The sequence below is a fragment of the Euphorbia lathyris genome, chromosome 5 (genome assembly GCF_963576675.1).
Source record: "Euphorbia lathyris chromosome 5, ddEupLath1.1, whole genome shotgun sequence".
NCBI classification, from domain to species: domain Eukaryota; kingdom Viridiplantae; phylum Streptophyta; class Magnoliopsida; order Malpighiales; family Euphorbiaceae; genus Euphorbia; species Euphorbia lathyris.
Genome location: NC_088914.1, coordinates 8960927 through 9033015, shown reverse-complemented (window position 1 = coordinate 9033015; position 72089 = coordinate 8960927). Strand labels below are relative to the sequence as shown.

The 72089-nt window shown below is 40.4% G+C and overlaps 1 protein-coding gene and 2 non-coding genes across 3 annotated transcripts; all 3 read right to left on the bottom strand.

The window, feature by feature from the left end:
* Positions 1-32889: 32889 nt before the first annotated feature.
* On the bottom strand, positions 32890-32982 carry LOC136231676 (small nucleolar RNA Z103). The gene has a single exon (XR_010690046.1). It is a non-coding gene; the product is annotated as a small nucleolar RNA Z103 (small nucleolar RNA).
* Positions 32983-41777: 8795 nt separating this feature from the next.
* On the bottom strand, positions 41778-46297 carry LOC136231265 (V-type proton ATPase subunit F). Its single transcript, XM_066020591.1, has 5 exons — positions 46072-46297; positions 45813-45893; positions 44759-44840; positions 43586-43668; positions 41778-42251 (listed from the first exon to the last, which is right to left on the bottom strand). The coding sequence occupies exons 2-5, from the start codon at positions 45873-45875 to the stop codon at positions 42087-42089; spliced, it is 393 nt and encodes a 130-aa protein (XP_065876663.1). The 5' UTR covers positions 45876-45893; positions 46072-46297; the 3' UTR covers positions 41778-42086.
* Positions 42488-42625, bottom strand: LOC136231713 (small nucleolar RNA U19). The gene has a single exon (XR_010690081.1). It is a non-coding gene; the product is annotated as a small nucleolar RNA U19 (small nucleolar RNA).
* Positions 46298-72089: the final 25792 nt, after the last annotated feature.

Sequence of the window (72089 nt, the reverse complement as noted above, 5' to 3'; positions counted from 1 at the left end):
TCGTTACCAAGGGAATCCGGGAGATGAGCATTGGATTGCCGTCAAGAACATTCTTAAGTACTTGAGAAGAACTAAAGATATGTTCCTAGTGTATGGAGAAGGTGATCTGACCAATCAGGATACCTGTTTATCTTGAATGGGGGCGCGGTCAGTTGGAAGAGTTCCAAGCAGGGAAGCGTAGCTTTCTCTACGACCGAGTCAGAGTATATCGCAGCTGCAGAAGCAGCAAAGGAAGCGGTTTGGATTAGAAAGTTCATTACAGAACTAGGTGTGGTGCCTGACATTGTCAATCCCATTACACTGTACTGTGATAACAATGGAGCCATTGCGCAAGCAAAAGAACCACGGTCTCATAATGCATCCAAGCATTACCTTAAGCGATACCACATTATTAGAGAGATTGTGGCTAGAGGAGATGTGAGAATAGAAAGAGTACCTACAGAACTTTATAGTAAACTGATAAACTTAAAACCACCCCAAGTCAAGTGATATGTTTGGGATTGACATATCACTGTTGAGACTTGTATGTAACAATGTCTTCTGTCCGACAGAAAGCTGATCTCACAAGCTTCATGTATACAGATATCTGGACAGTTACATAGATCCGATGAAACGTTGTTCATTAGGATTGGGGATCCGATTTGAGATAACAGGATGGGTAGATTCATTCTTATCACATATTCATCTCATTGGTATTAATAGGTATAACTAATCCTCAGACTCAAAGGAATATTAATTGGTATTCTGGATTACGGAATGTGATGCTTTGACTCTGGTGTAACACGATCCTTAACAGAGATGACTCTGGGGTGTGAACAGTAGACGTTGGGTATCACAGGAAGTAATTGCGGAGTCGTTATATATTGGATTGAGCATTTATCACTCCCGATAAATGGGAGATACATCCATGGATCGCTTATGGAAGACTCGACTCTAAATCCTTGCAAGGTGATAGCTTAAGAGTAAGAAATACAGATTTCACTTAACCTATATTTTTGAGTTGACTCGGCCTATACAAGTAAAACGAACGTCTCGCTATATGTGACTTGACATCACCCATAGTCATAAGACTCAGTTCAAGGATGTAGTTGATAAAGGATCGAATTATACTGTAACTAATACGGAAAGGTTAACGATAGAATCAACCTGTCTTCTTATAGCTCTGGGGGAATGATTACGGACTTACTAATCACATACTCTGTACATCATTCCGTTATGCAAAGATTAAATATAATTCTTTGAAAATTAATTTAATAACATTGCATACGGCTAGAAGCAATAAGAACCTAATGGATCACACATAAGACTTGGAACCTAAAAGAGAGATAGATGTTAATTAATTGATAGAAGCCCAATTGAGCCCAATAAGGCCCATGGACATAAGGGGGTCGAAATTCATGTAGTAATATACATGAATAATTAATTGGGTAAATTACATAATGATCCTAATTAACAAATTATTTATAACTGTGTCAGACTCTTAAACAAATTTATTTAAATGTCAAACAAATTTATTTAAATGTCATATTTGGTGGTTTTTTTAAAACTGTTTTTATTTCCTGCAACTGAATAACTGAAAATTTAACAAAAATAGAAATAAAATTATGATATTCTGATATTTTAAAATTTAAAATCATATAATGATAAAATACATAAAAGCGATTTTCATAATTGTAAATAGTTTTTAAAATATGAATTTCTGTGTAATTTTCCCTAATTAATTTGATTTTGTTAATCCTAATTAGATTAGAAATATGAATTAAATTAATTAAGAGATAATTAAGTTAGGAGTTTTAATTAGATTAATATACTCCTATTATTATCCAATAAGGTTATTATTATTATCCTTAATATATTAGATATATAGTGAGATAATAATTAGTAATTCTATTCCGAATGGAATTCCTATTCAGTAACCTAATTCTATCTAACTAGGGATTAGATACAAGAGATTATAAATACCCCTTCCCTTGAGATTTTTCGAAATCCAAGCAAGCCATACCCTACTTGTGATTTTCGAAATTCACCTAGTCCAAGAGAGAGAAAATTCGACACCCCTAGTTCGAGGACGAGATTTCTCTACGGGTTCGTTTGATCAATTAATTTTCATCTATTTCTTTTATCCTTGATCTTGTGTTGATTAGTTAGAGGCAATCTACTTTGGTTGCTATTCAACGGTTGATACTAAATTAATCTTCCCGTGTTTGGGAACTCGAAGAAGAAAAACAAACAAAAGGGGAGAAATTCGTTTTACTACTCCTACATCAGGTCAGTTCACGATTTCGCGGATTCCTGGAGATTGAACCGTCGGATCGTCGTGATTTTTGGGCAGGAGCTTCTAGACATATTCTTCCACGTTTCCAACGAAGGGATTCTCGTTTGGAGGTCTGGAAGGTCTATTTCGGATAGGGACAGATTGGTAGACAATTTTTATCTCTTTTGAAGTTGTGGGCACTTCGTTTGCAACGGTAGATAGAACTTCTAAAAAGTATTTCTTCTTATCCTTCTTTATATGAAATAACGGTTAACGGATCTTGTGGTTAAATGGAAATAGGTTAAAAAATTTATATTTCCGCTGCTATACCTTAGCCTAATTTCCATCAGTTCACGTGTTGGAACATGGGTCAGATTGATCTCACCCTTGAGTATATGATCTCTGATGAAGTGATGTCTGATGCTGACATGCTTCATCCTGTTGTGTTGGATTGGATTTTTAGATAAGTCAATGGCACTTTTGTTGTCAGATTTGACTTCTATCATTTTCGTTTGAACTCCATAATCATCCAGCTGTTGCTTGATCCATAGGACTTGTGCAACACAGCTTCCAGTAGCAATGTACTCAGCTTAAGTTGTTGATAGGGCAACTGACGGCTGCTTCTTACTGAACCAAGACACTAGACAGCTTCTAAGGAATTGACATCCTCCTGACATACTTTTTCGCTCAAGCTTGTCTCGTCCATAGTCAGTGTCAGTGTATCCAATGAGTGTGAAATCATTTGTGTTTGGATACCATAAACCTGAATTCACTGAGCTTTGCAAATATCTAAGGATTCTTTTTACAGCTATGTAATGAGATTCCTTAGGGTCAGTTTGATATCTTGCGCAGTAACATACTGAGTACTGAATGTCTGGCCTACTTGCAGTTAGATAGAGTAGAGAGCCAATCATACCTCGATATAATTTGCTGTCTACTGACTTACCTTTCTCATTAGCACAGAGCACAGTGTCAGTACCCATTGGGGTAGAGATTGGCTTACAACCTTCCATATCGAACTTCTTCAATATCTCCTTAGCATACTTTGTCTGGCTAATGAAGATGCCATTCTTGCCTTGTTTGATTTGAAGTCCAAGGAAGAAGTTGAGTTCTCCCATCATTGACATCTCAAACTCAGTTTGCATCTGTTTGCTAAATTCCTTGCACATAGATTCATTAGTAGCACCAAAGATAATATCATCTACGTATATTTGTGCCAACAGGGTATCTTTACCCTTTTTCTTAATGAATAAGGTTGTGTCAGCCTTTCCTCTAACATAGTTCCTGGTCAGTAGGAAACTGGTCAGCCTTTCGTACCACGCACGTGGTGCTTGCTTTAGGCCGTACAGAGCCCTTTTGAGTTTATAAACATGGGTTGGGAATTTTGGATCCTCAAACCCTGGAGGCTGACTAACATAAACCTCTTCATTTATAACTCCATTAAGAAATGCACTCTTAACATCCATTTGGAACAGTTTAAAGTTTATAAAGCTAGCATATGCACATAATATTCTTATTGCCTCTAATCTAGCTACGGGTGCAAAGGTCTCACCATAGTCAATACCTTCCTGCTGACTGTAACCTTGGGCTACAAGTCTGGCTTTGTTCCTGACTATGTTACCTTGTTCGTCTAGCTTATTGCGAAATACCCACTTTGTTCCAATGGTCTTTTGATTCTTCGGTTTAGGCACTAAATCCCATACTTCGTTTCTCTTGAATTGGTCAAGTTCCTTTTGCATAGCATTGATCCAGAATTCATCGTGCTCAGCTTCTAAGAAGTTTTTTGGTTCATGAACTGAGACGAACGCAACATTACTGAGATATCTCCTGAGTTGATTTCTGGTCATCAGGGTGTTCTCAGCAGCATCAAGAATGGACTTCTCTGAGTGTCCTCTTGGAATTTTGATCTCTTTTGGCAGTGTTGAGTTTTCAGGAGTAGGTGTTTCAACAATCTCTGCAGGATTATATTGGTCAGCAAAGATAATTTCGGGTTCATTCTTACCTTTGGTCAACCCTTGAGATTGTGACTCAGTGGCTTCAATTTGGTCAGCGGAAGCTGAGCATGGGTCATCTTCGGTAGGCTGACTTACTTTCCCTGCAGGGTTAGTTTCATCGAACTCAATATGTACAGACTTTTCTATGACCTGAGTTCGTTTATTAAACACCCTATATGCTTTGCTGTTTGTTGAGTACCCTAAGAAGATAGCTTCGTCAGCTTTAGAATCAAATTTAGCAAGGTTATCTTTTGTATTAAGAATAAAAAATTTACAACCAAAGGCACAAAAATATCCAATGTTGAGTTTTCATCCTTTCCAAAGTTCATAGGGGTTTTTCTTAAGTATAGGTCTAACTAAAGCCCTATTGAGTATATAGCAAGCTGTTTTGACAGCTTCACCCCAAAAATACTTTGGAAGCCTATTTTCACTCAGCATTGTCCTAGCTATTTCAACTAAGGTTCTGTTCTTCCTTTCAACTACCCCATTTTGTTGAGGAGTTCTAGGAGCAGAAAAATTATGGTCAATGCCGCTGACTTCACAGAATTCATCAAACTGTTGATTTTTGAATTCTCCGCCATTATCACTTCGGATGTGAGCCAACTTTAGGTCTTTGTCATTTTGAAGCTTTCTAATCAGTGTTGAGAACATCTCAAAAGCTTCGTCCTTGCTACTCAGCAGGATGACCCAAGTATACCGAGAAAAGTCATCTACAATGACTAAGGAAAATTTCTTACCACCCAAGCTCAGCAGCTGGACTGGTCCAAAAAGATCCAAATGTAGTAACTCTAATGGACGCTTGGTTGAGACTACATTTTTACTTTGAAAAGACTTTTTGGTTTGTTTACCTTGCTGACAAGCATTGCATAATTTATCCTTCTCAAATCTAAGTTTGGGTAATCCCTCAACTAATTGCTTTCTTGCTAATTTGGCTAGGAGGTCCATGCTTACATGACCAAGTCTCCTATGCCATAGCCAGGAATTATCTTCCTTTGACACTAAGCATATATTCTTTGAAAACTTCCTTTCCAAATTAAGCATAAAAACATTTTCAACACGAGGAGCAGTTAAAATCAATTCATTTGTTTTTCCCCCGAGTATCCTGCACTCAGTGGCATCAAATAAAACCTTTCTACCGCTGTCACACAGCTGAGCTACGCTCAATAGGTTATATTTAAGACCCCTGACTAGGGAGACTGACTCAATAGTAGGATTACCACCAACGGTACCTGACCCTACTATCTTACCCTTTTTGTTGTCTCCAAAACTTTCATTTCCTCCTCGTTTATGTACAAGTGTGATGAACTGAGTTTCATCACCAGTCATATGCCTCGAGCATTGCTTGTCAATGTACCATAGCTTTGACTTTTCCGCGCACCTCAGGCTCACCTGCAATTGAACTAGTTATCTTTAGGTACCCAATTCTTTTTGGGTCCTTGCTTGTTAAGTTTAACAGGTGATGCGTCATATTTTATTTTATGACGGCATACGTTTATGGTGTGGCCATCTTTCCCACAAAAGTCACAATAAGCCACCCTTTGAGGGTAATTCCATTTTTGGTCAGCACAATTATGCTGAGCATTCCAGCATACCTTTGTGGTATGTCCTTTCTTTCCGCAGAAGTCACATTGGACATTCCGCTGAGTATTCCACCTTTGCTGACTCGTACCTGAGTACTCAGATTTTGGATGGAACCTCTTCTTAGCCGATGTACTCAGCTGGTTTTGTATTGATGTGATATCCTTTCTCAGTTTCTTGGAATCTGATTAGACTTCAGAGACAAATTTATGCATAGTTTTTAGATTTTCATCTTGCCTAGTATTGTCCTGAAGGAGATGTCGAAGATCACTAAGTTTGACCTCCTCAATCTCATCACATCGCCTGCTGAGTGCTCTAACTTTCTTATTACACTTTTTGATCAGTGTATAGAGATCACTCAGCGCATTGATCATTTCATTTCTAAGCAAGGATAGAGATGTTACCTCAGTTGTGTGTTCCTCATGATCAGATTCATCAGAGAGGTCAGCTTGCTCAGAATGGCATGGGTCAGCAGATTCATCAGCCATGAAACATATGTTTGCTGACTCAGTGGCATCAGCTTCTGACGAGGTTGACTCATCATTGTCACTCCATGTGGCCACCATTGCCTTTCTGCTTCCCTTCTTGTCCTTCTTTAAGGTGGGACAGCTTGACTTGATGTGCCCAGCCTGATGGCATTCAAAACAGGTGACGGGTTTTGAGCTGTCCTTTTTGTATCTGCTGTCACTAGATTCAGCTTTGTGTTTGTCAGTTCTTTTGAATGGCCTTTTACTGTATTTGTCGTTCTTTTTGCACAGCTTCTTCATCTTCCTTATGAACATGGCCATCTCCTCATCATCTGATGAGCCAGCTTCGGTTGAGTCGGCTTTCATGACAAGAGATTTTTGCTTCTTGTCCTCAGTTTTCTCTTTAGCCTCAAAGTTTTTCATGGAGATCTCATGGGTCAGCAGAGATCTAATGAGCTCATCATATTTGTACGTGGTCAGGTCCTGAGCTTCTTCCACAGCTGTCTTCTTAGCTTACCAGCTCTTGGGGAGACTTCTCAAGATTTTCTTCACCTATTCTTCTTCTATGAAGTTCTTGCCGAGTCTCTTCAGCTCATTTATGATGTTAGTGAATCTTGCGTTCATCTCTGAGATGTCTTCATTATCATTCATCTCGAACAGTTCGTATAGCCGCATATGCTGATTCACTTTGGACTCATTGACCTTGCTAGTTCCTTCATAGGTCACCTCTAGCTTCTTCCAGATTTCTTGTGCTGACTCGCAACCTGAAATCTTATTATACTCTGTAGCATCTAACGCACAGTAAAGCATATTGATAGCCGAAGCATTATTTTGTAATTTTTTAAGGTCATCATCTAACCATTTGTCCTCACTTTTGACGGACTTTACACCATCAATTGTTTCATAGGGAACAAACGGGCCTTGGACTATAGCTAGCCATGCACTCATGTTTGTTGCCTGAATGAAATTTTTCATTCTGTTCTTCCAAAATGTATAGTTGGATCCGAAGAACAGAGGAGGCTGACTAATAGATAATCCATCAGGGAGTATCTGAGTTGTTTGGTTTCCAGGGAGAAAACGAGTGCTGTTCTCAGCCATTATAGGGATCAGCTCAAGATAGTTTTATCTTGAATAGTGAGCTAATGAGCTCTGATACCACTTTGATGACTAGTGGAGAATTTCCGATAGGTTTCCGTCTCTGTGGGGGCGTCGTTGGGTTCGACAGGGGGAAGCTCAGATGCCAAAGTCAGTATAGAAGAACAAGAGAGCAAACTGAATTGACAAAGGGTAAGTCAATGTGTACCTTGATGGCTCGAGATACCAGCTATATATAGTCATGAAGTTGTAACCTTTAGTAACTAGAAAGTCTCTATTAATGCTCCATTAATGGCGGTTACTGATTCCCTTTAAGCATATCCGTTTAGGAAATTGATTGCTTATTAATGGTCTTTTAGTGCGGGATCGACTCAGCTGTTTCAATAGCAGATTGGGCGGTTATGGCGATTCGCCTCTTAGGTTCGCCCACGGATCTCTTGTGGTGAGATATTGGTGATCCGCCTGTCGGATCCCTTTGCTCAATACGCCGTGATACGCCGGTATCAGGGGATCAACATGTGGCTGTTTTAGGCGAATATCCTTTTTGATCCTTGGGATAATATCACAATGTTATCACACTTGTTGGTCCCGTGTAACGTAATAGGATTAGTTCCAGGGGGGTTAGGAACTAATATAACTTTTTCGCTTAAGAATGCTGACTTAATTAAATGTTTGATAATTTAACTCAGTTTCAGGTCAGCAAGACTGAGTGAAGTGTGAGACAGCCTTAATCAGATACTGACTAGAGCTGTTTCAATTATGAGTTGGGAAGTAACACTTTAGGTCAGCTTCCAACTTAGCACTCTGATTACTCAGTGTCGGCTTACACAATTTATTTCCTGGGCAATTTAAGCAAGCAACACATACATATATATATATATATATCAAGAGAAAGGGTTAGAGATTACTCAGTAGACTTATCCTGGTTCGGCCTCACCGCCTACGTCCCGTCCCCAGAATCCCTCTGGGCTTTTTCAATCCACTACTGAGCTCTTTAAAGGTAGAGCACAAACCGTTTACAATAGCAACTGAGTATGCAAGAGTACCGTCCTCTATTCGTCTACTCAATCCTATCAACCACTGAACACTATAACCGAGTGCTCAGATTTTCTCTACCACTAAGTACTATAACCGAGTACTCAGCTTCACTCTTCTAACCTTTACAATTGATACAAGATTGTTCTCACAAAATGAAAAACACTTTAGATGAATACAATTAACTCTAGACTTTTACACAATGATTGGAATTAGGTGTAAGAACTTGCTTTTTCTATTTAGACAGCTTCTCTTTTGGATTTTTGACTTAGTGAAGATTTTGCTTATCTGTATCTCTTGTATGTGTTCAACAATGATCCAAGTGATGAACTTGTCCATTTATACTGAATTCTGAAGCTTCAATGACTTGAAAATTCGACATAGCCGTTGAGAAGAACGGTCTTCTTCGTCATCATGTGGTTAGCGTTCAGAATGGCAGGCCAATCTTGTCTTCTGATTTGCACAGGAGGCAGGCTTGCCAGTTTCGTCTTCTTGCGTCAGGTTCGTCTTCTAGCACCAGGTTTGTCTTTTTGCCAAACGCCAAACGGTCCATGCGTCTTGAAAAGATCCTTGATCATATTTCCAAGGCTTCTGATTTGTTGCTGAGATTTGTCGGACCTTGTCTTCTAGTAAACAGATCATTTGCACTGACTTGATCTTTACTCAGCTTGACTTAGCGGCAACTTGGAAAGTTGCTCAGCTTGACTCCGCAGCTTCGCCTTCAAGCTTTTCTGAAGAAGACATTCCTTTTGCAACGCTGAGTTGTATTCCACTCAGCTTCTGCTGTGTGATCTACTTGTGCTGACTTTGTTCTTTCTTTTTATGAATACTTAGTTCCTGTTCTAGTCAGTTTACTTACTCAACATTGAACAAACATATTAGTTCAATTAAATCAAAGCACTTAAATTTAATTGTCTTAATCATGGGATTAACTTAAATAATTTTGTCAAATCAAAATCATATGGAAAGGTGTTTCAACAAAGAAGACCTCTGGGATGACACCTTTGGAAGCTGACCCCTTGACTTTGTCATCACCAAGGATTCTCACTTCCTGCGAGCTCAAGAGATCGATGTAGAAAAGATACCTTGTGATCAAGAGGAAGAACAAGGTTGCACTGATGAACAGCCTGAAGCTGAGCAGATGCATACTGCTGAGAAAATTAACACAGCTGCTGCTGAGCAAGCTGATGAGCAAGGAGCTGAGTCTCCAGTGAAGGACAAGGTTGTGGAGAACCTCTATGCTGCTTTTGGACTCAACTCCTCTTCTGAGTCACTAGAATCTATTGCTGTTGACCCTTCTCCTCAAACCAAAACTCAAAAGGGCAGTACGGAAAAGCGGTTCAAACGAAAAGCTCAGAAGCCCAACGTCATAGACCTGTTGGATGAATCTCCGCTGAGGGATCCCATTACTGACTTAACTGGGCTCCAATTCCAATTCTTCACCGACATCACTGAACCCACTCCTAATCAAGTGAAGAAAAAGCAAGCCTCTGTTTCTCAAGCTGAGGAACAAGCCGACCCAAAAGTCACTATGGGCCCAGCTTCTGCCGACACCTCTGCTCCACCTTCCACTGAGAAAGTGCTCAAAGTTCCTGCTACTCAACACAACGAGTTAGCAAAGGAAACTCCTCCTGCTAAAGACAGTTCTGAGTTGCCTCAACCTTAAGTTTCAACTCAACTCCAGACTGAACCTGAGCAGGTTAATAATACTGTTGAGCAAACACTCCCATCTTCTACTGAGCAGCTGGTAAGCCAGTCAGCTCCTGCTGCTGGCCTCAATGACAAAAGTGCAGCTACTGACCAAGCTGACACTTCTACTTCTAGGCAGCACCAAACTTCTCCAACACCTGCTGCTAACCAGAAAACGGCCCCTGAGCATATCACTGATGATCCCTACACTTATTTGGATGCTTCTGAGTCTGGAAGAAGAATCATCCACTCAGCTCATGCTCTACTCCAAGAGATACATCAGTCTCAAGCCGATGCTGCTGGGTCCGCTCCTGTTGAGTCTACTCAACTTTCATCCATCACGCAACTTTTGACCGAACTCAAAGGTCTTAAGGAGCTGATGAGTGTTATGACCTCCTTGGTCTCTCAGCAGCCCAAGCAAGAATTCATGGTCAAGCTAGCAGAACTTCAGCTAATGATGGTCAATCACATGAACTCAATCGAAGGGAAACTCAATGCCATATCTGCTGTGAACTCATCATCAGCAACTTCTGCTGAAGTCACTCAGCACTTCACCCAGCTGACTGCCGAGCTAACCGGAGCTCATGAACTTATCTCCTCCACTTCTCAATGCTCCATAGAAAAAATTGGTGAGGCTATACGCCTACTCAACTTGAGCAAAGAAGAAATGGACACTGACCAGGTAAAGACTAATGACATACTACACTGTACTCGCTCAACTCTTGCGCATGTTCGGCACATCAATGCTCATCGTCATTCGTACGATTCTTCGATGCTCAGGATGTACTATCAATCCTATGCACGAATGATGGACTCCATTACTTGGATTGGGAAGTCACTTGAGTTTTTACTCAGTATGCTAAGCGCACACATTAAAATCCCCGCTTCAAGTATGGCCGATGGCATGCAGGTCTTTACGGGACTTAAAGAAAGTACGAATCATATGCAATAGTATTCCACCATACTGACTCGTGCTATTCAAAAGGGGAAATTCTATGCTCCTCCCCTCTAGCCTGGTGATGCTAGCAAAATGGGGGAGAAAGATAAACAACCAGCTGACGGAACTCAACGTTAAACTCAGCAGAAGCCTCCTGGCTCAACTTCTGCTGTCCTGGGCAACCAAACTCAGCAACAAAGAACAGCCAAGCCCAAAGCCAAAGCTAACTAAGTTCAAGCCAATATCAAGAAGTAGAACTAGAACTAGACTTAGCTTGAAACTTGTATTTTGTATCTGGCATGTTTCTTTGTTTAGCTGACTATCTAAATACAAGCATCTATTCTACAAACTGTCTTTATATATGTGATGCTTATATGTTGTGTTTTCTATGTGCTGACCTTTCTCATATAACTACTCTTTGAACATAAACTAAAAACTTGTGAACATAGAAATTAAACAAGTTAAAATACTCAGCGCACTTCAAACTCTGATACCTAAACTTAACCGAGTATCAAAACTAAGTAAAAGAAAAATGTTCCAAGTATTGACCTACTTCTGGAGCTGACCTTAGACTCTTTTCGATTAAATCTTAGAAGGTTTAGAATTGAACTAAGTCAGTGGATTCAAGCCTTAGTTTCACTCGAGTAGATCTTAGAAGGTTTAGAGTTGAACTAAGTCAGTAGATCCAACCCTTACGGGGGAGCATTTTCAGAAGAATTGAAAAGGTCAACTATCATGGGGAAGCTCAACACTGAGTTCCTTAATTGAATACTTTTGTCAACATCAAAATGGGGGAGTTTGTTGAAACACCTTTCCACACGATTTTGATTTGACAAAAGTATTCCCATGATTAAAACAATTAAATTTAAGTGCTTTGATTTAATTGCACTAATGTGTTTGTTCAATGTTGAGTAAACTAACGAGAACAGGAACTGAAAGTCTATAAAAGAAAGACAGAACAAAGTCAGCATAAGCAAGCCACACAGCAGAAGCTGAGTGGAATACAACTTAGCTTTGCGAAGGAAATGTCTTCTTCAAAAAAGCTTGAAGGCGAAGCCGCTGAGTCAAGCTGAGTAATAATCAAGTCAGCGCCAATGATCCGTCAACTTGGAAGACAAGGTTTGACACATTTCTGAAACAAATCAGAAGCCTCGGAAATCAATCTTAAGGACCTTTTCAAGACGCATGGACCATCTGACTTTTGCTAAGCCTGGCGTAAGAAGACAAATCTGGCATAAGAAGACAAACCTGGCACCTGTCCAAAACAAAAGTCAGGATTGGCCTGTTAGACGAGGTGTCGCGGCCTAATCTCCCGGGCGGACCGGGGGGTGGACACCTCATGGCGACGTAAGCGGTGATTGGCACCGAAAGCAACCAATCGTGGAATCAAGCTGCTCGGCAGGATCGGAGCTCGGAGTATGGAAGAGTCGCCACCCACGAATGGGAAAATGAACACCGATCCCTTGCGGGAGACCGGTGAGTGTTCGGAAAACTTAGGTACGAGCCGAGAAGGCTAGCTCCTTTCTGGAGAAAGGCTACTAGGCACCCCGACATCACCCGGTTATGAACCACCGGCCTCCTACTCAGCGTGTTAGGAGATAACGGACTAATCGCATATTTCTTTAAGTTTAAAATTCATTTGAAACCTTTTCTTCCTCGTTTTGAAAACCGTTTTGAGCATATATTATTGAAAGCCACTTTGGTAAAGAATCACCCATTTACATTGATGCCAAATATATATAAAAGAGAGAGGGGGAGAAGGAAGAATTGATTTATTTTACAGTGTGTCTTATGCTTCGATTCACATGTTAACCCTATACTGAACTCACTCTCCGAAAACGAGTTTATTTACATGGTTCGTACTTTAATCGCCGTTGGAACGATTTAGGTACGTTTCAAAACCCCGTTGATTTACATGGCATCTACTCGAATCGCCGTTGGAACGACTCGAACATTTGAAGACGTGGAATAAAGAATTTTAACCCAAAAACGTGGTTATGCATACAAGTCAATTTATTTTTTACAAATCATTTAAGAAAACGATTCAAAACTTTATTATTTACAATAAAAACGATTTTAATTACAAGGTTCGCCTAATCCGTCGTCGGAACGGATTAAGGTTTCAACACGTGATATTTTGGAAATAGTTTAAAAAGGTCAAGAAAACGTTATTTACACTTTAAGAATATCTAGAAAACTTAAGTTTAAATAAACAAATTAAAGTCTCTTTTTGTGATTTTATTTTCCCTTTTTCACTCAATCAACTCTTTATTCACACATAATTACACCCATGAACCAATTAAACCAAAATTCATAGGTAAAACTCATTTGGAATATATACATGTATACCAAAAATAAAATAGAAATACATATGTATATATGATTTTATCTAAAAATAAGGATATATTTATATATAAAAATAAGTGAGAAATACTATATGATATAATACAGAAAATAAAAAAGAATACAAAATATAATACATTTTCATCCTAACTAAAACTATGTAAAAGTAATGGAAGACCATAAATGCAAAAAATTGATATAATAAGTATATAGAAAACCCCTCCCCAAATAATAGCTAAACCCCACATTTTGATAACCCAAATATATATATATATATATATATGTACAAAAAATGAATCAAAACAAATTAAATTTCAAATGTGGAGTAAATAACTACATAATAGATAATTAATAGTTATATGACCCCAAAAATAATTTTTATAATCATATTATATAATTACATACTTATATATATAAGAATCAAATACCAAAAGGTGGAGAAAATGAGCTAAAAAGATGAATTTTCGTTTTCTAGCAGATTACCGACGGAAAATCCGCCGCCAATCTGCTATTAGTGACAGAAAAGGGAGAATTACAGCAGCAGTCCAAAACTTTCCAGATTCGTTCAAAAGCTTTAAATTAAGTCTAATTCGATCGTTTTGGATCTCCGAACTACCAAAAATGGATCATAGTCTATAACGGAGTTTCCTAAAACGACGTTTTTTATTTTAAAACGTTATTCGGAAATATCTTTTTAAACTTATAATTACAACGTTTTTTAATATCCGAACTACCTTTTAATCGGATCACGGTTCATATTGGGATATCAAAACGAGGTTTTTTATTTTAAAACAAAACCGAATTTTTATTTAACACGGGATAAAAATAAATAAATACGGGAAATTAAATAAAACGTGACAAATAAATAAACAACTAAATAAATAAAACTATAACATGAAAAATAAATAAATAAAGGAAATAAATTAAATAAAATAAAACGAGTCTAGTCCTCGGATAATACCTCAAGTTCGGTATTGACGGTCGAAGTCGGTTGATTCCACAAATCGTGATTTTCCGGGTTTTTTTGTGTTTTTCGTCTTTTTAGTAAAAATTTAACTTTTGGGAAATTCGGATTTTTTTGAGAAAAAAAAATATTTTTCTCAAAAAAAATCACTTTCTCTCTCTAAAAATGTCTAGAGTGAGAAAGTCTCCAAAAATCCTCCTCCCAAAATGCATGGGGATCCGTGCCTTATATAGGCACCGGATCCCCGGAAACTTTGGGCGACGCCCAAATAAAATTGGGCGTCGCCCAAAGCCGGTTGGGCGAACGCCCAACTTATGTTGGGCGAACGCCCAACTTTCGTTGGGCGGACGCCCAACATTAGTTGGGCGCGCGCCCAACCAGCGTTGGGCGCGCGCGCCCAACTGACGTTGGGCGTTCGCCCAACGGTCGTTGGGCGTCCGCCCAACGTCGCTGGGCGCTCGCCCAGCGGCTGCCGGGCGCGTTCACCCAGCGGCCATCGGGCGTGCGCCACGCGCTGTCGGGCGCGCGCGCCCCACGGTCGTCGAGCGCGCGCTCCGCGCTGCCGAGCGTGCGGGCCCAACGGACGTCGAGCGTGCGCCCCGCGCTGTCGGGCGTGCGTCCAACTGTCGTCGGACACGCGTCGGCTGTCGCTAGGTGCTCGCACCACGTCGCTGAGCACTCGCGAGCCGTCCACTTGACGACCGCGACTCACATTAACTTTTCTTTTCTTATTATATATTTTTGTTTTAAAACTTCCGGAATCAACCGCTTCAACCGTCTTGTTTACAAGTTTTCGTCACAGGTCCTCTGACTCGGTGTCTACAGTTGCCCCTACTTTCCTATTTTGACAGTGATGTGTGTGTTTTGAAAACGTTTTTTTGCTAACGCAACACATGCAATGTAAAACATATAAAAGTAAGAGACACGTAAAGAGTAGGAGGAAGAAATACCTGATCTCCATGTCGCAAGTTCCTTCCTCATCTTCGATCTATCCTTGCCTCTAAATCGGCCGCGGACGGACGCTCTTTCTGGGAACCTAGTCTCTAAATCGACTGTAAGTAAAGCGGCTCAATAGCAACCCTGGTCTCTAAATCGACCGCATGTAAAATGGCTCAAAAGCAACCCCGATCTCTAAATCGACCGCGGGTAAAAATGGCTCAAAAGCAACCCTGGTCCACGACCGCGGGTAAAAATGGCTCAAAAGCAACCCTGGTCCACGACCGCGGGTAAAATGGCTCAAAAGCAACCCTGGTCCACGACCGCGAGTAAAATGGCTCAAAAGCAACCCTGGTCCACGACCGCGGGTAAAATGGCTCAAAAGCAACCCTGGTCCATGACCGCGGGTAAAATGGCTCAAAAGCAACCCTGGTCCACGACCGCGAGTAAAATGGCTCAAAAGCAACCCTTGTTCATGACCGCGGGTAAAATGGCTCAAAAGCAACCCTGGTCTCTAAATCGACCGCAGGCAAAATGGCTCAATAGCAACCCTGGTCTCTAAATCGACCGCAGGTAAAATGGCTCTTTCTAGCGACCCTAGTCTCTAAATCGACCGTAGGCGTGTAGTGATGCGTATAGATGGATGAATGTAGCCTAGTCTATGGGTGCATGTAAACACCTATGTGTGTGTGTGTGCAGGTGACTGTGCGTGTGTTTGAATGTGCATAAGTGTGGCTTATGTGTTTTGCTTTATGCGGATGTATGGACATGTGTGTATGCAAACTATGTATGTGTGGATGAGATGGTCGAATGGATTCCCTTTTCATAGGCTGGAGGATTTCGGTAGCTTTAGATCGATAAATGATGCTTCGAGCCATCCCCAAGGTGTGCAAGGATGAGGGTGAGGATAAGTTTGAAACCATGGGTTATAAGGACGGGAATTTGGTTTTGATGAGCTTGTGTCAAGGAGAGGTATGTAGCGATGCATAGAGATGGGTGGATGTAGCCTAGCCTATGGATGCATGTAAACACTTATATGTGCGTATGCAGGTGACCGTGCGCGTGTTTGAATGTGCATATGTGTGGCCTATGTGTTTTGCTTTATATGGATGTATGGACATGTGGGAATGCAAACTATGTACATGTGGATGAGATGCTCGGATGGATTCCCTTTTCATAGGCTTGGAGGATTTTTGTAGCTTCAGATCGAGAAATCATGTTTCAGGCCGTCCCCAAGGAGTGCGAGGATGAGGGCGAGGTTAAGTTTGAAACTAAGGGTTGTAAGGATGAGGATTTGGTATTGATGAGCTCGTGTCAAAAGGGCTCTCGCTTTTAACCAGAGTTAGATGTATTCATTTTTTCCCTAATTTTTGCCTGAGCCGCCCTTTTCGGGTTTTCAACTCAACGGGATCTCTCCGATATTCTATATCTCTCCTTTTGCATGAACTGCCCCTAGGGGTTTTCAATTCATCTTTTCTAAATCTCACCAATTTTCTCTATCTCTCCTTTTGCTTGGATCGCCTCTTTTGAGGTTTTCAATCCAACTTTTGTTCAGTTTTTTTTTTATTATTGTAAATGATACCGGATAGCACAGGGGGTTCATATCCACGGGCCACTTCTATGCTGAGCATTCGACGATGAGTTCATGCCTGATGCCTTCGTTAATGGAGAAGCTTCCGGGGTGAGATGGACGGTGATCTGATTGCATGGTCGTGCCCCCGATTAAAGTTACCGTCTTAGTGTGGGTTAGAAGTTGATGCGAGTGCATGCCCCTGCCAACTTGAGGTGAGATTTCACGTGCGCTCAAGCTAGGGGTACTACCGTTGGGAGTAGTTATGGAGGAGAGATGCTTCGGTCGAAGTTTGACTCTTGAGAGGACCACATAAGAGCGGAGGAACCAGACTTCATGGGGCATGAGAGAGAGGAATAGTCTCTTTTTTTAGTTTTTTCCTTTTTTTTTAGATTTTGGATCGGTTTATGGGAGTTGAGGTGATTTCAGTTGAGATGGGGTGTCTATTGATGCTGGTGTTTTCATTGCAAATGCAACCGTCTAGCTTAAATAAAGCACTTGGCAAACATACATTGAATTGTTTACTGCTCAGTTTATTAACCACTGTCACCAAAGTATGCCCTTTCGGGTTTTCACATTTCAGTTATTTTAACTCTCTCCTTTTATCCCCGGAATTTTCAAATAAGCGCCCCGTGGGGTTTTCACTTATTGGGGCGTCCCTTATTATTGCATAGGTCGTCCTTTGCGGATTTTCAACCTATCGGGATTTTCTTTTTTTTTTCTTTTTTTTTAATTTTCATGAGAAGGATTCCATGATTCCCTCGAGATTGATTAAAGTTCTAAACTTTGTCGCCGCCTTCGTCTTCACTTGACTACGGATTTGATCTTTCTTCGTTAAAGTGAGCTTTTCTCGTACATTTGATTACACATTTGTTGGACAATGTCAACCTCTTTTGCCACCTTGACGCCTCTTGGCTGATCACGTCAGCTTTTGATTTATTTTCTTTTACTTCCGATTGACTTGACTTTGCCCCTGGGCCTTTTTAGCATCATTTTTTTCTTTTTTTTTTCTTCTTCCCTTGTTTAACTTTGAGTCATCATAGGTCTAAACCCTTTCGTTGATCCTGGAACAAAATACTTTATCGCTGATAGGTTAGTTGCCCCTGCCTCGTTCTGAATGGCGCACTCTTGTACTTGTGTCCCCCTTTGGGGGGGAGAAATCTTTGTCGGTGCCTCAGTGTAAGTATGGCTCTGAGGGCTTGTGGCTTGCTCCATATTTTCTTTTCTTTTTCTCTCTTTTGGACTTTGTTGATTGTCGCTCAATCTTCTTTCTGGCAAAAGCCGGTGAGAACCCTTCGTTTGATGGGTCTACGCCCGACTTATCATCGTAGAGTCAGGGAATCGTTTCTCATGATTTATCTTTTTTTTTTTACTCTCTTAATTTTCTCTCTTCAGTGGTTAAGTACTAAGCAATAAGTATATTCTAGAGCTTACGTCCGTGCCATGATAGAAGCAGGAATATCTCAATTGAGTGAATATCGAATGTAAGTACGTATATTTGGGATAAAATTTGCGGAAAAGAAATTTCATTGAATTCAAAAGGAACGTTTGATAACATCTTGTGGGATAGAAGATAAAATAAAAGACAAGGATAAAGACTACAAGTGCAATCCTTTCTCTCATGCTACCTCAGGAAGCTTTAGGTTCTTCCGCTTCATAAGTGTCCTCAATCTCGAGAACTTCTTCTTTAGATTATCCTGATCCGTTGTAGACTTCGCCATTCAAGGAACAAGTCGAAGGCTTCATCCGTTGAGAAGGATCTGGGTCACTTATCTTTCCAGCTTCGATGAGATCTTGGATTTCATGCTTCAACCTCATGCAAGTGCTTGTTTCGTGACCATGTTTCTGGTGGAAGTGGCAGTAGCCCCTGCGTTTGACTAATTCAGTGGCTTGACCTCCCGTGGCTGGTAGAGGGTCAAGTATGTCATGCATTCGTAGACTCTCCAACACTTCAAACAAGGGTTGAGTGAAAGTGGAGAATTCCCTTCCCTCCTTTCTATACTGAGTGGGCGATGAAGGGCGAACAACCCTGGTAATCTCATGTCCCCGATGGTGTGGATCTTGTTGTGTTCGTGAAATATGGTGTGAGACTACCCTTGGTGGAGTGAATGTTTGTGGATTAACTTGTGACGCGAGCTGGAACATAGGTTTCTCCACAGCAGCTTTCGGGATCTCCGCAACCAGTGAGTCGCTCAGGACCTCCCTGACCAACCTTTTCAGCTCTATCTTGAATTCATCTGAAGCAAGGATATCGGGAAGAACTCGCTCGATTTCTGCTCTGAGATTGAAACCTCCTATCATCTCTTGGGAATTTTCAACCCCTTCATGCTTAGTATTCTCCGGATCATTAAGAGCACGTTTGAACTCATCAGAAAAGATGTATTTGGCTAAAGCCCCTTGCACACGGCTCTCAAGATTGTGGTTGGAATTGCTAGACTGGGCCATGAGTTGGGTTTCTAATAAGGAAAGAGAAAGGATAGGTGAGTGGAGCTTTTTAGGCATTATGAATTTTGATGATGCAATGCACGTGCGATGCGAATGCTAGAGCTATCTACTTGTGCCTCCTATAGATGGATGTATGATTTATGCATGATTCGTGGTGTGCGCTTTACTTCTTACAACGTAAACACGATTTGACTGGAGCTAAACCCCTTCTTTTTTTTCTTTTTTTTTTACCAGAGCCGTCGGCAGTACTTCGGTCGTCTATGCTAACTTGCCTGTTTGGAAGTGCCGATGCTTGAAACCATTTCAACTGTTATACACACATTAGTACGAACCCTGCAAGTTTACCTTGCAATGCTTCACAAGCTGTATAATGTTAAATGACGCTCGACACGACTGAGACTTGTGAGATTGTGACGACCCTCCTAATGAGTAAAATTCCCTAGGACGCTAGGTAGATGAGAGTGTACCCCGATGATATCCGTGACGTGTAGATACATTCGAGGGGTAGCGATATGAGTGGGGGGAATGACATACTTGGTACATCGACATGACTCACGATCCAAAATCAACAACATAAGTGACTATGCATGAGGTGTATGTGAGGGATTGCCATCCTTGGTAGTAATGACGTACTTCGAAGATACGCGGTGTTACATGGACTGATGTGACGCTCACGGTACGTCCGAGACTCAAACAGACCGTGACGGAGACATGCGGGGCACTTGCCCATAGTTTACTTGGTATCGATACTGATAGCAGGGAACCGTCTTTCTGGGAAACACAAGTTTCCTGAAACAGGCCGACATCGAGGGTGTGTCCTAAACTAGAAGCAAGCGGGACGAGACCACCACATATTGGGTGTGGGTCAATGGTTAGTTTAAACCCAAGACACGAATACGTAGACGTACTAACGGAACCTTGGCGTGTTATGCAGAAAGTGGTGACGCACGGGACATGCCCTAAACAGGTTAAGGCATAGGGGAGACTCGAGTGACATACGTGATGTGCGCCAATTGTCAGCTTTTCCTGGAAAGCAACTATTACGATGATGGGTATTATTTAACGGGATAATGCACACGGAATACCTGATACTCGAGGTTCGAATAGGATGCATATGTCAACATACGAGGTATGTGCCAATTATTAACTCCTACTTGGCTCACTAGTGCCTGGGCAGAGTGGTTTGAAACATGGTGCATTTAGGAAATACGGTGACGTACGTGGTATGCCTTAGAGGTAGCCAAACGGCAGGATGGGAGTCCCACTTGATGTGCCCCCACGATTGACTTATACGCAACTCACGAATGATGTGATGGCTTGATTTTGGAATTTCGACCATCGTGGGGGGAAATCCAACATGCTAGGTACGAGACACGAATAGGGTACGCATACGACACACGTATTATCTGACCAACTTTGGGTATAGATGAAGCACAGAGATGACTCAAGAGGTACCTTCTAATTGGAAGTGTCAGCTAGACACGATACCAACACGCAGGGTGCGGTTCAAGGATTAACTTAAGCTAGAGACCCCAAATACCTCGATGAATTTGCGGACATCGGTGTGTCTGGTAGAATGAGAGGTGTCCTAATCCGATCGAGGTATCAATGAGACGGAAACGACGACTTACCTGGTACGTGTCGAAGGTCAATTTGTTTCATAGCGCAAACCTGACGACGATATGTTTTATGAGAATCCCTAAAGATCTTATGTGGATATTTACGACGTATTGGGTCCATCACCGATATTTGAGATGACTGGAACCTATTACTATGAACAACTCGAGGAGCAACGAGGACGCAAACCAAGACCTTCGAGGTAAGTGCCAAATGTTAGACTTAGCCGCGGTATAAACAACTTGATACTACTGATATGAGCGAGACCCAAATAACGACACATAGGGCATATGTCTCAGACTCGTAAATAAGGCAATTCGGAGTTTGGGGCGCATAGACAATAATACCAATGGTGTAAGGGGAGCGTGTCGAGGATTTGACAATATAAACAAACCGCTGTTTGAGGCGTACTCAAGATATGAGTGACAATTTACAGGGCGTACGTCAAGAGTTTGATAGGAACCTCATGACATGAACGACTCAGTGTGTCAAGGTATGAGCGGGATGCTCGAGACGGCCCATAGGGTACGTGCCTAAGGGTATGACTTGGACTCGATGACATGAATCACTCTATATGACAGGTACGGGCCAAAAGTTCAACTTGAACTTGTCGATACAAATGACTCGACATTGGAGGTGTAAGCAAGATGCACGTGATGACATATATGAACTTGCCCCAGATTCAACTTGAACTCAATGACATGAGTGACTCGACATTTGACATGCGAACAGGACGTACCGAACCGCGTATGTGGGTGTGTGCCACAAGCTTAACCCTGACTGGATGGTATAAACGACTCAGTCTTTGACATGTGAGTAAGGTGCGAGGGATGACATATGGAACACGCGTCAAAGGTCGGACCAGAATTGGATAGCCTAATGACATATTCGTGGACTGCAAATATTGCCGATGACAAGGCGATATGTGGGGCACATTTTGACAAGGCCCAATGTATGACTAAAGCGCAAGCGGTGACATACGGGATATGCACCGAAAGCTGATACGTGTTCGAAGCACTAGTGTCACATGTTTTGGAATACTGACGTGTTACGATATACGGTGACACACCTGGTACACCTCATATAGATTTGGCTGTTTTGAAGATGCGACGGGGTGTCTCAAGAAGAACAAGGATGCGCGGGTTACCCTAGTACAATGACATGTCGATATACAAGGTACGACCGAGGGTACCAATGGGGTGTGACGATGACCTACTAGCCAAGAGGTTAGTACAATGACGCATAGATTCATTAGATGTGACGAGGCGATATATAAGGCGCCAGTTAAAGCGCGGATGTGACGCCATGACTTCGTGTGAAGCGTGCGTCAGAGGGTCAATGTGAACCTGGGGTCCGGACAGTGGGATGATGTAAATACGAGGGGACACTATGACGACCCACATGGCGCACCTAAAGGTACAAATGGGAAGCGTGGACAACACACCAGTCAAGGGTTCGTTTCGAAGTTCAGGGTATTGCCCATAATTCTGAAATACGGAGGTGCTACATATGGACTACCTCCCCATATGCGAATGACGACAGGTAAACGAGATTCGTGTGAAACAATTCACTCAACCCTAAGGTTTCGATCTTACAACCACGTAACTTTGGAGTATAGGTGCACGGCGCACCGACACACGTGGCATGTCTTAGCGTGCGAAGGTCATGATGGCAACCTACGAGGTGAGGGGCATGGATAATACAACAACGTAATTTGGAATCACCTGGGCATTGTGTATAGCGTGGCGACATCCGTGGGCATGTCTTGAGATACGAAAGGGAGGTGACGACGACCCGTGAGATTATGGTTCTATTTGAGATCAAGGTGCCAGTCATAATCTTGAGATGTGTTGGCTAAGGCGTAGCGACATACATGGTATGTCTTGAGGCGTAAGTAGGACGTGTATGAGGCATGTGATGAATGGTTAATTCGAGTCTCGAGGGAACCGACGTCGTGATAATTTTTTTTTTTTTTTTGAACAACCGATATGTTGTCGGTGACATGGCGACACACCTAGTATGTCTTGAGTTGACCGTGCGGACAGTATACGGGACCTGCCCCACGATGCGAATGTCAGGATAAGCGGGGTATGACCACCAAACAAGTCCTAACCATGATAGAGGGATGCGGGATACATTATGACATATGGGATATGTCTCCGGATGACGTAAACACTACGGTGAAGGCGCATGTGACATGTCACGATGCACTAGGTACACTCTCTAATGGTATGAACAGGATGATAAAGACATGTGCGGTGTATCCCCCACAAAGTATAACATGGCGAAGACGTAGGGAATACCTTAGGGCCTAAAAGTACTCCCCCGGACTAATATATGAGACACATCATAACATACGGGGTAGACCTCTCGACGGATATGCGAGATATGGTGAAGACGCACGAGATACATTGCGATATACGGGGTATGTCTTCTGTTAGGCACCTAGCAAGGCGAGAACTCAAGTCGTGACATACGGGGTATGGCTCTAGACTAGCGTATCCGACATGGAAAACGCATATGCGACTTATCGCGATGTACGACTTTGACAATACCCGGATGTACGCGGTGCACGGCGGCGCATCGAGTACACGTCTTGACTAGCGTATAGCTGACATGATGGAGACGCATAGGACACTCCACGATATGGAAGATGGGACGGGGTAAGGATGTATGGGCTACGTCACAGCCCAAATGGTATGCCTTTCGTCTAACGTACATAACATGGTGAACAAGCACCTGATATGCCCTAACATATGGGGCATGCAACTCATGCCCCTTGCTTGGCGCAAGGAATGAGGCGGAGATGTACATGATGCGTTATAACACACATGGTACCCCTTCTGACCGGTGTTTAATGACGTGGTAGAGACACAAGGAATGGATCATAATATACGAGGCACGACAGGGAAAGGACCTGTGGTATACGTCATAGCATAACGGGTATGCCTCTTGATTGGTGCCTGGACGATTAATGGAAGATGCATGGGGCGCGTTACGTCCTACGGGGTACAACAAAGTGAAGATACAAGGAATATGTCACCACATGACAGGTGGGACTCCTGACGGGTGGACGCATGATGACACGACGCAGTAAGGCCATAGGGGATTCGTCATGAGAGAACGGTATGCCTCTTAACCGGGCAAGGATATACAGGAGATGACGCGACATACGGGGTATGCCAACACCAAGGCGTAGGAGATACGCCATGACATAATGGTTATACCTTCTGACTAGTGCCTACGATACTGGAGAAACATACGAGGTACACTACTATGCATAAGGTATGCTAAGGCAAAGACGCATAGGATACGTCACGACATAATGGACATGCCTCCTAGCTAGCATACAAATGACACGGTGAAGATGCGCGAGACGTGCCCAGGACGCATAGGATGCGTCCCAACACATAGGTACGATAAGGCAAAGACGTATGGGATACGTCACGACATAACTAGTATGCCTCCTGATGAACACGTGACGCTGGGGTCGACTCTTTCTCACATTCCTAATAAACATGTCCTAAGTCTACAAAACCTAGAATGGCCGCACGCAATTCGGTTAGCATGCGACACTCTATATGGTATGAGTGCAATGATTCGTTAAGCATAGAATGTATCATAACTTAAATCTGACTCGACTGATGTACAACAAGATATCAATTTATACAAACAAACTAGTTAGCGAAAATCGTACATAACGCGTAATCAGATCGTAACAAGAGAAAGAAAATGTTAGATATCAATCACAATTATCACATCATCTCTCTTCCATCCTTATTCCTCCACACACTCGTTGGTCCAAGTCTCTTTCCTAGGATTTTGGTATGGGCTCACATCGAGGTCCAGAGGACGCGTGATGCCGTCGATTATTGATGAAAAAGTAAATCATCCATCAGACAATACAGTTCGTTTTGACGTATCAACATCCAGTGACTAAGCTATCGACCAAATTGGATTGTCCTTTCGCAATAACTCGTCTTTTGTCATTTTGCGAGACGTATTAGTTCGGGTTTTGACTCCCTTTGAGCACATCTCGGTTTTTTAGACGTGGTACGAGTTGTTCTTTCAGTCCAATCATTCGTTATTGACAATGACTCGTTCCCCTTTATTCGCGTGGGTTCGTGTCTCGATTTTTGGATTACGACGGGATCTTTTGGATCTATCGAGAGACGTAACCACGTGTTCATTCAGTGATGAAAGCACTTTTTATTTTAAGGAACAGACTCATCGAGTAACGTGTTTGTTTTTAGCGTTAAGAATCCGTTTGCTCGTTTTGGCTATGTAAAAAGACGGCGAGTCTTATTTGAGCGCACGGTAATCTTTCGGCTAGCAACAGTTCTTTATTCCTTCCAATCTACGGGATATATCACCTTAGCGTGGTTATAGAAAATCAACGTTTCGTTGAATCGCATGCTTATTCGAAGCAGGGATATCACCGTTCTTTTTCAGTTAGGCACGAGTTAAGCAAACGCGCATATCGGGCCATATTTCTTGTAGTTTTGGTAACGGTCGAAATGATCGAGTCATTAGTCAAACCCACAGTCTCGTCCATATGGTGCAATTATGCGGTTTAGCTTAATTCAGCTTTGTGATTTTAAATGGCGTATACACTCATTCGAGGCATGTATTCAACGGTATTGGTTCATTTTCTTTAACTACCCTCGGGATGGATATACATCGTAGATACAGAATGACTTTGGTCGTTTGTTTATTTTTGCTTTTCTTTTATTTTCTTAGTCACTTTTTGCGGACACGTCCATTTCTCTCAAGAACAACACAAGGCATAACGTAAGAGCTCGTCTTTTATTCGGAAGGGACGGGCCATGTTTGTGAAAAACTCTTTACGTTACAGCGGGGTCATTCGAAACAGAAATGTTCTTTGTTTTCGTTTTGTCATAATCTCGTTTTATCCCAACCTATTTAAAGAATGTGAATAACGGCTACTGTTAATATAGTCTTTTGAATCGAGATATAACTATCCTTGATATCAAAGCGACTTGAACTAATACGTGCTTACGTCATAACGTATTTCCTGAACATGTGCCTTCTTCGGGACACGGAAAGGGACCAGGCGGGTCGCACAAGTTCATTCATACGAGATGACTAAGTCGTCTTTAGTTCGAATCGTTTCGATGTTTTGGGGTAGTTTGTACATCGGTTTAAGATTATATATTAACGTATCGTTTCATTTTCTTTACATATTTTAGGATTAGACACGTATCATGGCAATTTGAAAACACGAACTGATTCATTCATCACATCAAAAATTGTAACGGGTAATCCTATGGCAACTTCTAAGGCTACTATATGCTGACACGGCTGATCGCGGGACCTCATAGGACCGCACAAATTCGCCCCTAACGAATGGATGGGGACCCTTTGGCGCCTTACTGTAAGAGGGAACTTACACTAGCCTCTTTCGAGCGACGAATGGACTCTCGCTAGAGGTTTCGCGGAAATTACCCAAAAGGTTTGCAATAATGCTTATGAATGCATACGAAAAGAAATAATACGATCCGTCCCCGTTAAGGGCTTAATACACGCCTTCCGGAATCAAATTTCTCGCTTCCCCAGCAGAGTCGCCACTTGTTAGATGAGGTGCCGCGGCCTAATCTCCCGGGCGGACCGGGGGGTGGACACCTCATGGCGACGTAAGCGGTGATTGGCGTCGAAAGCAACCAATCGTGGAATCAAGCTGCTCGGCAGGACCGGAGCTCGGAGTATGGAAGAGTCGCCACCCACGAATGGGAAAATGAACACCGATCCCTTGCGGGAGACCAGTGAGTGTTCGGAAAACTTAGGTACGAGCCGAGAAGGCTAGCTCCTTTCCGGAGAAAGGCTACTAGGCACCCCGACATCGCCCGGTTATGAACCACCGGCCTCCTACTCAGCGTGTTAGGCGATAACGGACTAATCGCATATTTCTTTAAGTTTAAAATTCATTTGAAACCTTTTCTTCCTCGTTTTGAAAACCGTTTTGAGCATATATTATTGAAAGCCACTTTGGTAAAGAATCACCCATTTACATTGATGCCAAATATATATAAAAGAGAGAGGGGGAGAAGGAAGAATTGATTTATTTTACAGTGTGTCTTATGCTTCGATTCACATGTTAACCCTATACTGAACTCACTCTCCGAAAACGAGTTTATTTACATGGTTCGTACTTTAATCGCCGTTGGAACGATTTAGGTACGTTTCAAAACCCCGTTGATTTACATGGCATCTACTCGAATCGCCGTTGGAACGACTCGAGCATTTGAAGACGTGGAATAAAGAATTTTAACCCAAAAACGTGGTTAGGCATACAAGTCAATTTATTTTTTACAAATCATTTAAGAAAACGATTCAAAACTTTATTATTTACAATAAAAACGATTTTAATTACAAGGTTCGCCTAATCCGTCGTCGGAACGGATTAAGGTTTCAACACGTGATATTTTGGAAATAGTTTAAAAAGGTCAAGAAAACGTTATTTACACTTTAAGAATATCTAGAAAACTTAAGTTTAAATAAACAAATTAAAGTCTCTTTTTGTGATTTTATTTTCCCTTTTTCACTCAATCAACTCTTTATTCACACATAATTACACCCATGAACCAATTAAACCAAAATTCACCAAGTAAAACTCATTTGGAATATATACATGTATACCAAAAATAAAATAGAAATACATATGTATATATGATTTTATCTAAAAATAAGGATATATTGATATATAAAAATAAGTGAGAAATACTATATGATATAATAAAGAAAATGAAAAAGAATACAAAATATAATACATTTTCATCCTAACTAAAACTATGTAAAAGTAATGGAAGACCATAAATGCAAAAAATTGATATAATAAGTATATAGAAAACCCCTCCCCAAATAATAGCTAAACCCCACATTTTGATAACCCAAAAATATATATATATATGTACAAATAATGAATCAAAACAAATTAAATTTCAAATGTGGAGTAAATAACTACATAATAGATAATTAATAGTTATATGACCCCAAAAACAATTTTTATAATCATATTATATAATTACATACTTATATATATAAGAATCAAATACCAAAAGGTGGAGAAAATTGGCTAAAAAGATGAATTTTCGTTTTCCAGCAGATTACCGACGGAAAATCCGTCGCCAATCTGCTATTAGTGACAGAAAAGGGAGAATTACAGCAGCAGTCCAAAACTTTCCAGATTCGTTCAAAAGCTTTAAATTAAGTCTAATTCGATCGTTTTGGATCTCCGAACTACCAAAAATGGATCATAGTCTATAACGGAGTTTCCTAAAACGACGTTTTTATTTTAAAACGTTATTCGGAAATATCTTTTTAAACTTATAATTACAACGTTTTTTAATACCCGAACTACCTTTTAATCGGATCACGGTTCATATTGGGATATCAAAACGAGGTTTTCTATTTTAAAACAAAACCGAATTTTTATTTAACACGGGATAAAAATAAATAAATACGGGAAATTAAATAAAACGTGACAAATAAATAAACAACTAAATAAATAAAACTATAACATGAAAAATAAATAAATAAAGGAAATAAATTAAATAAAATAAAACGAGTCTAGTCCTCGGATAATACCTCAAGTTCGGTATTGACGGTCGAAGTCGGTTGATTCCACAAATCGTGATTTTCCGGGTTTTTTTTGTGTTTTTTGTCTTTTTAGTAAAAATTTAACTTTTGGGAAATTCGGATTTTTTTGAGAAAAAAAAATATTTTTCTCAAAAAAATCACTTTCTCTCTCTAAAAATGTCTAGAGTGAGAAAGTCTCCAAAAATCCTCCTCCCAAAATGGATGGGGATCCGTGCCTTATATAGGCACCGGATCCCCGAAAACTTTGGGCGACGCCCAAAGCCGGTTGGGCGAACGCCCAACTTATGTTGGGCGAACGCCCAACTTTCGTTGGGCGGACGCCCAACATGGTTGGGCGTACGCCCAACTTCAGTTGGGCCCGCGCCCAACCAGCGTTGGGCGCGCGCGCCCAACTGACGTTTATGCGTTCACCCAACGGTCGTTGGGCGTCCACCCAACGTCGCTGGGCGCTCGCCCAGCGGCCATCGGGCGTGCGCCACGCGCTGTCGGGCGCGCGCGCCCCACGGTCGTCGAGCGCGCGCTCCGTGCTGCCGAGCGTGCGCGCTCAACGGATGTCGAGCGTGCGCCCCGCACTGCCGGGCGTGCGTCCAACTGTCGTCGGACACGCGTCGGCTGCCGCTAGGCGCTCGCACCACATCGCTGAGCACTCGCGAGCCGTCCACTTGACGACCGCGACTCACATTAACTTTTCTTTTCTTATTATATATTTTTGTTTTAAAACTTCCGGAATCAACCGCTTCAACCGTCTTGTTTACAGGTTTTCGTCACAGGTCCTCCGACTCGGTGTCTACATGGCCTGCAGCTCTGGAAGCTGACCACGTGATGACGAAGAAGACCGTTTTTCCCACAACGGCTATGTGGGAATTCAAATCATTAAAGCCACAAGATTACTATAAAAAGGCCAAATCATCACTTGGATAAGATGCACATACAAGAGATATAGACAGACAAACAAATCTTCACTAAGTCAAAGATCCAAAATAGAAGCTGTCTGAAAAGAAAAAGCAAGCTCTTACACCAAACTCTAATCATTGTGTAAAAGTCTAGATTGATTCTGTCATCTAAAGTGTTCTTTGTTGTATTAAGAACAATTTCTTATTATTTGTAAAAGGTTAGAAAGGTGAAGCTGAGTACTCGGTTATAGTACTCAGTGGTAGAGAGAAGCTGAATACTCGGTTATAGTATTCAGTGGTAGATAGGATTGAGTAAACGAATAGAGGACGGTACTCTTGCATACTCAGTTACTATTGTAAAAGGTTTGTGCTCTACCTTTAAAGAGCTCAGTAGAGGATTGAAAAAGCTCGGAGGGATTCCGGGGACTGGACGTAGGCGGAGAGGCCGAACCAGGAGAAGTCTGCTGAGTAACTTCTAACCATTTCTCTTGATATATATATATATATATATATATATATATATACATATGTATGTATGTGTTGCTTGCTTAAAATTACTCAGTAAATAATCTGTACAAGCTGAAGCTGAGTAATCTGAGTGCTGAGTTGGAAACTGACTTAAGTGTTACTTCCCAACTCACAACTGAAACAGTTCTAGTCAGCATCTGATTAAACCTGTCTCACACCACACTCAGCCTTGCTGACCTGAAACTAAGTTAAACTATCAAACATTCAATTAAGTCAGCATTATCAAGCGAAAAAGTTATATTAGTTCCTAACCCCCCCTTGGAACTAATCCTATTACGTTACACGGGACCAACACTTACTAACGTGTTAAGTAAAAACATAAGGACCTTATAATTATTTACCCTATAAAATATTCATTTAGCTCATTGAACTTGCGCAAAATGTAATCAATTGATTACTCAGTTACAAAAGAGTAAATTAAATGTGGAAGGTGTATTGCACGCAACTTAAAAAAAAAGTAAAACGACCAAAATCGGTGTATGCGATTCTAATATTAGAGAAGACAATCTTTTATAGTTGGGCAAGTAATAACTTCTTTTTCAATCTATTTTTGAATTATGTAACAACTTGCATAAAATGCATGGAATATATCTTCCATATTTAACTTAATTTTTTTTTTGCAACCGAATGATCAATTGATTATATTTTACGCAAATTCAGTTAAGGGGGCTATAGAGACACTTTGAAAGTTTATCCAATCAAGTTTTTTTGGACAAGTTCAGATGACAAATGATGTATTAAGCCTAAATTTTATCATAACGGACTTTTCAAACATCAATTATATAAGATATTAATGTGTTATTAAAAAAATTAAAAAAAAAATATAAAGCTAATAATTAAGTCTGTCACATATAAGCTCATCACAAATTTTTTTTTTATGCTTAAAGTAATTTTTGAAGTCTTTCCATCAAAGTGGTGACTTATGAATAAAAGTAATCATTTAGAAAGATTCACTTATCATCATCATCATTTCAACACTATTTTCATGGATAATGAGTTTAAGTTCTTGTATTTCACTTGCAACTTCTCGGGATATACCGTGTTAAATTTCACGAATTACCCCAACTAAAAATTTCTTAGCACACACATCTTTAATTTATACTTATAATTTATAGATTCTCATAATTCCTGTAATTTTCTTGACTTTATATAAATATTGTAAAATGTAATAATCAAGCAGTTTAAAATGTAATTCCGGCAAAGAAAATCAGAATAGTTTCATACTTCAACTTTATTGAAAGGGTTAATAACGTCTATCTTATCCTCTTTGATCGCAGAAGGGCCATCCTTCAAAAAAATTGACAAATTGAGCATGGTAAAATAAAATAACATTTTTTATTGTCACGTTTTGAAATTCACATCGATGAATTTCTTCAGCTTTTGGCTCATAGGCATTGTTACTGGTAAGGCTAGGCATGGTGCCACACAGTGACAGAACCAGGACCTAAACGTCAAGGGAGCTACACCGTGTAAAAAAAATTAAATATTACTTCAAAAAATTAAATGTGGGTTTTCCGACGGAAACATAGGATCGATCGACTCTTCCCACTCCGTCTGGATCCACCCCTGGTGCCGCGATACTGATTATGTTCTCATTTTGTGAGTCATACCCATTCTAAAAGTCGGTTCAATATCCCAAAATAATTTCAGTGATTTATAAAATTCAAACAAAATAAGTTAGTACAAAAGTACAATCTGTTTCACTAAAATAGAAAAAGAACCGAAAATAAAAATTTGTTTACATACTGTCCAAACATTCGTGTAAAAATATATCTTTAGGTCTTGTTTGATAACACACTTAATTACTTAAATTAAAATGTTAAACACTTATTTAATTTAAGTGCGTTTCATAACTATTGTTTCTCTACCAATTAAATTAGTTAATTAAGTTAAAAATCACTTATTTTGATAAGTCAAAATATTTTACTTAATATTTTAAATTAAACATTATCAACTAATATTTTTATTAAAGTTACATCATTTAATACTTTCAGCACTTATAATATTCAGCACTTAAAATTTAGTACTTATTTTCTCAGTACTTAATTTTCACTTTTATCAATCAACACCTTTAATCAATGTAATCTTGTCCGCCTCTTATAGAAAATATCAAAATTCTTCAAAAGATAGTTAACAATAATCAATAATTCAAAATTATATGAAACGAAAAGATCTCATATACATATATACAACTGTTGTTTATCATATATAGTCTTTTCATTATTCTAAATCTATTAGTAATTCATACAAGAGTGTAGATATAATAAGAAAAAAAGGGTAAATTTTAAATAAATCTCATGTAGTTTCACTAATTTTCAGATAAAGGATTGTGGTTTACTTTTTGTCAAAACGAGGATTTTGAGGTTTCGCACTTTTAATAAAACAATGACTTTTTGGATTAATGCTATTAAAACCATCTTTAACGATTTGAAAATGAAAATTTTCAAGAATTAAAGTAGTTCGGTGTCATATTTGCTATGGAACTACATTTCGAAAATCGAAAATCATATTTTTTAGAACTTTCTCTCTCTAAATATTAACTTTCTCTTTCTTTACCAAACATCATCTAAATAATCTCAAAATAAAAAAGTTGAAGAATTAAAGTTGCTTAGAATATTAGTATTTCTTAAAATATGTTATTTTTGAAATCGTCAAGGGTATTTTAATAGTATCAATCGAAAAAGTCCTTATTTTGCTAAAGTTAAAAACTTTAGTCCTTACTTTGAAAAAAGCAAATCATAGTCCTTTATCTAAAAAAAATAGTGAAAACACAAGGGTTTTTTATTTGAAATTTACCTTAAGAAAAATTTTAAAATTATAAATCGTTGATAAATTTTAAAATGTAAATTGTTTCAAAGAAAAAAAATTGAAGATCAAGAAAAATTAGGAAAAGAAAAAACAATATTAAAACAAAAAATATAGAGAAGATGAATTCAGAATATTAGCTTGCTATCTCTATAGACAAAGATGGCTCCCAATATTCAGATTTGATCATTTGGGGGCAATATCATCACATCCATCTTCACTTACATTTAAAAAAAATCAGAAACAAAGTAATTAGGTGTGAAACTACATTGGCCGAGATGGTGTTTCACTAGTCGTCGATGATCTTCCAAGGGGCTCGATTCACCGAACGCCGTCTCTGTGAGGGGATCGGTCCTTGAAAACACTCCGATGATCAAGACAATTAGTAATTCTAGGCAATGCGTGTAAGCATATATTCGAGGTGTTATAGGTGAAAGTGTACATACCATTCTCCTTCATGCGTGTGTGTATTTATAGGCTTCATCAAATGGGATTGGGCTCTAGTTGGCCTGATGGGCCGAATTCACATGCTTTATCAAGTAGTCCCCCCCCCCCCCCCCCCCGAAGCTCCATTTCGAGTATTTCATGCGAGGTGCTGTCTTGTTAGTCGCGTTCGCGATTGGTGTGGAATGCGTGCTCGTTTTGCTAGTGTTATGACCTTGTGCGGGGCGTCATGATGAACTAGACCTTTGGCTTTCTACACGTGTGCCGCCACTCTGACCCGCATTAAATGTCTTTAATGAGTGCAGTGGTGCATGCACCGTCATTTGGCACCCATTGGTCCGTTAAGTCGGTTGTTTTATCTCTATAAAAGGGGTTTAGGAGGCTCCTTATCATCTTTTTCGTCTTCTTTAAGCACTGGCCTAAGTCTCTTTACTCGCATTTGCTCTTTCCTTCACTAACTTTCTCCTTTTCTTTGCTTTTGTCGGTATTCGGAGCTTCTGCTGGTTGGCGTTTGTGGTCGTGGGTGCGGGAAGACCTTAGTGTGCCGTTGTCGCAAGGAGCGAGGTTAGTAACTCGTCTTACCCTTCCCTGCATTTTGTTTGTTTTCTTTTTAAATTGGAAGGAGAGAGGACTATGTTTGAGGGTTCTTCTCGAGGAGCGTTAATACAGTTGGCACCGGTAAGCGTGGGTGACTTTGCCCTTCGAGACGCATCTCATAGCCGCGCGCCCAAGCGTAAGGGGTGAGCAGACAAAGAGAGCGAGGCCGGATCTCCACGACAAAAGAAAATGAAGGTTTGCCGACCTCCAGTGTCGCGGGCCGACCCAAGTGTGCCAAGGCACTTAGGTGGTGTGAAGGCGGGAATTCACGAGGTGTCCGTTGAGGTGCCTGAAGGACTTATTCAGGATGGTGAGACCTTAGGGACATTATACGATCGGATGAGGGCCAAAGTGTGGTCGAGGTTGCCTGGTGCCCTGGGATCCAACGGGAAGCATTTTGAGAAATTGAGGCAGCCCAAACGTCCTGATAGCTATGCCATCGAGGACGCTTATAGTACGATAGTGTCCGCTGACCTTGCCTCTATTTCGGTGGCTTATCAAATATGCGTGCCGTACGAGCTCTGTGCTTTGAATAGCGAGGATTGTGCTCATCACACGGGTCAGGTCAATGAGCTTGTGGTCTATGAGGAACAGCTAGAGTCAAGAATGCGGCTTCCCTTGCTGTCGTTTTTCATCAAGGTTATGAAGGAGTTTGACCTGTGCCCCGGTCAGATCCATTCGAATGGGTGGAGGATGCTGGTGGGGTTTTACCCTTTGTGCCAGTCGACCGACTTTCATGTGACAAGGCTGGTATTCCGACATTTCTTCCGCCCGAATAAAGATCCCCGCTCTCAACATGTTACTTTTTCCCATCCGAAGTTCAACGTGTTTGGGGGCCTCTAAGAGAAGATTCAGGAATAGCGACACCGATACTTTCTGGTTCGTCAGTTGCGGGGTGTTTTCCCCTTCCGGGTGACCTGGAATAGCGATCTGATGTATACGGGTCGCTGGTTAGTAAGCCGAGAGATGCTGGAGCAGGAGAGACAGTTGGTGACCTATCTGAAGAGTCTACTGGATGATAAAGAGAGCAAGCAGGATGTTGGCAAATTGATAGGGCACTACCTTGCTTGTGGCTACTCGAATTGGAACCAATGGAGGATGGCTCATCTATCGGGGTGGTCTTCGAAGGATTTCGAGGCATGGAAGAAAGGTCACCAGTTCACTGACGGGGAGCTGGCTAAACTCGAGTCCATTGTTGTGAAGGTGGCTGTTGTAGGTGAGACATCAGGGTGTGTTGGGTGTGTTGCTTTTAATTTGTTGTATTGACTTGTGTTTGTAAACATGTTTCCGTTTCTTCGCAGGTGTTGGGGATCCGAGGGTTAGTATGGACTTTGACCTGAAGGAATTTGGTGTTGGTTTGGTCACACCGGGCGAGGCGTTCGAAGGGACCTCGGCCTCGTTGCCCTCCTATGGCTCCTTGGAAGATGCGAACTAGGTGGTTCAAAGTATAGGTGGGGTGATCGAGACGTCTGAGGATTCAGGGTTCGGTGTTGACATTCCGCTTGCGGTGCCGCTGGAGAATCCTCAGGAGAAGGTGGCGACAAGCGAAGTTGACATTATTGTTATTGATGAGGACGAAGCGGAAGAGAAGTTCGAACGCCCAGGTCGAAGTAAGAGGAGAGCAGGTCGAGACGAGAAGATGAAGATGGTGGAAGTTAACATGGAGACTGAGGGGGGGAATATTGAGAGCTCCAAGCGAGCACGTATTGAGGGAGAAACTGACGTGGCCATCCAGCCGGAGGTTGATGTGATCGGTTCACATCCTGAGATGGTGTCGAGACTGGATGGGAAAGTGGCTCGGTATGTGGAGTTCGTTTAGAGTTTGTCGGTTGGAGCTGATATGATGAACTCCGACCTTCCGCGTGCTTTGGCGAGAGTGGAGAACATCCCTGGTGAGTCACAGCAGATGGCGAATGTGACGAAGATGGACCTTACGCTCGACGTGCTGTCTGCCCTTGGAGTGGTAAGTTTCTGGTATTTTTCTTTAGTTTGAATAGTAGCCATTTTTCTTAAGACCGGAATCATATATTCGATATGTGTGTGGATGAGAAGCAATCCATGGAGTCACTGAAGACCGGAATGCACAGTGCCATAGCCGATTTGGAGAAATCGAACGAAAAAATAATTGAGGCGAATAAGGTCCTCGATGCTCAGGTTGCGGAGATAACGAGGCTGCGTGATCAGTGCGCAGAGTCGAAGAAGAGTCTTGACGTGGCACGAGGGGAGCTTCGTAGTCGCGAGTTCATCCTGAAGGGCACCGTTCGATGGGTGCGTAATGTGAAATAGGTCCTTGTGGAGAAGACAACGTGGTTGTGAAGCAGGTCCTTATAAAATCCTCACCAAACTCGGATGTGATTCGAACCCATGACCTCCCTAGTCATAGGTAAGCTCTCAACCACTAGGCTAAGAACTTTACCTCCCTAGTCATAGAAAATATATCATTATATATATAATTATAATTATTTTTGTGCAATTCAAATTAAGTTAAGTTAAGTAGCATTAAGTTCAGTTAATTTAATTTAATTTAATTTAATTTAAGTCAAAAAAGAACAGGGAATAAGAGTCTCTTGGAGATGCTCTTAGTTACTCTTAAATCACTAAGAGTCAATTATTTATATTATTTTTAGAAAGTACACTAAGAGTCTCTTGAGGATGCTCTAAGAGGTGGAGAGAGGTTCTCTATTAATAGAGAAGATGAAGAGACTCTTAATGATTTAAGGAGCAACTAAAAGGCTGTTGGAGTTAATTTTTTACTCTCCCTCCTCAAATTTTAACTTAAAAGCTCATTTAAGAGGCTGTTGGAGATGCTCTTACTCCAAAAGTACTGTAAAAATTTCTCTTTTCAATAGAATACTAAAAAAGATGAAGATATCCTTTTAACACCCACTTAATTAAATAATATCACTTGTACATATTTAATTCTTAACTTCGGTTATGTTCCATAAAGCAGTATGTATCTCACTTTTGATCAATCAGATATATTACTCTCGGAATATAGTAAAAAAGTTCCATGAATATATAACTAATTGATATTAATAATAACTTAAACCTAGTATATTTTTTAAAACCAATTTATTTTGAAAGCACTTAATATTTTATTTCAAATCATGAACACAGCATATTAGTTATGTATTTCATATTAAAAAGCTTCCAATATAAAAATTTTTTAGCTCAATTCTTTATTTGTAAGAATACATGTTCTCAGGATTTTGGCTTTTTTAATTTTAAAAAAAAGCCTATACCATTAAAGTCTCAATTTTGTTTTAAAAAAACGGATAAATTTCATCAATGGTGTACAACCTTTGCCATATTTCACACTTTGATGTACAACCTTCATTTTGTCTCACTAATATGTACGACCTTATCAATAACCTCTCAATATGGTGTACATCAGGTAAAAGTGACCGATCAACGCAAAGTCAACTCGTCATGTCAGTCGTTTGACCGGTCAAAAAGTAAAAAATTAACCACCATATATATAATTACTAAAATACTCTCATTTTTTAATGTGAACTGCTATATACCGCAAAGGTTATACTTTCCACTGCACCCTTTTGACATTTATGCCCTCATAATTTGAAACCAAAAACCAAAAACTCTCAAATCCTCTCTAGCTTTTTTAGTTTTTCAAAAAACCCGACCTAAAACGACATGCCGCCAAAGGAAGGAAGGAAAAAAGGCTTCATGAATGTCCTAGTAAGTTTTTTTAAAAAAAGAAAATTTGTCCGAAATCACGGGTTTCGCCTCCGAAATCGGAGGCGAAACCCGTTTTTTTTTTGCCTAAACGAAATCCCGATGCCGTTGCCACCACGGGCGGAACGGACAGGATAGGGGCCTCCTCAGGTGTCAGACACGCTCAGTATATTGTGGGAAGCTGTGTGTATGGTACGGTGGTGCTTCTAAGCAAATCCAGACGCGTATAGAGTCATCTGGATTGTCCCATTTACCAAGTATCATGTATGCCCACATCAATGCGCCCCTAATTGCGGCTTTTGTGGAGCGGTGGCAGCAAGACACATCATCATTATACATGCCGTTTGGTGAGATGAGCATTATGTTGCATGATGTGTGGCAGATTTTGCGCATCCCCATCGATGGGGCTATGGTGACTGCTGAGGCGAGTATTGAGGAGCTTCAGTCTTGTGTGATGGAGTTGTTTGGTATGACTCGGGAGGAGTTGCAGAAGGGTCACTACTTTAACGGCGGTATACGAGCGGCTTCCATCCTGGAGTATTGTCAAGGAGATCGGATTCCTCATGCACAGGCTACAGCTTGGACGTTTCTTATGCTCGGTTGCACATTGTTCTTGAATTTACCAGCAATTGATTTGTCTCCCATAATTCTGTACACCCGATCTTCTACATCCTTGTTTATATGCCAGGTGCATAGCAAGTGTGCTGTATGTGGGAAAACCTTCAGAATCGGCTTCAACAACCCCAACTCCCTATCACTGACGATAACAGTCGGGTTGAGATCAAACCCAATCAAAACCCTCAACCGCTGTAGGACCCAACGGTAGCTTCCTTAAGTCTCATCTTTAATGATGGCATATGCGATCTTGAAATTGTTATTTCAAGGCGTCATCCCAACAATTTCAACAAATGGCATTTTGTACTTGTTGGTTTTGTACGTTGAATCAATGCCGATGTACCAGTAATAAGTCCTGAATAAATCTAATGATTCTGGATGTGCCATAAACACATGTGTAATCACGCCAGAATGAGGATCAGCTTGCGTATAATGAGCATACTTGTTCTCGAGAGCAATATGATAGAACTGACTAGCCAAGTCTCTACTTTCGAACCCATCCTTCCTCATCTTATCCCTATAGTTGTAGACGTGTTTAATTGTTGGGTTGTCTTCGGGATGCTTTTCTTTAACGGCTGCTAAAATAGCACAAGGTTTTGCTTGAGCCGAACTCATATCACGAACAATTAATTTAGATGCGGTACTGAGTCCGCTCATCTGCCGACTTCCCTCTGGATACACACGTAACGAATGATTGTGCTGACCAGTTAATCCAGCCTTAGCCTTTATCCCCCAACCAGTAAGGTCTGACCGTTGATAGGCTTTAATCTCAAATTTACACCTGCACGCTTTAGTTTTAGTTTTTCGTATTAACCCTGCCTCATCTGTTCTCCCTCTGTAGCGTTCACCCCGTGAACATCTCAATTGCTTTTGCTTTCCACCATGTTTATGCGAAGATATTATAATCTCAAACCCAATTCGAATAACTACCTGTTTTGCCCAAGTAACAGCATCTTCACACGAAGGGAAAACGGTATCCGTTATAAAACGGGAACTGTAATCAATTCCGTCAGGTTGCCAATCTTCTAACGGTTCCTGAATATATAAAAAATGCATAATATGTATTAACAATACGCACAAAAATTTAAAAAATGGCATTCGGGTGCATAATAGGTATTAACAATACGCGTAAAAATTTAAAAATATAAATTTGGGGCTTATTCGGGCAGCCTGAACGTTAAAAATTACAATTCCGCTCTTGTTCGGACCTCGTATAGGCTAAACGGACAGGCTGCCCCGTTAAAAAGCAAAAAAGGGGCCAAATTAGGCCTAAACGGGCAGGTCACTCTGCCCGTCCCACGGCGGAACGAGCGCAGCGTGCCGCCCGTTCCACAGGTGGAACGGGCGGCGCGCGCTGCCCGTTCCGCTGGTGGAACGAGCGGCGCATGCCGCCCGTCCGCAGACCGAACGGGTAGTTCATCCGTTCGGCCTGCGAACGAGCGGCATGCGCCGCCCGTTTAGGTTAAATCCGTAAAAAAAAAAATTCAAAAATTAAAAACGAAATTTTAATTTAAATTTATATCGTAAGATTACCTCGTGTTCGAAATCATAGTCTTGTGAATGCTCAGGTCTATTTTCGTCAAATTCGGGTTTTTAGGCTTGGGAGAGAAAGAGAAAAAAAAATTTGAGTTTTTGAAAAAAATTAATGAGGAGAGCATAAATGTCAAAAGGGTGCGGTGGATGAAAAAAAAGTTACGGTATATAGCAATACCTTTTTTAATTTTACAAATTATATTTCAACCTTTAAAAAAAGTCTTTATATTTCAAAACATTATTATGCAAAGTATTATAGCTTCAAGTTCCATCGATGTCATTTTTTCAAATAAGTTAAAATCTTCAAATTGGACGAATGCTACTTATTATTAAATTTTCAAATTGGCAAAGTTGAAATGCTATGTTCCATCTATGTAATTTTTTTTTTTTTTTTTCTGCAAATTAAGAACTTCAAAACATGCGAATACTCTCTCTCATTTTCCATTTTTCTCTCTAAACCCTCTCTCTCTCCCCAAGCTCACACCCCTAACTCCGACCAATTATTTGGTTTCATGACTCTCATCATTTCCGGCTCCATTCTTCTCCTTCTCTCAATTGTGACTCTCTTTTTCTCCATCGCCGGATCTTGCCGTTCAAAGGGTTTTTGCGGTGGTTGTGGGGGGATCTTCATGGATATTTTCAGAATAAAGTGAAAGAGAAAGAAACAAGGAGCTGATCAGTCCAGAGATTTTTATTTCAATATAAACAATGATATCAATTTATAAAAAAATTGGCCAGTCACCATTATTAGTAAATTTGTGCAGTAATAACCTAAATCGATTTAGTCTGAATCAGTGCTCCGATCTCGTCTCATCCTCTGGTCGGTCGGAGCCTCGCTCTCCTTTCCTCTCATGTGCAGTTCCAGGAACGTCAATGGGACTGAGTTGGATTTCTGCTACAACTTCTGAAGGGGAAGATGATACAGTCGATTCAAAGGATAATCAAATCCCAGATTAGAATTCAGTTGTCGTAAACAATGAAGAAGCATCCTTTTTAAAACTCATATGATTACTAGTTTAATTTGGGTGGAAAGCATATATTGTTATGAAATTAGAAGAACTGGAAGTTTTCTTTGCAATGGAAGTTGATCTGTCAATGGATTTAGGCGTGGAAGCTGAGGAGATGGTTCATTTGGAAGAGAGAGAAAAGAATTAAGAAATGGGAGTGAGAAAGAAATGAAGAAAATAAGGGATGGGGTATAATGGTAATTGAATATAAGGTGGATCCCATATTTTGTAAGGAATAAGATGAAAAAATATGACATGGCAGATTTAACCAGTTTGACCGGTCATTTTTACCTGCTATACACCATATTGGGAGGTCACCCATAAGGTCGTACATATTAGTGAGACAAAACGAAAGTTGTACACCAAAGTGTGAAATGAGCCAAAGATTGTATATCATTGATGAAATTTACCCTTAAAAAAACTCATTAAAAAATTAACGATTGACGAAAATTTAGGATGGAATTTGATTATAAATAAATATAATTCATTTGTTATTCCTATATTTAGCTCAAAACTTCAACTATCCCCTGAACGTTTCGAATCACCTCCAATTGTTGTCCAATTGCATTCAATAACTTTTTATTTCTCAATAGAATTCGTTAGAGACGGAAAATGAGCAACACACTCCATCACATGTCAAAGTGCTTGCCACGTGTCAAAAAGACAATGTCATTTAGGAACTTTTGAAAGTACACGGGACAATTGGAGTTTTAGAGATATTGAATGCAATTGGACAAGACTGAATTGAATGCAATTAAAAAAGAATAGAGGGTTATTGAACGCAATTGGACAAAAATAAGGTCTTATTGTATGCAATTGGACAAGAATAGGAGTCATTTGGAACTTTGAAAGTTCAGGAGGCAGTTAAAGTTTTGGACCAAATTCAAGGGCAATAGATGTATTAAGCAAAAAAAAAAAACAAAAATATTGTCAAACTTGTCCATATCATCATTTCGTTAATTTTTTTTCAACGAATTTAAACTTTAATATTAAATAATGTAAAGTTAAAGGCTTTTTATATCACGAAATAAAGTTTAGGGGCCATAAATGTTTATAGCGTAATAGTTCAGAGACCACATAGTTTACCCGCATTGCTAAAGACTACCCGAATTAGCACAAAATAATAGAATGTTCAACGTAAATTCATCACAGTTAACCAATCTGCTTAACAAACAATAAAAATTGCAACTTCCAAAAATAATCAACCACAAATAGTTCTGCATTTTTATGTTAAATAAATGAATAATGCAGAGAACCATTTCATCATACAAAATGTCAAGCAAGAGTCTACTTGCTATGACAAGAGCTCACTCTCGTAGTATGATTTGTTAGCAACAAATGAACACAACAATACCCCATATGCCAAATAAAACATCTCTGGAGGATTTATATATGTAACGATTTTGTACCTCGATGTGGTTAATGGAGGTTTAGCGCCTCCCCGAAGCCACCGACTCAGATGAGAAGAGATGCTTCACTCGTGATAGAACTGAATCCTGTGCAGGATCATAAGGATGGTCTTTTGAAGGTATTTCCAGGATTGCTGGCACCGGTTTGTTGTAGCTATCTACCAAAAACCTTATCATGTTTGCTACCTGATTATCAAAAAGATCAGATCACTAATTAAAATCTTAACAGAAAACAAGTGAAAAACATGGAAGATGAACCGTGTACTTTCTAGTTTCTAATCATGAAAAAAGACAGGCTCGGGGGACAAGATTTTGGATTTGTCAGCTTGATCTAACGAAAGATGCGCGATGTGAATTGGATGTAAACTAAACCACCCATAAAATTGAAAAAAATGGAGATGCAGATTCATGCTGTAAAGTGAAAATGTCCAAAGCTGCTTGGAGGACGATCAGTGGTAATAAAATTACCAGACTGCCTCCTCAAAAAGGCCTCGGATCGTGAGCGACCAATGATAAAATTGATCAAACGATTTGATTTTAGCCTTTTAACTAAGCCAGTAATGAAATTGCTTTTTGATTCAGATGGCTACTCTAAAGGCAGTTTAAGTTCAAGTATGAAAATTAGCATTCAATAAATCTCCATTTAGTACATGCTTGCGACTACAGTAGAGAGAAAGGTGAAGGAGAGAGGTATTCCTCGCTTTGAAGCCGAATTAGGGTTTAAGCTTGAAGGGTATATAGGGAAGTTTTACACCACATGGTTTCTGATTGAGAAGCAGAGAGTATCACAATAGCAAAGTGCAATACAGGAAAAGACATCAGGCACAAGCATGGAGGATACACTAAACTCCGTGCTAGAGCAATTTTAATAAATATTAGGGAAAAATAATTAAACTTCGTGGTTTCGCGGATTTGCAAAACCTTCACTGTGATTTAACAGTTTGCAAATGAGGTATGAGGTTTTCTTCATTTACAAAGACAAACTTTGTCAGTAAAACTGTCCAAATTTGCCAGTGTAGCAAACATTCAAAACAAAACTATCTCATTTGTACCCCTCCTAACATATAATAACATTTTAAAGAAAAAGAACAAAATGCCTAAAACTTTTATTGTTTACTGGTGGCTTAAGTGAAAAAGTATGTCTTTGCAAATGGAAAAAAACCTCAGACTCGTGTTTGCAAACTTTTAAGCCACAGGAAAGTCTTTGCAAATACACGAAACCACAAGATTTATTTTGTATTTTCCCTAAATATTAGTATACTCAAACATGGTCGCAAGACTGCTGAAGTTTCATGCTTCATAACAAGTTAACAAACAATTCTTAGGATCATGGCAATTGCCAGTCCTACTATGATGTCCAAAAACATGTGTGCACAATTGTCCTTGAAAATGCACAAGTATTGAACATTCCTTTCTACATTCAGCTTTAAGCAATTGAAGGTTAAAACAACAAACTATACTAAACAAAAATCATGATAAGTTGTTGATTTATAATGAGAAATTTAGTGAGAACAACTTACATATTGACTAATCATCACTATAGCAATATCCTCCCTTGAAGTGAATTCCTTAAATGCCTCTTCAATTTGTTTAATAGTTGTTTCTACAAAACAACAAAAGAACTTCCATGGTTACAGATTTAATAATTTTAATGAATCAAGTTTGGAATAGAAGAAATATCAAAATGATTCTCTTCATGAATTATATTTTACAAATCCTACTCATGGCAATAACACCTATATGATCATCCTTAAGTTTGAAGTTAAAGGAGTGACCAGCTTCAACACAACGTGTGGATCTAAACCAGGCATAAGTTCATCAATAACATGCCATGATCGGTTAAAATACTGAGATCATAGTTCCATAAACAGACCAACGACTTTAACATCAGGTTTAAAACATTTGCCATATATTTGAAAACATGAATTAGACACAAAAAGTGGATGGCATATGATCATATAGCTACATGGTTGTCAAAAGATTACATAGATTCAGAAACAAGCATGATAAGTGATGGTCAAAATGATTCTCTTCATGAATTATATTCTTCAAACCCTATTCATGGAGATAACACCTATATGACCATTCTTAAGTTTAAAGTTAAAAAGGACCAGCTTGAACACAATATGTGGATCTACTAAACCAGGCATAAATTCATCAATGACATGCCATGATCAGTTAAAATACTGAGATCATAGTTCCATAAATAGACCAACGACTTTAACATCAGCTTTAGAACATTTGCCATATATTTGAAAACATGAATTAACACAAAACGTGGAGATGGCATATGATCATATAGCTGTATGGTTGTCAAAAGATCATATAGATTTAGATTCAGAACAAGCATGATAAGTGATAGTCAAAAGGTTTTATTTCTCAAAAATAAATAGAAGACGTTAGTTTAGATAGTCATTTAGGCATCACAGTTAGTATATCAGAATTCATGTGATTCTGTATTTGATACTAGTCAAGCCATTGCATAGAATGCGTAAAATTTTCTGATTGGGTATCTAATATGATCAAAGAAAGAATAATAGGGACAACGAACTTGTAAAATTGAACTAAGAATCTACATGGTGTCAGTCACATGGTAAAATGTATGTCAGAAAGTACTAGTATGAATCATACTCGTGTAATATTTTTTTTAAATTAAAAAAAAAAAAAGATATATTCAAGTTTCGAAAGCATACTTGAGTCTACAAGGAGGTAATTTGTCTTGCGCCGTAAGTCAACATTACCAACTCCAGCAAGCAGAAAACCGACTACTGTGTCCTTTTATCATATGAAAAAAGAAAAATCAGTTATGCTTCAAGAAATAACACATGAAATTACAACTGCTATAATGGTAAGAAATATATGGGCAATGTGTGTTTGTATAATACATAAATGGACAATCATACATGATGATAAACTTCATGCTATTTTAAGTTTTAACCTATCCAACACTCACACGATTAATACAATTATATATATTCTTTTTTTGCTTTGCTTTTGTTTGTTTTCAACTTCCATTAACAAAAGCTAAAGGACACTGAGAATATCTCGACTCACATGGTAAAATGTAAGAAAACACACAATTTCTCAGTAAATAAATGATTACACTGAAGAATTGTTAGCTTCTTTTAGAACATGAACTGCCTTTCCCTATTCCTACAAGGCAGTTCATGTTCTAAAAGAAATAAATGAAACATTTAAAAAAAAAAAAAAAAAAAAAACCCATTCATTAGGATGACTGAATCTGAATCACTTAAAAGAAACAAATTAATTAAACTTAGATTCCCCCAAATTTTCGAGCTTATAGGAATCTTGGACCTTCTTAAATCACTAGAACATATCTCTATTAGTAATTTTTAAGCACAAGTTATCCCGCTCTAGAATACCATTCTGCAGCAAGTGTTCCAAAATCAAAGTCATGTCATCACCTCCCTGCTTTCATGTGTGGATATGAAATATACATGTCATGGATAGACTTATGTACAATTTTTATCCGTTTCTACAAAGGATCAAAACTATTATCCCTCTCCATTTCAGCATAAATGAATTTGATCAATCAACCAAACAATTCCAATTGAGAATTTATTATAATCTACTGCATAATGAATCTTAGAGTTTTCAAGCTACAATGAGAACTTTGATATGCTTATAGGATGAGAAATTTTATGATCTAATAGTAGTTGATAACAAGAGCATGGAGTTGTTTATTGTCGTAAAAAAAAATAACCATTATGCTCAGTAAATTCTCACCTCATCTGCAATCATTGCAATGAGAGCAGAGTTATTTGTCCGGATTGAAGTTCTGCCAGCCATTTATGAAGAATAGTTCAACTGAAAAAAAAAGGATACTTAAGCATCAAGAACGAAGATCTGTCTAGAAATTCATTAAATTAGTCACAAACCATGATCTCCCTGTCAAAAAGTTAGTGGAAGAGCTAAAAAAGACAACCATTGTCAAAAGAAATCCTAAATTGAAGGAATCGTATACAGATTCACGGAAATTGCTTACTCAGCGAAGAGAAACTGGAGCGTATTGATAGTGAGGAGAGAGATTTCGCCGGATTTAGGTCTGACAACGCAGATCTGAGCGTTCTGGCTAGAGAGTATAAATCAGTTTGGGACACGTAACTGGAAGAACAAAAATTGAAAGAAGAAAACAATACACAAGAAAAGATCGATCTTTTGGGAAGATAGAGTTCAGCGTTGGCCGTTGGATGGAAATTAGGGATTTTGGACAACACATCAATAAAATTTTAACACATAAACAAAAAATTTTATTTTTAATTCATTAAAAATAAAATAAAACTTTAACGAACATAGAAGAATAATTGATTCATAAAGTGGATTGCTATTATTAAAAAAAAAAAAAGGTTTCTTGTTTTTTTTACCAAGCTTCTCATTCTCTCCTTAATTTCTCCAAAAATCACAAACATTACGAATAAATGAAAATGATCGATTATTAGAAAGGTATATTTTTTTTATAAAATTTTCATCGAAAACACGAGTTCCGCCTGCCCAAAAGACAGATGGAAAGTTCATCTGTCTGCCCTTTGGGCAGGCGGAATTTTCGTCCGCCTCCCTTACGGAGAGGCTGAAATTGAACTTTTCTTCTATATTTTGGTCGGTCTCCTAGTGGTAGGTTCGTAATAATTTCACCGAATCTGGATGTGCCATAAACACATGCGTCAACACACCGGTATCCGGATCGGCAAACTTCGAATGCACATACTTGTTCTCGACAGCTAGATGGAAATATTGACTAACCACGTCTCTACCCTCAAACCTAACATTCCTCAATTAATCTATGTAATTATATACATGTTTTATAGTTGGATTATTTGTTGGATTCTTTTCATGAAGTGCAACCAAAACATCACACGGCTTTGTTTGAGCCGAACTCATGTCACACACAATTTTTTTGAATGCGGGACTGAGTCCGCTTATCTATCGATATCCCTCTGGATAAACAATCAATGCATGGTTATGCATACCATTAATCCCTTCTAAAACTAGTATCCCTCAACCGGTATAGCCTTGCAATTGTACGATTTTAAGCTGGAATTTACACTTGCACGATTTAGTCTTACTTTTTCTTCTTAAAGCCCCATCCAAAGTATTCAAAACTCCTATATACCGTTCATTACGAGAACATCTCAAAAACTTCTTCTTTCCTCCGTGTTTGTGCGAAGCAATATAATCAGCTCGAAATCATGTTGAATTGCAACGTTTTTTGCCCACTCAATAGCTTTTGAACTTGTCTGGAAAATTATGCCTGTAATGAAACATCTACTGTAATCGATCCCGTCACCAATCCTATCTTTTAATGGCACCTGAAAATAAATGAAATTCATAAAAATTGTTAAAAAATGCACTTCAAACGCGTTTTATAGTCAAAATAATCGAAAAACGGGTCAAATTTGCTTGTCCAAAGGCTCAGGCGGTTTTTTTGACCGCCTGGCTATTGAATAGGTGGCCAGGAAAACCGTCTGGCCGCGGGTTCCGTGACCATCTAGGCCAACGAAATTTTTTTCCAAAATTTTACCTCTTCTTCGAAATCGTTCATTTCCAGAGTTCTCGGGTCCATTTTTTTAGAATTTCAGTTTTGTTCGAGAGAGAAAGAATTTTCAGTTTTTGATAAAAAAAAATAAGAATTACAAAATTATCAAAATGGAGGCGGTGAATAGTAATACCCTTCATAAAATGCTCACAAAACTATTAAAAATTTAACATAAATATACGCATCGATTGAGATATTATAAATTTTAATAGATAAGAGGAAAATGTAACTAAATAAGTTAACATTTTGGATAATTCAATGGACAAGTATTATATAATAATAGGACAATGAGCAACCAATATTTGGCTTAAAGTGTTATTGAGCTTCTAACCTATTCAAAATTTTAGTATTTGGTCATTGATCTTGTTAGCGATATTTTCGAGATATGCTAATTTCAACCTTGTCACGTGTGGTTAGGGTGCGGGCGTGCCAGAGAAATTATTTCTCAATTATGAAAAACGGTTACGTTTGTGAAATTGTGCACCGAAAACATGAATTCTAAATCGAAGCGATTGGCGAGGGACGCAAGGATTAAAAAAGTTCCCTTTGGGTCTCTAGCGCCGTTATAGAAACTTTGCTAGATTGATTATTTTTATTTAAGCTAAGCGTACGAATTGAGGACGGAAAATTAAAGGAAATTAAAGTGCGAAATTGACACGAGATTTTGAGAAAAATGGTATTTATTGATATGAACGAGTGTTTGAATACATGTGTTCAAAGTAAGCATTAAAATGAAATGAATTACAATTGAGAAATCTCTATATTAAACATATAGGTAATCAATTGAATTAGAATAAACAAATCAATATAAAGAATTGAAATGCGATAAAATAAATTGAAATTCAACAACAAACTCGGAGCCACAATAGCTATCTCGGATTGATGTTGAATTTTGGTGTTGGTGCGAGGTCCTCAGAGAGCTGCAGCCGGTCGGACCCGTACAGTATGTGATCTTTGGTAATGTCGAAACGTGTGGTAAGCAAATGGGGCAGATTTAATCTTTAACTTTGGGAGGCTCGTTTGGATGTTTAGAAACACGAAATCGGATGAGTAAATAGTCTAAATTGAACTTCGGAATGTCAGGAACAAACTTTTATAAGGGGTCTAAGGCTAAAACGAACTTTAAAAGGGCGAAATTGAGAGTTGAAAACAACCGGACGAATCTGGAAAATTCTGGAAACAGAGTATCTAAAAGAATTTGAGCTGTAAAGATCGGCTTGTAAATAGAGTTTCTGAACACGGAATTGGGAAAATAAATACACTAGATCGAACTTCAGGACGTCAGGAACAACTTTGTTGAAGGGATTGAAAAATCAAAAAATGACTTTAAATGGACGAAATCGGGCTTTGAAAATAAATGGACGAATCTGGAAAATTAATTTGGAAACAGAGTTCTAGCTAAGAATTGAGCGAATTAAGAGCTTGGGAATGCTAAATTGAATTGAAAAACTTGGAAAGAGGCTATTGGAACTGAATTAAGGCTAAAGGGGAGCTAAAGAAGGAATTGAAACTAAGAAAAATGAAGAACGAAAGGAAGAACTTGAAGAACTAAGAACAAAAGGAACTAGAGACTAAGCATTGGAGCTTTGAGAGGGGGTTTTGTGTGTTGAATGAGTGCTTTTTTATGAAGGGGAGGGGGTCTATTTATAGTTTTTTGGAGTGGCGTTTTGGTAATTATTTGGTGATATTTTGGTAATTATTGGTCAACTACCCCTTATTTTTCTCTCTAACCTTGCCCACTACCTTGCCACATCATCAACTTCCTCCAACTATCACTAACTTCCACTAACTTCCATGTCACATCACCCCACTACCTTGTGGTTAGAGAAGCTCTTAAGGTTTGGACCAAGATGTGGGGATGGGGCTAAGCTTGTAGGCTAGCCCGTGGCTATGTCCGGGTGCGTTCTGAAAAGTCGGTGATCGTCAACGGGCTCCGGGCGAGAACTGACCTCTAGGTTGTCAAGAGAAAGAACACGCCCCACATAAGTCTAGCTACGCCCTGCGTAGTGCGGCTCCTGAACTTGGTGCGTCTTGTCGATGACGTTTACGCGTGGCGTATAGAAAGGTACATCCCGCGTAAATGAGTCTCTAAAGCGGAACGTCTTCGGATGCGCGGTATACACTTCGCGTATGGAAATGTACGCCTCGCGTAGTGCGGCTCCTGAACTTGGAGCGCCTTATTGCTAAAGCTTACGCGTGACGTCTCTGATGTTAAGTTCCGCGTAGGAAGGCACGCCCCGCGTATGAGAATGCACGCCCCGCGTGTTTGTGCTCATGATCTTGAAACGTCTTGTTGGTGCGTTTTACGCGTGGCGTATAGGAAGGCACGCCCCGCGTAATGGAGTCTCTAAAGCGGAACGTCTTCGGATGGCTGGTATACGCCCCGCGTATGAGGATGCACGCCCCACGTGTTCGAGGTGAGTTACGAATATATTTTCATTTTTTTTATTTTATCATTTATTATTTTCTAGGCAAAGTATAAACTATATCCTAAAATCGACACCCAAGTATTGTATATACATAAAATAAAATTTATTTATTTTGGGCCAACAATTGCCCCCTTTTTTGTGCATAAATAAAATAGCGAAAATAAAATTTATGCATAAAAGAAGTTTTATTAAATATCTTTTTCTCTTCTTTTTTTTAAGATTCAAGCGGTAGCTCAGGGAAGGACAACAATCCGACTTTCCTAGCCCCGAATGTGCTTGACATTAACGACAAGGGAAAAGGAAAGGTAGTCATGATGGACGAGGGAGAATGGGTGGCTACTGCTGCAGGGCCTTCCGTGAGACAAATGGAAGAAGAGGACTCCGACGAAGGCCTATACTTTGGTTTTGAGGATGAAACGCTGGATCAACTGGGGGAACGTTGGAACTTGACATCTTCGCTTGGCACCTTGTCCCTTGGTGAGGACTCGACTGAGGTGGCTATGACTCCATTGCAACTTCCGGCACGAAACCATCTTCCTTCCGCATCTTCCCTAAACCGACTGGTTCTTGCACCATTGTCTCAGGTTTGTATGATCCTGCTAATCTGTTATTTATGAACCATGCTTGAGATAAATTGTTTAGATTGATTGATTGAATTGCTGAAATATGGCAGGAGTCAGCTCTTGTGCGTCCTTTGTTGGTCCCTGTCGGTCTTAAAGCTGATAATCCTTTTGCCGGCTTGGATTTTTCATTTTTGAAAGGACCGTCTACTGTTGCAGCTGATTCATCCTTGCCTAGTGATGACTCGTTGAGTGACGCTCGTGCCAATCTTAGTAAGCTCGTCGCTTCTCCTCTTGACTCCTGGACTCCCACCCGTATTGAAAGGGCAATGGCTGATTTTGATCCCATGATGGGTGCGTGTGCTCATCCTTTCAAGACTGAGCCGTTGAAATCCGCCAAGAACCATGTGTTGTTTTGCTATCAGTCCTACGTTACTGAGAAAAACGTGGCAGCGGGTCTTGCAGCTCGGGTTAGATCAAACATGGCGGAGCTTGAGTCCTATAGCAAGAAGTTTAATGCTTTGGTTGACGCTGAAGAAGCAGATAGGCAACGGTTAGCCAAAATTGCGGCTGTAGAGGAGCGTCTTTTGGTATTAGAGAAGGAGGTGGCTGAAGCTCGAGCGTCTAAAGAGGAAATGGTTAGAGCCAGTTCCGGGTTTAGAGCTTGTTTCCTGCGGATGGAGGAAGAGCTGGGCCGTGAGAAAGATCGATTGGCCAATCATTATGACGAGATGTTGGAATGGCACCGACAGAGCGAGCAACACAAAGAGGCTGCCTCCAAACTTTGTGAATCTTGGGCGAAATACCCAAAGCCTGATTTTTGTTTGTTTCCGTGAGGTACGTTCACGGGTTGCCTGTACTTTCCCTTTTTGTTTTGAGTTTGTGACCATGTACGCTCATTCTTTCATTTATTTATTTATGTAGCGCAAATGGACATTATTTATGAGCTAATTACCGGCTGATCATTTATCTATTTTTATGTCCTAAACATATGGTATATGTGAAATAATCGAAAATGCATAGGATACAAGGAGAAACGCAGGCATTTGAAAATTGAAATGATTTATTGGTTAAGTTCCTACGTTAATTACATCCCACATATTTCGAAAAAACATTTCTCCAAATACTTACCGTTAGTGCCGAGATAGACAGCACGCCCCGCGTAAGTCTGTCTACGCCCCGTGTGTAGGAGCCTCTGATCCTGGAGCGTCTCGTTGATGATGATTACGCGTGGCGTCTCTGGTGTTACGCCGGGCATAGTCGAGCCTCCGGAGTATGATTTCTACGCGTGTCTGTTCTACGCCCTGCGTATAGGAGGAGCGCCCCGCGTATTTAAGCTCCTGAACCTGGAGCGTTTTTATTGATGAGTTTTACGCGGGGCGTTTCTGGAGTTACGCCGCGCGTAGTCGAGCTTCCGGAGTATGATTTCTACGCGTGTCTGATCTACGCCCTGCGTATAGAAGGAGCGCTCTGCGTGTTTTGAGCTTTGAGCTATCCTTCGGCAGTAGCTTCCTCTACATCTCGCGGGTTGGCTGCTCCGCGTGTTATAAGTTACGCTCCGTGCGGTGTAAGACGTTCTCATCGGTTACATTAATTACGTCCCACATACTTTGAAAATATTTCTTCAAATATTTTCCGTTGATGTATCTCCTATGTGGTTATCCGCCCAAACTCTTCAACCAATACGCGTTCCCGGGAAGCACCTTGTGGATTTAAAACGGTCCTTCCCAGTTGGGCGACCACTTCCCAAGCTCACGGTCCTGTTGAAACACTTTTCCACATAATTTTGATTTGACAAAATTGTTTAAGTATAATTGAAATACATATTCTAAACACACTAAGTTTAAATGCTTTGATTTATATTATACTAATGTGTTTGTTCAATGTTGAGTTAAAACTGTTTATAAGACACAAGAATTAAAAGGCCCAAGCCCAATACAAGTGTTAAAGCCCAAGTCAAACAACTTAGTACAACTCGGCCCGCGTTTGTTAAAACGTTGTCGCTTTGGACAAAACGCAACTCAGCAAGAGAAGGATCTAGAAGACCTTCGGGAACAACTTCAAGATGAAGCTGCTGAGTAGTCTCGACAAAGCGTACAAGACAGCAGCTGACTAATGAAAACCTCCAGACAAAGTATTTCTACTTTGGGTAAAGTTCAGACGACACAGTATGCTGTCCAGTTGACTTTACCATAAAAGGAGAGACAGTCTGCTGAGCTGACCGAGGACAGAAGATACACAATTCTGATTGACCGAGAGCTCTGAGCAAGTCAGGATGACAATGACAGGTAGCTGTTTCCCTCCAACGGTTATTTCAAAATTCGAAATGACCGATGCCCAGACGTCTCTATAAATAGTGCCATCAGAAGCTTCATTCAATATAGAACTTGATCAAGCCATTACGCTGACCAAATTTCTACACAAGTTCTGCAAGCAAAGAAGCAAAGCAAATCTTACACTACAATTCTTATATCTGTGTAAAAGTCTAGAGTGATTATTTCAATCGTCTAAAGTGTCTTAGCAAATCTTTGTATAGGACAAACACTTATCATTTCTAGAAGATAGAAAGGAGAGGCTGAGTACTCGGTTATAGTACTCGGCGAGAGATTAGGATTGAGTAGAGGTATAGAGGAAGGTACTCTTGTTATACTCAATTGCTAAGATTGTAAAAGGTTTGAGGCTCTACCTTTAAAGAGCTCAGTAGAGGATTCGAAATCTCGGAACGTGTTCCGGGGACAGGACGTAGGCTTAAAAGAAGCCGAACCTGGATAAATCTGCTGAGTAAAGTATTTCTTACCTTTAACTCCTTATTTATATTGCTTGCTTAAAATAACCAAAAACTGACCAAGTAAAGAGGTCAAGTTGAGTTGTGCGCGTTAAACGTCTGAGCTCAGGAATAGACTCTAAGTGCTATCTCCTGACTCAAGCTAAGAAACTGACCTAGTCACCAGTTGACTAAGCCAGTATCTTGCTGTTTACTCAGCGCCGCTGTTAAAACCTTTTTCCTTAGAAAAAGAAGTCTGCCCTAATTGCGAAAAAGTTTAAATAGTTCCTAACCCCCCCTTAGAACTATACTTGCAACCTTACAAGGGACCAACAAGTGGTATCAGAGCTTAAAAGCTCACTGTAATAGGTCTAACAACCTTGAGCTGATCCCTACCATGGGCGAAAACAGCACTCGGTTTCTCACTGGAAACCAAACAACTCAGATATTGCCTGAGGGGCTGTCCATTACTAGGCCTCCCCTATTCTTCGGGTCAAACTATACCTTCTGGAAGAATAGGATGAAAAATTTCATTCAGGCTACAAACATGAGTGCCTGGCTATCTATAGTCCAAGGCCCATTTGTACCTATCGAAGTTGTGGCTGGCCAAACAGTTGTAAAAGCTGAGGTCAAATGGACAGAGGATGATCTTAAGAAGCTCCAAAACCATGCTTCGGCTATCAATATGCTTCACTGTGCGCTCGATGCTGCAGAATATAATAAAATCTCAGGTTGTGAGTCGGCACAAGAGATCTGGAAAAAGCTGGAAGTCACCTACGAGGGAACAAATAAAGTAAAGGAGTCCAAGGTGAATCAGCAGATAAGACTGTACGAGCTGTTCGAGATGAACAATGATGAGGGCATTTCAGACATGAATGCAAGGTTCACCAACATCATTAATGAGCTCAAGAGACTTGGAAAAATCTTCACTGAGGAAGAACAAGTCAAAAAGATACTCAGGAGTCTTCCTAAAGATTGGCAAGCAAAGAAGACAACAGTTGAGGAAGCTCAGGATTTAACCACCTACAAATATGACGAACTCATCGGTTCATTGCTGACCCATGAGATATCTATGAAGAACTTCGAGGTGAAGGAAAAATCTGAAGACAAGAAGCAGAAATCCCTTGTCATGAAAGCTGACTCCACTGACGGGAGCTCAACTGATGATGAGGAGATGGCTATGTTCACAAGGAAGATGAAAAGGCTATTCAGGAAAAATGACAAATACTCTAAGAAGCCTTACAGAAATTTTGATAAGTATAAAGCTGACTCAAGAGACAGCAAATACGAAAAGGATGGCTCAAAGCCCATTACATGCTTTGAGTGCCATCAAACCGGCCATATTCAAGCTGCCCCACACTGAGGAAAGACAAGAAGAGTGGCAAAAAGGCAATGGTGGCTACATGGAGTGACAGTGATGAGTCTTCATCCACAGAAACTGAGGTCACCGAGTCAGCGAAGATATGCTTCATGGCTGACGAACTTGCTGAGCCATGCATCTCTGAGCATGCTGACCTATCCGTCGCATCAGATGACGAGGAGCAATCAAATGAGGTAATTACTCTTCCCCAGCTCAGAAACGATATGGTTAATGCCCTGAGTGATCTCTACACACTTGTCAAGAAGTGTAATAAGAAAGTTAGAGCACTCAGCAGGCGCTGTGACGAAGTGGAAGAGGTCAAACTGAGTGACCTCAGATTCCTTCTTCAGGACAATTCAACTCTGCATGATAATATGAAAATCATACATGAGTCTATCTCTGAAGTCCAATCAGTTTCATTGAAACTGAGAAAGGACGTCACAACTATCCAGAACCAACTAAAGGTTCCAAATAAAAGAAACATTCCTCTGATAACTCAGTACCAAGGTACTAAGCAGAGATGGAATCCCCAGCGAAAAGTCCAGTGTGACTTTTATGGGAAGAAAGGACACACCACTAAGGTGTGCTGGCACGCTCAGCACTGAGGTGCTGACAAGTCAGTGAAACATCCTAAACAGAAGGTCAGTTGTGACTTCTGTGGAAAGAATGGCCATACTGTCCATGTATGCCGCCATAAAATAAAATATGATGCTTTACCTGTTGCACCTAACAAGCAAGGACCCAAAAAGAATTGGGTACCTAAAAGTAACTAGTTACAATGCAGGTAAGCCTGAGATGTGCTGAGAAGTCAAAGATGTGGTATATTGACAGCGCATGCTTAAGGCATATGACGGGTGATGAAACTCAGTTCATCACGTTTGAGCGTAAACGAGGAGGGAGCGTAAGTTTTGGAGACAACAAGAAGGGTAAGATCGTAGGGTCAGGAACCATCGGAGGTAATCCTACTATTGAATCTGTCTCCCTAGTCAGCGGACTCAAATATAACTTACTCAGCGTAGCTCAGCTATGTGACAATGGGAGAAAAGTTATATTTGATGCTACTGGATGTAAAATATACGAGGGTAAAACAAATGAGTTAATCTTAACTGCCCCTCGCATAGATAATGTCTTTATGCTAGACTTAGAGAAAAAGTTTTCAAAAACTGTGTGCTTAGTATCAAAGGAAGAAAATTCCTGGCTATGGCACAGGAGACTTGGTCATGTAAGCATCGACCTCCTGGCCAAATTAGCAAGAAAGCAATTGGTTGAGGGTCTGCCCGAACTTAAATTTCAATTATGCCACGCTTGCCAAGCTGGAAAACAAACCAAACAATCTTTTCACAGCAAAAATATTGTCTCAACTAAGCGTCCGTTAGAGTTACTACACTTGGATCTCTTTGGTCCAGTCCAGCCGCTGAGTCTGGGTGGAAGAAGATTTTTCTTGGTCATTGTAGATGACTTCTCTCGGTATACGTGGGTCATCTTGCTGACCAGCAAGGATGAAACCTTTGAGACATTTTCAAATTTGGTTAGAAAAATTGAAAATGAAAAAGACCTAAAATTAGCTCACATCCGTAGTGATAATGGTGGAGAATTCAAAAACCAAAAGTTTGTTGAATTCTGTGAAGCCAGCGGCATTGACCACAATTTTTCTGCTCCTAGAACACCTCAGCAAAATGGGGTTGTAGAAAGGAAGAACAGAACTCTGGTTGAAATAGCTAGGACAATGCTGGATGAGCATAGGCTTCCAAAGTATTTTTTGGGAGAGGCTGTTAACACAGCATGCTATATTCTTAATAGGGCTCTAGTTAGACCTATATTAAAGAAAACCCCCTATGAACTTTGGAAAGGACGAAAGCCCAATATTGGATACTTTCGTGCCTTTGGCTGTAGATGTTTTATTTTAAATACCAAAGATAGCTTAGCAAAGTTTGATTCAAAAGCTGATGAGGCTATCTTTTTGGGCTACTCAACAAACAGCAAAGCATACAGAGTTTTTAATAAGCGAACTCAAGTTTTAGAAGAGTTAGTACATGTAGAGTTCGACGAAACTAACCCTGTAGGTAGATACCAGTCGCTGACCGAAGATGATCCACACTCAGTAACCGCTGACTAAGATCCAGCTACTGAGTCATTCACGAAAAGGCTGACCAAGAGTAAGAGTGAACCTAAGATTACTTTTACTGACCCATCTACTTCTGCAGAGATTGTTGAAACACAGACAGCACAAGACATGAATCTACCTAAAGAGATAAGGATCCCAAGAGGGCACTCAGAAAGTGCAATCCTTGATTCTGTTGGGAATACCATGATGACGAGGAATCAACTCAGGAAGTACCTCAGCAATGTTGCTTTCGTCTCAGTTCAAGAACCGAAGAATTTCGCTGAAGCTGAGTACGATGAATTCTGGATGAACGCAATGCAAGAGGAGCTCGATCAATTCAGAAGAAACGATGTATGGGACTTAATGCCTCATCCAAAGAGTCAAAAGACCATTGGAACAAGATGGGTCTTCAGGAACAAGATGGATGAACAAGGAAATGTAGTCAGGAACAAAGCAAGGCTTGTAGCTCAGGGCTACAGTCAGCAAGAAGGTATTGACTACGGTGAGACCTTTGCCCCAGTGGCAATTCTAGAGGCAATTAGGATTCTATGTGCATATGCATCTTACATGAACTTTAAATTATTCCAAATGGATGTCAAAAGTGCATTTCTTAATGGAGTTATAAACGAGGAGGTTTATGTTAATCAACCTCCAGGTTTTGAGGATCATAAATTCCCTAACCACGTTTATAAACTCAAAAAGGCTCTGTACGGCCTCAAGCAAGCACCACGTGCTTGGTATGAGAGGCTGACCAGTTTCCTGCTGACTAGAAATTACGTCAGGGGTAAAGCTGATACAACCTTATTCATTAAGAGAAAGGGTAAAGATACCCTGCTGGCCCAAATTTATGTTGATGATATAATATTTGGTGCAACTAACGAATCAATGTGCAAGGAGTTTAGCAAACAAATGCAGACTGAGTTTGAAATGTCCATGATGGGAGAACTCAACTTCTTCCTCGGTCTTCAAATTAAACAAGGAAAGAATGGCATCTTCATCAGTCAAGCCAAATATGCTAAAGAGATATTAAAGAAATATGACTTGGAGAATTGCAAGCCAATATCCACTCCTATGGGCACTGACACTGTCCTCTGCGCTGACGAGAATGGTAAGTCAGTAGACAGCAAATTATATCGAGGTATGATAGGCTCTCTACTTTACTTAATAGCCAGTAGACCGGACATTCAGTTTTCAGTATGCTACTGTGCTAGATATCAATCTAACCCTAAGGAATCTCATTACATTGCTGTAAAAAGAATACTTAGATATTTGCAAAGCTCAGTGAACGCAGGTTTATGGTATCCCAATACTCACAATTTCACACTTATTAGATACACTGACGCTGACTATGGACGGGATAAGCTGGAACATAAAAGCACCTCTGGAGGATGTCACTTCTTAGGAAGCTGTCTTGTATCCTGGTTCAGCAAAAAGCATGTGTCAGTAGCCTTGTCCACCACTGAAGCTGAGTACATTGCTGTTGGTCATTGTGTTGCTTAAGTCCTATGGATTAAGCAACAACTCGAAGACTACGGTGTTCAAACAAAGACAATTGAAGTCAAATGTGACAACAAAAGTGAAATTGATCTTTCAAAGAACCCAATTCAACACAGCAGAATGAAGCATGTCAGCATCAGACATCACTTCATTAGAGACCATGTACTCAAAGGTGAGATCAAGCTGACCTTTGTCCCAACGGACGAACAGCTTGCGGATATCTTCACGAAGCCACTGGCTCGTGAGCAGTTCAGCATACTGAGAGAAGCTATTGGTATGTTTAATCCTATTCAGTAAATTCCTGAACTAAATGAATATGCATGCTGAGTGAATTACTATGCTGAATGATTGTTTTTGTTGTGTACTCATTTAAACAGCAAATACTGAGTAAACTTGCACACTGAGTAAGTTAGTTTAAACTTAAACTTAGAAATCATCCCATTATGCAATACTGACCACTCAGAATATCAAACGATTAGTATTCTAAACGCTGAGTGTTATATCCGTTAGAATCATTGCAAAAGCACGCGTATAGCCACCTAGGATGACGTACGCGCCGAATGTGTCATAAATGCCAGGATTATTGTCGGTTCACAATCCCGAGGCAAAACTGACACATGGATTCGATAAGATCCATTTCTCACCTCTATAAATAATGGGTAATTCCCTATTTTTATTCTTTACGCTTATCGAATACTCTGGCAAAGAAATTCTTTCTCTCTAAAAATCCCTCTAAGCTTTCCCATCCTCAACAATGACTAAGGTTTCCTACAACATCTCCGGTGCTGGCCACTCTAAGCCCAACTCCGATGACACTTCCAGGCAAACCTCTGTGCCGGAACCTACCAAAGTAACCTCACCGAGCAAAGGACAAGCTGGCCAAACCTCTGGTCAGGGAAAGCCTGTAAAAGTCAGAACCTACTCCAAGGTCTTTGAGAACGTCCGCGAATGGAAAGTTGAGCCCTCAAGATGGGTATCAGAAAACTTCGTACAAAACGAACAACCCTTCTGCGAGTGGATTTCACAAAATGGCTGGACGGAGCTGTTTTCGGTTAGGGATGACACCTACCCTGACCTGGTAAGGGAGTTTTACCACAACCTCCGCGTTGCAAATGACAACACTGACTATCTGTGTACAGTGGTGGAACAGAAAACCATCTTCATCAACCCTCTCTACTTAGGAAATCTGCTCAAATTAAAAACTGAGGGAGCAAGGCTGAGAAGATCTGGAGATCAGGATGGCACTGGGTATGCACACAACTTCTGCAAACCTGAGGGCCACTCAGGAGAAGTCTCAGCTTCATCCATGGGTCAGCACCAGAAGATGGCTCATTACTTGCTGACCTACTTCATCTACCCGAAGATCAACTGCACTACATCAGCAACGAACTTCGAGCAGTGCTTTATATGGCATATGCTGACGTACACACCAATCAACATGCCAGTTTTTCTCGTCGCTGGCTTTTTACGCAGCTCTGGTACGTTGAGGCTAGGATCGCTCATCACCAGAATCCTACTTGACCACAAGGTTGATCTCGAAGGTGAGGAGAAGACTCGAGGATCTGAGATAACAGCTGCCTCGCTGAGAGCATTAAAATTTGGACAGCCTTTGAAGAAAGGTAAAGCTGCTGCTGCTGCTGGACAAGCTGAGGGAACTGCTGAGCCAAAGAAAGGGCGAAGGACTAAGGCCCCAGCTTCTCGCAAAAGAAAAACTGCTGAGACTCCTTCCAAAAATGTTGAGTCTCCAGCAAAAAGACAGAAGTCAACTGGTAAGTCAGCTGAGAAACGAAGCAGGCAAGGTGAGCCTGGAACTGAGGAAACTGCTGAGCAACCTCAGAAGAAGCAGAAACCTTCTACACTGACTCCCCTCAACGCCAGACCTACAGACTTTGTAGTACCGGGTGACTCTCACTTCACCCAATGTCAAGGTAGTGTAGCTGAGTCTGAAGAACATGAGGTACAACTGGATGATCACTTCATCTCACAAGTTGAGGAAGAACTTGATGGTGACAGTACAGAAGAAGAAGAAGAAGAAGAGGCCAGCGGTCAGGATGACGCTGAGGACTCTGAGGCGACAGCCAGTGAACATGAGACTGAGCAGGCCAATGCTGGGGTTGCTGCTGGAGATGAGCAAGTACTTGACCAACACAATGTTGATCAAGTCCAGGTGCAAACTAACCAACCTAATGATGAGCAACACGAATCTTCTCCTTCCCACTCAGGAGATGCTATTCATAGTAACACTCCACCACGAAGAAGAAGAAAATTGGTTAAGGCCAGTGAGAAGACTGTCAGTGAACCTCTTGTGCCACCACCAACTCTTCCTGACTTTGTTATTTCAAAGCCAACCAAGGACCCCTCCACAGTTAAGCTCAAATTTTTCAAACGCCAACCCACTTCTACTGCATCGGCGTCCTTAGAAAAGCAAGCCTCTGTTTCTTCCCAACAGGAACATGCCGACCAAAATGCTTCTGCCACCTCAACCAGTCAGGTTGAGCCGATTACTGTGAATGCTATTTCTTTAAGCATGGTGCTGACTCCAAACACTTCTGCCCCCGTCAGCACAGACAGTATTCGTATTACTACTTCCCCAACTCATCTATCTGCCGGTCAATCAACTATCCCAGAACCTCAAGTGCAGATTGGTACAACACTTCCAGTCACTGACCATGTCACTCCTTTCACTCCTCTTCCTACCGGTCACACTGATGTCCCTGAAGGCTCTCAAAGCTATTTGAATGCCACTGAGTCCGGCAAAAAGATCATTGACTCAGTGCAAGCGTTGATCAGAGACCTTCAACAGTCCACCCCTCCTGCTGTTGGGTCTTCATCTATTAAGACTACTCAGCTCTCCCAGGTCACTCAGCTTCTCAACGAAGTTAAGGGACTCAAGGACTTGCTGAATCTCATCATTTCTTTTCAAGCACAGCAAGCCAAGCAGGATTCAATCGCCAAGTTGGCTGAGATCCAGCTGACAACCGTGCAGTACTTGACCTCTTTACAACAACAAATCCAGAACTTGTCAGTTGTGAACCCCGACCATGCCACTTCATTTGAAGTTAAGATGCTCTTTGCTCAGCTTCACACTGAGCAACTCAAGACCAACGAGCAAATGGTTTCTTACAATTAGTGCTCAGTAGAGCAAATTGGTGAGGCTATTCGCTTGCTTAATCTGAATAAGCAAGAGATGGATACTGACGCAATGAAACAGAATGAGATGCAGTCTATCATACAACAAACCTTCAACCATATTCGTCATAACAATATTCAACGTCAGTATTACGACACAGCCCTCTTAAAGACCTTTCACCAAATCTTTGCTGGTCTTACTGAAGCTCTCATCTGGCAAGGCAAAGCTCAAGTGTTTAGCGTAAACATGCTCAGTGCTGCTGAACTCAACGTACCCGAAGAGGTATCAGCTGATGGAGTTGCAATTTTTGACGGCGTCAACGAAAGCGCTGAGAAACTTAAGGAGCTGTCTAAAGAACTGACTCGAGCTGTCTTAACTGATGCCTTCAGACTTCCTCCTCCTGATGCTGACAAAACGGGGGAGAAAGAACAAGCAGATAGAGCTCAGCATGAGCGAAGTCAGTCGCAACACAAGAAAAAGAAATAGATAGGCTAGCTCAGTATAGACTAAGTCAGATGAAATCTATATGCCTTATCTATAAGTTTTGTTGTGTAAACACTGACTACTATCAATATATCATATCTGCATCTTTTATTCTTATTCCTGAGTTATGATATATGTTAATATATGTTACTGTGTACTGAGTCATTACGTATCTTCAATTAAATCAGCTATGTTTTATACTTATAGATCTTATTGACTGAATCAAATGCTGATAACATGTTTGACATTGTCCTATGTGCTTATAAAACATTGTTTGTTAAGAATCCATTGAACAACAAATTACTCAACGCACTCTATATGATTAAACCTTCCGCTTAATATTGAGTAAATAGAATATGTTTAATAAGCTGACCTATATCTAAAAACTGACCTTAGACTTACTCAATTAAACCTTTAAATGTTTAGAGTAAAACTAAGTCAGTAGCTCAACCCTTACGGGGGAGTTTGCTAAGTATAATAGGTCAACTATCATGGGGGAGCTCAATACTGAGTTCCTCGCTGAATAGTTTTTCCAACATCAAAATGGGGGAGTTTGTTGAAACACCTTTCCACATAATTTTGATTTGACAAAATTGTTTAAGTATAATTGAAATACATATTCTAAACACACTAAGTTTAAATGCTTTGATTTATTATACTAATGTGTTTGTTCAATGTTGAGTTAAAACTGTTTATAAGACACAAGAATTAAAAGGCCCAAGCCCAATACAAGTGTTAAAGCCCAAGTTAAACAACTCAGTACAACTCGGCCCGCGTTTGTTAAAACGTTGTCGCTTTGGACAAAATGCAACTCAGCAAGAGAAGGATCTAGAAGACCTTCGGGAACAACTTCAAGATGAAGCTGCTGAGTAGTCTCGACAAAGCGTACAAGACAGCAGCTGGCTAATGAAAACCTCCAGACAAAGTATTTCTACTTTGGGTAAAGTTCAGACGACACAGTATGCTGTCCAGTTGACTTTACCATAAAAGGAGAGACAGTCTGCTGAGCTGACCGAGGACAGAAGATACACAATTCTGATTGGCCGAGAGCTCTGAGCAAGTCAGGATGACAACGACAGGTAGCCGTTTCCCTCCAACGGTTATTTTGAAATTCGAAATGACCGATGCCCAGACGTCTCTATAAATAGTGCCATCAGAAGCTTCATTCAATACAGAACTTGATCAAGCCATTACGCTGACCAAATTTCTACACAAGTTCTGCAAGCAAAGAAGCAAAGAAAATCTTACACTACAATTCTTATATCTGTGTAAAAGTCTAGAGTGATTATTTCAATCGTCTAAAGTGTCTTAGCAAATCTTTGTATAGGACAAACACTTATCATTTCTAGAAGATAGAAAGGAGAGGCTGAGTACTCGGTTATAGTACTCAGCGAGAGATTAGGATTGAGTAGAGGTATAGAGGAAGGTACTCTTGTTATACTCAGTTACTAAGATTGTAAAAAGGTTTGAGGCTCTACCTTTAAAGAGCTCAGTAGAGGATTCGAAATCTCGGAACGTGTTCCGGGGACAAGACGTAGGCTTAGAAGAAGCCGAACCTGGATAAATCTGCTGAGTAAAGTATTTCTTACCTTTAACTCGTTATTTATATTGCTTGCTTAAAATAACCAAAAACTGACCAAGTAAAGAGGTCAAGTTGAGTTGTGCGCGTTAAACGTCTGAGCTCAGGAATAGACTCTAAGTGCTATCTCCTGACTCAAGCTAAGAAACTGACCTAGTCACCAGTTGACTAAGCCAGTATCTTGCTGTTTACTCAGCGCCGCTGTTAAAACCTTTTTCCTTAGAAAAAGAAGTCTGCCCTAATTGCGAAAAAGTTTAAATAGTTCCTAACCCCCCCCCTTGGAACTATACTTGCAACCTTACAAGGGACCAACAGGTCCTTCGTCCCGATTGGTAGGATTAGCTTCCATACTAGCTCGCCTTCTCTGAAGCTTTTCTTTTTCACTTTCTTGTTGTACACGTCTTCCATTTTCTTCTTTTGGATCATCATGCAATCGAGCGCTTTCTGCCTTTCGTAGTCCAAATCTTCTAGTTCCATGGCCATGGATTGCACATAATTGTCTGGCTCCAAGTCATTCTGACGCATTACTCGCAATGAAGGCATGATGACTTCTAATGGTATTACTGCATCATGACCAAACGTTAGGAAAAACGGGCTCACTCCAGTCGCTCGTGTCTTAGATGTTCGCATGGCCCAAAGTGTTTCTGAGAGAACTTTATGCCACTCCCTAGGATTGTCTTCTAACATCTTCTCCAAGATTTGGATCAGGATCTTGTTGGATGCCTCGGCTTGACCATTCGCTTGTGCATAAAATGGAGTGGAATGAATCAATTTAATCACGTACTCTTCTGCGAACTCATTCATATCTTCGCCTGTGAACATGGTTCCTTGGTCCGTGGTAATGGATTCTGGAATTCCGAATCTATGAATTAAGTTCTCTTTGATGAACTGGATTACTTGTGCTTGGCCGACTTGCTTCATTGGTGCTGCTTCTACCCACTTGGAAAAGTAATCTGTGGCAACTATGATGAAGCAATGGCCTTTTGATGAAGCTGGAAATATTTTCCCAATTAGATCGATAGCCCATCCTCTAAAAGGCCATGGTTTCACAACTGAGTGTAATTCTTCTGAGGGCACCCGTTGGACTTGGCCATACAATTGGCACTTCTTGCAACCCTTCGCATATGTGGTGTAATCTCGTAGGATCGTGGGCCAGAAGTACCCGTGACGATTAATAAGCCACCGCATTCTCCTTCCCGACTGGTGAGCTCCGCATATGCCTTCATGGACTTGCTTTATGACCTCTATTGCTTTTGGGAGGCCGAGGCATTTAAGTAGCATTCCGTCGTAGCTCTTACGGTACAAATCACCTGCTATCAACATGTAATTTCGAGATTGAATGCTTAGTGAATATTTTACTTTTTTGGATGGGTCATTGAGGTAATCGATGAATGGTTTCCTCCAATCCTGAATTAAGTTAATGTCGATGTCGAATGATTCGAACTAGACACCTCTATCCGCCATGGAAGGATGACCCTGTCTTCTGATGATGACGACTTTGTATGTTGTCTCTTTAAATATCTTCATTCCAGAAGCGATTTGGGCTAACTCGTCAGCCTCCCAATTGTCATTTCTTGGAATATGCTCCAAACTGACATTGTCAAACATTTCCAGAAGTTGGATTGCAAATGCGAAATAAGATAACAGAGATAAACTTGAGCATTTGTATTCTCCTGTTAGGTGTCGGATAACCAATTGTGAATCTCCGAAAATCTTGACTTCTTTTGCTCCTAGGTCGATCAAGATTTCCAAACCAATGATCAGAGCTTCATACTCAGCTTGATTGTTCGTGCATTCGAAATCCAAGTTTACAACTAATATCGTCTTAGTTCTAGATGGGGCTGTGATGATTACTCCTGCTCCGTTGGATTTGTCTGTGCTTGAACCATCGAACTTTAACTGACAAGGCTCTTTATGTGTCAGATAGATTAGAAGTTCCGCCTCTTCGGGGTATTGGAAACTGGTTGGGTGATCGGCTACAAAATCTGCGATTGCTTTCCCCTTTACTGAGGATTGTGGGAGATATGTCAAGGTGAACTCGGCCAATGCTAGTGACCATTTCCCTATTCTTCCCGAGAGGATGGCCTGGTTTAGCATGTACTTGATCAAGTCTGTGCTGGCGATCACATAAACTCTTGCTTTGAGCAAGTAATGCCTCAACTTCGTGCAAGCGAAATAGAGGGCTAGGCACGTTTTCTCAACTGGACTATATCTTGTCTCTGCTGATAATAACATTCGGCTTAGGTAGTAGATGGCTTGTTCATGGCGGTTTGCATTATCTTGGGCGAGTAGACACCCAATTGATTCGTCGGTTGCTGATATATAGAGCTTGAGTGGAGTGCCCTCTCTTGGTGGCATCAAAACATGTGGATTACTCAGGTAAGTTTTGATCTCCTCAAATGCCGCTTGATGCTTGTCGTCCCACTTGAAGCTTTCTTCATCTTTGAGCCTCAACAGATTTGAGAATGCTCTGGACTTTCCAGCCAAGTTGGATATGAATCGTCTCAAATAGTTTACTTGACCCAAAAATCATTGTAACTCTTTTTTATTCTTCGGAGGTTGTACTTCTTTGATTTCTTTTGCCTTATTGTCGTCGATCTCGATTCCTCTTTGATGGACTAAGAATCCGAGAAAGTTCCCTGCTTTGACCCCGAAGGTGCACTTCAGAGGGTTGAGCTTTAGGTTATACTTTCGCATTCGTTCGAAGCTTTTCCTCAAATGGTCGACATGCTCCATTTCTCGCTTGGACTTGATAACAAGATCGTCTATGTATACCTCCATAGGGGTGCCGAGTAAATCGTGAAAAATGGCATTCATTGCTCTTTGGTATGTGGCGCCGGCATTCTTTAAACCGAATGGCATGACGACCCATTCGAACGTGCCGATTGACCCTGGGCATCGAAATGCCGTTTTTGCAATGTCTTCTTCGGCAATGGGGATTTGGTTATATCCCGCATAGCAATCACACAGAGATATTAATTCATTTTTAGACACCGCATCTACTAACATGTCGGCTATAGGCATCACATAGATGTCTTTTGGCGTGGCTAAATTTAGATCGCGGAAATCTACGCATACCCGTAGTTTACCGTTCTTCTTCACTACAGGCACGACGTTAGATAGCCATACAGCATACTTTGCTGGTCTGATGAACTTAGCCTTGAAAAGTTTTTCTATCTCCTCCTTCACCTTGTTAGGTATTATAGCCAGTTAATCAACTGTGGCGCAGCGGAATTGCGGTTCAAAATTTATTTCTAATCCCTTTAGTTTGATCTTTGTCTGTTAACCATTAATTGAATAAAAACCTTTTGGATCCGCTTAGGGATAAAAACTTACCCGGATTGTCTCTTCTAGAGACGGCTGAAGAATCCACAAGGTAGTAAGATCTTCGTAGTCAGGTGCACGAACAGCTATTGAGCCAGAACCGGTGCTAGCCGAAGAACGAAGAAGAACGGGAGAGATAATGTAATTAGCCAAGAAAAAAACACTTTTCCCACTTGAATTAGTGTCTGGCGAATTCACTGTCTCTGTGAATGTATGGTGGCCGAATGATGTGTAGTTAGATTAGGTTTAGAGTGTTTTAATTTATATATATAGTGTATTCCTAAACCTAATTAGTTTAGGGTTAATTGGTTAATTACAAAACTAATCCAATCCTAATCTAATTACATAAATAAATACCAATAATATTTATTCTATGCAATTAATTATGATTAGATTAAATTTAATTACCCCAATTAAATGAATAACACTAATTAATAAATTGACGTATTAATCTAATTAATTATTCACTGAATGCAACTTCATTAATTTACAAATTAATTAATTACATCCCGCAAACTAATTAATGAATTAAATACTCAACACTTAAGACCATTAATCAATTACCTTGATACAAAGTATCAATTAATTAATTAATTAACCATCAATTAATTACCTTGACATTTTACTGTCAATCAATTAATTAATTCTATCTCTCCAATATACCGTTCTATAAGTTCTAACTCAGATGTTCGATGTGCACGATCCTATGGGACTGTCCTTAGCTAGCAGTGGGCTTATGGCTCACAGACAGTAAGTGGGTTCTAGAAAACCATTACTGCCCCTAACTAAGACAGAGTTTCAGCAGTCTAAAGATGCAGAGACCCTGTAGTTATCTCTTAACGTCTTTTACCATTTGATATCGATATTATAAACTAGAGGCATGACGGCTGTCATCCTCTCTGATGTTTATGATATTTCTTGATCTAAAGTAGATTGATGAAACAAATAAGTAAACTACTTATCAGGGTGTGGCCACACACTTATCAATCTCACTTATCAAGTGGCCTGTGATATCATCTCACTATTACATGAGTGGTAATTCCATCACTTCAATATCAATACCAACGTGTTCACCTGTTCACCCAATCATACCCGTATTTAGCATCCTGTTACAGACCTGTTAGGCGTATGTCAAAGTGAACCGGATCCCATATTGATATTATAATGAAATCTGGTCTGAAGATAGTTAGAGACCTACTTGAGAAAACTAATGACACAACCACCATGTAGTTTTCTCGGGCGGATCGATCCAGTCACATGTATACAACATGTACCCATATTCACAACTAACTTATCAAGTGTTATGGCTAGTATCAATTACTACCATACAGTCGTCGAATATACAAGTTCGTGGTCCTAATCATTCCCATGATAGAATGGACTTGGGATATGGTTTTACGATTATCAATCAATAGATTCTCTATTCATATTATAGCACAAGATATAAATGAACTAGATTAATGCCTTTATTAATGTGACACAATACATTTTATAAGAACCAATGCCTATGAACTAGGGCACACCAACAGTCTCCCACTTGAACTAGTTCCAAGCGGGTATTGCCCTAAACACTATAGATCTAGTATTACCAAGTGCCTTGGTAAACTGATCAGCGACATTGTTCTCAGTGTCAACCCTCTACAATGTAATATCACCGGGTAAGGTGTTACTATCTAAGTATGTGTTTGGATCTCTTGTGTGACATGGGCTCCGGTGCTTGTGCTATGGCCCCATTATCATCACAGGAAAAAACATCAACTGATCTTAGGAGAGTTTGACCTACTCCTAAATCAGTTATGAACTTCTTAATCCAAACTTCTTCATCTGCATCATCGCATGCAATGATGTACTTAGCTTCCGTCATAGAATCGGCAATGGTTGGCTACTTTAAGGATCTCCAACTAATGGCATCGCCATTCAGGAGAAATATATACCCAGTATGTGACTGGTTATCATCCTTAAAACCTCGTTCAGTGTAACCTGATATTGCCATTCCTCCTACCCATCAAATACTAAGAAAAACATCCTTGGTACGGTTAAGGTACTTCAGGATTGCCTTGACTATCTTCCAGTGTTCCTTATCGGGATCTGACTGGCACCGACTAGTCATGTTTGGTGCAACACGCAACATTTGGCCTTGTACATAACATAGAGTACATGATGGATTCTTGTCTATGTACGATGCCTGAATCAAGCCTAGAAGTCGGTTGGATCTAACCTTGTAGATCTTAATCGGCTTCTCCTAAGTCTTTCATTGTGAAGCATTTACTCAACCACTGCTTGATCTTGTAGTGTTAATATATTGCCTCCAATGAGTAGTATGTCATCGACATACAATATTAGGAAAGTGGATATGCTCCCACTGAATTTCATATACACACAGGGTTCATCAAAATTCTGTATGAATCTACTTGAAACACCACTTGTGTAACCGGTTTAGCCTCCTCAATGTTTTGAGGATCTATATCGGTTCCCAAAGCATCCTCAACATAAGCTGCATGAGTTTGTGAGCCTTGAATCTCAACGAGATCAATATCACTCCCACTATCTACTTTGGAAAGGAATTCCTTTTCCAAAAAGATTGCAAACCTAGCCACGAATGTTTTATTCTCAGCTGGGTTGTAGAAGTAATAACCCTTAGTTTCCCTAGGGTAACCCACGAACTAGCATTTAACAGATCTGGACTCTAGTTTGCCACTTATCAATTTCTTGACATGTGCATCAAAGCCCCAAATCTTCATGAAGGAAACGTTGGGCTTTCGGCCCGTCCATAATTCATATGATGTTCCTTCAACTGCCTTACTCGGTGTATTGTTAATTATATGAGTAGCAGTTTCCAAAGCAAATCCCCAAAAGGAGATAGGGAGAGAAGTTTGACTCGTCATTGAGCGGGCCATGTCGAGCAGGGTCCTATTCCTCCTTTTTGACACTCCATTCCATTAGGGCGTACCAGAAAGAGTGAGTTGGAATACAATCCCACACTCTCTCAAGAATGAGACAAACTCTTGGCTCAAGTATTCGCTCCCTCTATCAGACCGGAGCGCTTTTACTTTCTTGCCAAGTTGATTTTCTACTTCATTTTTAAAATCTTTGAATCTCAGAAGAGTTTCAGCTTTATGTTTCATCAGATACACATACCAATACCGGCTATAGTCATCTGTGAAGGTAACAAAGTACAGAAAATCAAATCTAGCACTTGTGCTCATTGGATCACATACATCTTAATGTATCAGCTCCAACAGCTCAGTGGCCCTTAAACCAATCTTGGTGAAAGGCGCCTTTATCATCTTCCCTCTTAAACAAGATTCACACGTGTCATAAGACTGCATGTCGAATGACCCTAGGGCTCCACTAGAGTAAAGCCTAGTTATGCGTTTCTCATTTATGTGGCCAAGACGTCAGTGCTAGATATATGTAGGATTTAGTTCATTAGTCTTAATCCTTTTAGCGTTTATGTTATAGATTGATTCACTATGTTTTAGATCAAGGATATACAAACCATTTTCTAGAAATGCGGTTCCATAAACAATATTGCCACGATGTATAGAAATCATACCACGTCCAATATTAAAATTAAAACCATAAATATCCAACATAGAAACTGAAATAATATTCCTGCGCATTGCAGGTACCAGATAACAATTTCTAATTTCTAAAACTAATCCACTAGGTATCTCTAAGAATAATCTTCGATCTTTAAGGCCTCCATATGAGCACCATTGTTGACTCGAAGATCCACTTCACCAGATCCCAGCAATCTCCTATTTCTTTGTCCCTACACATTTGAACAAATGTGAGTGCCACATCTAGTGTTTACAACCCAAGATGTAGAAATAGCCAGATTAAATTCAACAACATAAATACCTGAACCAGAAGCTTCGTCCTTCTGTTTCTCCCTTAGCTTTGGACACGCATTTTTCTAGTGTCCCTTCTCATTACACTCATGGCAGATATCATCTGCTGAGGCCAACCTACCTTTAGAAGCTGCCACCTTCCTAGCCTTGGACTTGGCCTTTTGGGCCTTCGCTTTGGACTTGGACTTGGCCTTTCCCTTAGGTATGTTCCCTTTGTTAACCAGCAACACTTCTGGAGTCCTCTTGCAGGATTGCTCAGCAAGTTTCAACATGCCATGCAATTCTACTACATACTTATCAACGCCCTGCATGTGGTAGTGCATGATAAACTGATTGTAGGATGCCGGAAGTGATCCAAGAATGATGTCGACTGCTAGTTGTGCAGGCACTGGTGAGCCAAGCCTTGACAATGTGTCAATAAAACCCTTCAACTTTAGCACGTGTGTGCTAACAGAAGTCCCAGCTTGCATCGTAGTGCTGCATAGCGCCTTTGTTGTCAAGTATATTTCCTGACGAGCTTGATCTTGGAACATCCTTTTGAGTTGATCCATGATCTCAAAGGCGTGCTGCTCCATGAACTGTTTCTGAAGATCAGGAACCATGGTACCCAGCATAATGCATGACACATCTCTGTCATCCTTAACATGTCGGTCGTACCCCGCTATTTGATCAGCGGTTACGCCCCGACCTGCAGGACGAGCTGCTAGTAAGGCATCAGTCAGCACATATTCCTTTGACTCGTGTCTAAGAACTATTTGCAAGTTCCTGGACCAGTCAAGGAAATTAGTCCCTGAAAGCTTTTCCTTTTCCAGGAGTGGTCTGAGTGAGTTATTGCTTGTTGCAGCCATTTAATTTTCTTTTCGTGTAATTTTGATGTGGAGTTTAATCTACGTGGAAAAATTACATTAGAGTTAGAATAAAGGGCTTAAGACAAAGATCAAATTAATAATCCATTTTAATTCGTTATTGGTGATATTTATTTGGCTGTCTTGACCAAGATCCACAATCCATCAATAATCGACCGAGCTAGGGCTCCGCCGTCGACCATTGACGATTTGGTAGGATAAACTATCCAATCCTCCGCAAGGACTCTTAGTTTGATGGGCTTTGTGACACTTAGCCTATCTGTGCTTAGGGCCCGCTCTGAGCTAATGCTACCCACGTTGAGTCCAACCACCATACACGCGTTAGCCATACCGAAGTATCCTAACCCTCGACAGCCCACTAATTACTACAACATACCTGCTAGGGCACGTCATACATTGTAGCACTACCTGGGAGGAAGAGGTGTGAATCTGGAAAGCACTTTTAAGCGACTCAATATTTCATTATCCGGATTAATTAAGTGATACGGCTTTAACATATATAATTATCGCGGGTGATGAT

What these genes read in the sequence shown, in the direction of transcription:
- LOC136231265 (XM_066020591.1), bottom strand. Translation starts at nt 45,875, where the DNA reads ATGGCTGGCAGAACTTCAATCCGGACAAATAACTCTGCTCTCATTGCA. An exon ending in TTGCAATGATTGCAGATGAG is followed by an intron (nt 44,841 to 45,812) that starts GTGAGAATTTAC and finishes ATATGATAAAAG; the next exon opens with GACACAGTAGTCGGTTTTCT. An exon ending in TAGTGATGATTAGTCAATAT is followed by an intron (nt 42,252 to 43,585) that starts GTAAGTTGTTCT and finishes TTTGATAATCAG; the next exon opens with GTAGCAAACATGATAAGGTT.